Consider the following 72,089-nt stretch of genomic DNA (forward strand, 5'->3'; position numbering starts at 1 on the left):
AAATAATTTTAGGAATTTGGATAGTCAGCACATCAGGGAAGGTGACAACAACTTAATAATATTGTGTGGCAAATTGGACCAAATTAAGAGAGTCAGACACACATAGGCTAAGTAGAGAGCTATGTATGTGGAACATTTTTTTTGTGAGACAGGTGCGCATTTTATTTTTATTGTTCAATGTGTTTAGGAATAAAAGGGACTGGAATGTAGGGGAAATTATCAAGCAGGTGCATACATAAAGAGCATACAATACAGACAGTAACTGTGATAGACACAAAAAGTTGAGGACACAATTATTGGAGATAGGTAGGGACATTAGAGTTGCATCCAAATGCAGCACGATTACAGTGAGAATCTAGTCTTCACCATCAGCACTGTCATCATTGTCTCCTGTCCCAGACACCTGGGGCAGTGCTTGGTGTGGCATCACCATGGCTACACAATGCAGTTTTTTTTCTCAATTCTGCTGATGCAGGCACTGATGCCCCTATCCATAATGTCCTTCTCCAGCCTTGTCAGCTACTGATGGGTGATGAAATTTCCACTTCCACTAGCACTACACCTGGTGGGTACCACTGCACCAGCCTCCAGGGCAGAGCTACCTGATGCAGTTGGAGCAGGTACTGTAGGGGTTGTAAGGGCAGCACTGACAGGTTGGGACTCAGATGTGCTGGGTGTCTACACTATTTTTGGTGGTGCCACCACAGACATGTGTGGTCCTTCCCCAGGGATTGGTCTAGTTCCTTATGCTGAGGGTCATTTGCGTTCAAGCAGGAATTATGTTACAAATTAAATAAAATAGAAAGAGATAGGGTGTGGAAGAGAAAACATAAACTAGCATATTTCCATCTCATTTTAATATTTCAAAAATATCCGGATTGGCACAAACATATGCTAACCTTTGGCACATCCAGATATGAATGTAAAGCCATAAATGTATCATAAATGTATCACAAATGTATCATAAATACATAAATTTATGTATATATTAATATTATATATTAATATAACTATATATTATTTGGCCTCTTAGGAGATAAACCTATTGTATCTAGATTGCCTAAATGTTCACTTTCCCTACTGATACTGCTGCCTAATCTGACTGTATCTATATCCTAATGTGTTATATTGCTCTGCTTATAGTTTGAATACCTTGTTTTTCTGCATTTGACATTGTAAAGAAACTCTGTATGTTATCACCCTATCTAACATTATTCTTTTTTCTCCACTTTTTCTCCTGTACTAGCTATTCCCCTGAATTACCCTGTGTTTATTGCCTGGGTTGATTCTCTCTACTAGGGTGCTCTCTGACTACTACCTTTGGAAACGTTCAGGACACTGCTTTTTTCTGTTACGCATTACCTCAAGAAAATAAGAAAGTATGTCTACCTACATTATGCTGTGTTAAGTTTTGTAACCCACTATTCCTTGCTAAGCTCTCTGTTTGCCACTAGCTAAGCAGCCAGCAGCTACCCCCCCCCATACTCCCGTATTACCTCCTCCCACTTTCCTTCAACTGCGACTCAGCCTGCTCTCTCTCCCCACACTCTAGTTCTACTTCTGGAAGCTCCATTGTATGTTAACTGTATCTCCGCTGTTGACCACTATATGTCACCATATCCACTCTTTCACTCATTAGACTAGTATTTTTGCCCACCTTTCCTACCCCTATCCCTTTCCTCCTTTGATATTCTCTCTTTTTATCTCCTCCTATGCTACCCTCTCTTACCTTGCTTTCCTAAGCTTTCCCTGATACTTTTTCCTTCCTCCTTGGTCTGCTCTGTGTGCCCCGCTTCGCTCCCCTCCATACCCCCAAATTCCACCCACACCCAGGGGTCCTAGCCTTGTACATCTCTAGTCCCACCCACTACCATACCACCCTATCCTCCTCCTTCCCGCCAAAAATTCCCTCCCCTCTCCATACACCACAGTCACCTCCTACTTTCCTCTTTTGCTTGCTAACCCTCTTATCCTAAGACCTCCCTCTCTCCTCTTTCCTCTTAACTCTCCTTTTTCTATTTCATTCCACTCACTTAACCTGTCCCTCTAATTATATACATTTAATATCCCTTACATCTCCCTTACATCCATGCTATTTTTCCTTCTGCTTACACACATACTACCACCTTGTTAACCTTAAGTATATACCTCACTTTTTATTCACATCGACCTTACTTATTTACAGAAATGACCCTCAACTTATCAACACAACTTATACTCTCAGTACTACTCTTAACCACACTCTTCTCTACTTACCTCCTTTCCTTCATAGAATACCCACTCCCTATTCAGCCTATTCATATACAGAAACAGACCTCATCCTTTCACACTCCTCTCAATTCTTTCCTAAATATCAACTCCACATGAAGCTACTACTTACCTAAATTCCATAGGCACTCTCATCTTACCTACACCCTACCCTCAGATAAAAAACTGAAACCTCTAACCCTTCTAAACAGCAGCCTTACTCCCATAACCAGTGACCCTACCTTACAAGACAGTGATGATACTCCCATACCTGAAGACCCTACCTTAAAGGACGGCGATGTTCACCCCAACCCTGGCCCCATGAACTCTTCTATTCAAACATCCAGACCAATCTCCAACAATACCCTACACTTAGGGCATCTTAACATACGTAGTGTAAACAACAAAGTACCCTACCTACATGCCCTCCTAGACACTCATGGTTTCAACATTCTCTGTCTCAGTGAAACCTGGCTTAAACCAGCCACCAAAGACACAGAAATCATACCCCCAGGCTACAATATACTAAGGCTTGACCGTACTAAACGTAAGGGTGGTGGTGTAGCGATTTTGTTTAAAAATCATCTCAACATCTCTACCCTTTCACCCTGTCCAACCCAGGATAGTAAACTGGAAGCCATCATCACTAAACTCCAACTAAATACAAAGAAAGCCCTCTACATCATCTGTATGTACATACCACCCGGCAACAATATACCTATCTTAGAAGACTTTCTTAGTTAGGTATCCATTAACTATCCCCAAGAAACTATAATTCTTGGAAACTTTTTAATATAGACTGGAATACTATTAACTCTGACAATCCCACCTCACATGTTAACCTAAATGGCTTCACCCAAACCATTACCTCTACAACAAGGCTTAATAAACATAGTAAAAAACAGACTATTTTAGACTGGATACTCAAACAAAAATAACATTACATATAAAGTAGGAACTATGCCTGATGATCTCAGTGATCATTGCTTAACCTATATTACAAGAGAAAAGACTGACTATCTACGCCTCCCTAATATAAGAAATATTCGTTCAACTAAACACTTTAACACTGACCTATTTCAACACGAACTCAGAGCTTGTAACTGGAACCCCTTAAAAATACTACCACTGAATGAAGCAGTATCATTCAATTCCACTTTTCTTTCTATTTTGAATAAACATGCTCCTGAGCGAACCATTAGAATGAAGTCAAATTCAGCCCCTTGGCTCTCAAATGAAACTAAGAAACTAATTCTCTGTAAAAACAAAGTATGGGCCAAATGGAGATGTCATAGAATTAACTCTGATTTCCTTCATTTTCGCCAACTTAGAAACCTAACCAAAAAAGCTATAATAAATGACAAAAGAAAGTTTTACTGTGAACTACAAGAAACCCATTTTAACAAACCAAAACAATTCTGGTTCTCAATTAATAAACTCCTATCACCAGGAACTGCCAAAACTCCCTCCCCTCTAAACGCTGACCCAGACACCCCTCACCAAACTGCAAATGCTTTTAACTTTTTCGTTACTGAAACCATTCAAACTCTAGCCAGTCAACTGAACACTAATAACTTCTATCCTCCAAATAATCTAGTAGACTCTTCTTACAACTTCTCTCTACAACCTATATCTACCTCTTTCATATTTAGACTTCTCTCCAAACTGAAACCCTGCACCCCCTCTGCTGACAAGCTCCCTTCCCTTTATCTGCAAAAGGCAGCCAAAGAAATTGCTTACCCTATAACTATACTTATAAATAGGACCATCCAGGAGGGAACCATCCCTGATATTTGGAAAGTCTCTCATATCATCCCTCTACATAAAGGCGGTAACTCTATTGACTTCTCAAACTTTAGACCAATTGCTCTTCTCTCACCTTTAGCAAAGATTATGGAGAAATGTATTCATCAGCAACTTGTACAGTACCTCTCCCTACACAATATCATAGCTAACTGTCAACATGGCTTTAGACCCCACCATAGCACCACCACTGCCCTCCTTTCCTTTGTTGATACTATCAACAACAATCGCAATAATAACCTTTTCTCTTCTGCTCTATTCATAGACCTCTCAAAAGCTTTTGACATGGTTAACCACACTGCTCTAATTACTATTCTTGAATCCCTCTCATTTGATAAACTTACTATAAAATGGTTTAATTCATATCTCAGCAACAGACAACAAGCCGTTCTTTGGGACAACCACATCTCCTCCTTACTGCCCATTTCTATTGGAGTCCCTCAGGGCTCTATTTTTGGCCCACTTCTCTTCTCCCTCTTCATCAATGATCTCAACTCAGTAATTCCCCAAGCCACCTGCATTCAATACGCTGACGACTCCACTATTATTTGTTCAGCATCCTCCTCTTCTAACCTAATCTCACTAACCCAAAATATCTTCAACACTGTGGAAACATGGTTTACTAGACGTTACCTCCTCCTTAATGCTAAAAAAACTAAACTCCTCCTCTTCTCCCCCACCACTCATACCTCCCCATTACATTTCACTATCCTGTCAAACAACAACACAGTCATCTCTCCTGACGCTACAACTAAGCTGCTTGGCATAACCATTGATAATAATCTCTCTTTTGATCAACACATTAACAACACCATCAAATCAGTGAACAGAAAGATCGGATCCCTATACCGTATTAAACCATTTCTGACCCCATCTGCTAGAGCTACTATTGCCCACGCCCATCTCATATCCACTCTCTTTTACGCCTCCCCTATCTTCACCAACCTCAAGAAAACTAACCTAAACAAACTTGCAACCTGCTATAATAATATTGCCAGCTTTGCCACTGGTAACCCTTTCAAAACCCATCACTGCCTTAATTTGAAACTGCTAGGCTGGCTAGAACTAGAAAATCATCTTATAATCTCACAACTCACTATTGCCCATAAAATTCTGTACCAACCTGATAACACCCCTATTCTATCACAGCTCTTACTCCCATATAACAATCTTACTTCCCTTCGCTCCTCTTCTAAACTCTTGACCAAATCAATAAAGGCCCACAACTTAGCTGGTGACTCTTTATTCACTAATACTGTAGGCCGAGTATGGAATTTGCTACCTAGGGATATAACTCTAATCACATCCTTACCTCTCTTCAAACAACAAATCAAACTGTACTTCCAAAATCACTGGCTTTGCTCATGTAATACACCTGACTGATTTCTCCCCCCCCCCCTCTCCTGACCTTTTTAACCTATCTTGTACTCAAGACCTAATTACTACCTCTCTTTTCCCTTCTATTCCTTCTTTGCTCTAACCCTTTCTCTCTTACCTCTCCTATAGCATCTTGTCTATCTTTTTATTTTTCTTCTCTCATTTCTAGACCACTGCCTCTCCTCTCTATCACACACTTTTTTTTTCCTCTGTCTTCTCCTACCACTTGATACTTTTCTTTTTTTTCCTTTTTAGTAGGAGCCTTTGGCTAAGCTTGTTTGAATTATGTGAGAAACTTTAAAACTGACCTAACTCTAGACATGACATTTAGATGATAATCCTTAGTTTGTAACTTTATCAACTTCTTTTATCTTAATTTTTTTATCACTACTTGTTTTTTTTCTTGTATTTTTTAATCAATGTGTTTATTAATAATATGTATCATTGTTTATGTCTCATTGCATATGTTTATGTGGAGCTTTTCTCCCCGGGCCTCTACTGAAAATGGAAATATATCCAGCTAGACTAGCCCGGTTAACAAATGTAAAATAAAAATAAAATAAAATAAAACACATTAGCCTCATTGTTATTATAGACATTAGACAAACAGCTTGGTTGCACTGGTGACAGCCTTGGCCAAGTTATTCCAAGCCTTAGTCTTGTACTGAGACCTAGTATAGTCCTCCTGCAGAAGCCTACTGTTGCAGTGATTTACAAGGTGTATAACAAATATCCTGGACTCCTCTTGACACCACCTTTGGGCTTTAAATGGTGCACTACCTTCCCCAGTTGCCTTCAATTTCTTCCTAAGGTTGCCAGGAAAATGACACTGAACTGGTTCCCAATTCAGATCTCATTTATACCAATCTGTGTGCAAAGCTGGGCAACCTTACCAACTGCATTTGCACAAAAAAAGCAGACTGTTAAATAAAATTAATAATTCAATACACAGGAGGTTCAGATTCAAAAGTTTACTAGTGTACACCAGGAGGCAAAAAACCATACAAGTACAGAATTTTGTCTGACATGAAACAGAAAGCACACAATTTTATATAGGTTTAACATTTAAGCTATGCCCACCTTACTGACGTGATACGTCACGGGGCATCTACATCACTTTAGCTTACAAGCCTCTATTCTTTTAATCTGCTGATGTAGTATGTTTTAAAAAACTTTTCCTCTAGATACAATACGGCCTTGCTATCCAGCTGGTCAGTTATAATGTCTTTCTATAAAGTTACTTATTCAAGGTTTCATATCAGTTCGAATACAATAGCAGATTCAGTCTTTAACATACATATTTGTTCACTGTTTCACTTTCTTTACCAGCTGTGTTTTTATCTCACAAGGACAAGTTACTTCATGCAGGAAGAGAAGATTTCATTATTTACAAGGACTAGTTATCTCATCAGGAAGGAGCGGAAGATTTACACATTTAATTTCCTGACCCAGCAGATAATCACTTATGAAAAGCATAAACATTAAGCTTGCTGAGCTGGCAGCTGCCAGGGTCAGGGGGTCAAAGCACACTGCAGTTTCAGAAGCTACTTGCATTTAAACATGAATTTATCCCTTCTGTTATATGATTAATAGAATAAAATGCATTATAAACTACCTTGCTTCTAAACTAGCATTTCACATATATTTAAATACATATTTTTCTAACAGACAAATGGCCTTGCAGAGAATTTTTATATGATTGCTTCAAAGTATACTGAATGTGTCAAACATGGCCATGTGTGATACTCATGTTCCTAGGTGACTTCATCAAATTTTTTTGCTGATGATATTTGAGTTACATTAAAATGATATATTGGCACCTCTGGTCATGGTCTTTGGCATGCTGGATGATAATCATAAATATATTCTTCTGACAGATAGATATAACATGGCATTTTCAATGATGCTGTTAACAGTCACTGCTGCCCATAGGTGAATACTAGCCTGACTACCCTAAAAGGCCATTTTAAGCCTACCCAATAACCTGGGGTCAGGATCAAACCCTGTAGATTGTGGTTATGAGCCAAATGACTTATCCGTTATACCAAATGCAATTTGTTAATATATGCATTAATATAAATTGGGACATAATGGATTGGTGGGACATACATTTTGCAAACTGTGAGTGATAGCACCTGGGAATTGAAACAATGACAAATAAGAAACAAACTACTACATTTTGTTTACTAACTTTTAATGTGACAGGATAACTAACATTTCTTCAGACTGTAAGTTGAGGTTTACCAAACTGAACATAATAAATGTAATATTGACAAGCCTTTATGTGCTAGAATTTGAGTTATGTTATTTGACTTATATTTTGAGGAAATTATATATTCCTGTAAAATATTTTTCTTTGCATTGATTTTAGTGATCTCAGTAACATATGTTGAGGAAGGGGCCATACATACTTTATGTAACATACTGCTGTACACACCTAATGCTGCTAAATAGAATGAGTCATACTTTATCCTGGGTCTATATTATTCGATCGAAACACGAAAACCATGAACACCATTTGGGCAACACCTAATGGTCGAAAACAATGTCGCACGCGTAAACAGAAATCGCCGTAGGGAAATTCTTCCCTTCACTTCAATGTAGTGCGATCTTGGAGTTGGAATATTTAAGTGGGAGGGGTGTGGGGGGCAGGCGGGTTTGCCCCCCTGCATAAAACAATTAGTTGGACATCTGGTTTTGTAGTTTTGTTTTTTTCCGGATTCGATTTTTCCGGTTATCGCTCATTTGGTGTCGCTCAACATGCGTTCACTGTTTTTGTCTTTCGTTCTCATAATATAGACCCTTTATCCCAATAAGTACTGGTAACATTATGCATAAGCAAGTGTAACTTAAATTAATTATGATCATTGTTATTCTTAACACAACACACAAAATATAGTTAACTTATTTAGCATTCGCTCCACAGAAATGTGTTGCAAGTTTCATTTAGCAGATTGACAGCTGTACTTCACATTCAATTATTAATAAAAAGTCACTGACAATGCTTTATTCTAACCTCCTTAGTAAAACAATCTGTAATCTAGATTCAAACCCTGCATAATCTCCTCAAACAAACTGAGACACAATTCAAAAGCCAAACCAACTCTCATTGCCCCTAGAATCAAACTCCACAGCAGTACACATGCTTTCTCTTCTCAGGCACCTACTCTTTGGCAAGCTTTCACCATCAACACTAAAGAAATCGACACTTAGTTCAAATTCAGAATGCAACTTATAAAGCACTTCATCCATGCCAAATGTTCCTGCTTCAACACAAAACACATCACCTAACCTGTTTCCTTTCTGAGTCTCTTCTCTCAAGATTCACTGAATATTGATCCAGTGTAGAAACTAACGTATGTTTTGTACATTACAGTCTGCTTGACTGTACAATGCACTGTGCTCGTTCACTGGAATGTATATACACATTTTTCTTCAACTAAATTAGTTTGAACTGTTCTGTTGATTCTTACATTTCTGTATTTTTTGTTTGTGAAATTCTTTGTATTTCACCAAGGCTTAGTCAGAAATTGGTTAATACAGATCAATGCACTAACCTGGTAAACAAATATAAAAAATAAATCACTTCTGCAGTTGCTCAGACCTCATTGCCTTAAATCATTGAGCCACAGAGAAAGTTGCATAACAGTGGTATTTTCTGCGTTCAGTACAGTACAGAATATTAACTAAAGTACACTGTCACAAGTCTCATTTGCACTATTGATGCTAATTTTTGTGCATGCCAAATAAAGTTTTGAGTTTTTGCCTTGCGAAATTAACTGTAGTTCACAATTAGTCATCTCCAACAGTCAAAAATGCACAGTGTCAACCATTGCACAAAAGCATAAGCCAAAAACGCAACATGCACACAAAAATGAAGTGTGCTGATTTATCCAAGTACTGGCTTTCTTAAAGAGATATGTTGACAGTAAGGATCACAGATTTCATTAGCACTTCAAAATATCTAGATTTGAACCCATCACCTAACAGTGTTTGCCACATGGTAACTTGCATTTATATGTCTTATCGTGTCTTCATGCCATTTACACATTGATGAAGGGCCACAGAGGAATTTTATGAGGTCATGTTGGACACAGTATATAATTGTAAAATGTACACCTGTGTTTAGGAAATGCCTCACTGCCATGAACAGGGGAGCCTGCATGATTTTCTGCAGGGAGGAGGTGCAAACCCAGAGCCCCCCCCCACGCAGCTCCCCACACACAGCCTTTCTAGTGTGCCATTAGTTGGCTATTTCTCCCCAGTTGCCATAAACACTCTTCAAAACTCTCAGTGTGCATATTGTTTTATGCTTTACTTCTACAATGATTACAGATATTTGGATTTAATTTACAACTTTTATTTCAAATTTTATAGCACAAGCACTGAAAGACATTTTCGAAACAAAGCAATAATCATACAATGAAAATAGACTTTGCATTAAAGCTTCTCTCCCTTTGAAACTCACAATCACTGAAACAACATTGAAACCCACATTCAAAGAAAATGCATCTGGGCAGTGGCAGGTTAAGTTTACCTTTGGACCGTGCAAAAGTTCTTTGATTCACCTTCCTGATTGTATTAATTATAATATATAATTTAATTATATCCCTTGTATAATAAAGCATCACTTGTCAGAGTGTGTTTTAAATTTGTAGTTTTGAACATTTTCCAGTAAGCAATGAAAAAATATGAACCAATAATGACAAACTGCCAAATTCAGAACATTTCAGCCATGAAAGGCCACTTATACTTCTGTCATTACAATCCACAAATAGTCAATATACGTAATCTCTGTAGAAGTAAAAGTCATCAGAATAATTCCACGTTAAAGATCTGAAACTGATGAAGAGGTTGTTGCTTGAAAACAACTTTATATTTCAGTGTTTCATCTACAAATTCAGTGCCTGCTGCCCTCAAAGAATGAAATGCCCGTGCTACATTAAACAAAATGGTAAGCTGATATATTGCAATAGCGAATGGGTGCCAAGTTGAAAAACAGGTTCACAGTTACTAGGCATCTCATCCAAAGGAGGACATCCTCAGGACTGCAGCACCCCACCCCCTTAAAATACAAATCTACATGTTATGGGAGTAGAACCTACAACCCTCTACATCAAGATGCAAGTATGCTACCTGCTATGTTACTAAAACTGCTTTAAATTTATATGCCACAATAGTGATACACTTTGCTAAACAAAACTGTTGCACATTTTAAGCAGACCTAGCATGAGCAGCAGTAAACTGCTCTTCCCTTGAAGCTCACAATTCCTTGAAAATGCACTTGAAAATAAATTTTACCTGCTAACTCTAAGGCATTTAATTCTCTCTCCCTCACACACACACACACACACACACACACACACACACACACACACACACTACCTGTCAATCTCTTAGCACAAGAAATCTGGGTAAAGCCTGTTATAATGATGGGGACAAAGGCCCAAAACTAAGGACATTTTAGAAAATTGCTAGATTCACAGGATTTGGGTGAGAACACATTTTTCTAAAGGATATGAAGTCTGAAACTCAAATGCATGTCATTATTTAGTAACTTTAATCCTTAGTTCATTCTAGTGATTTGCCAAAAAAAAATATTTTTTTATTAAGGCACAGACGAAAAATATATGGCAAATATATAGACATTCTGTGAAATTCTGTACAGTTGAAAGGTATGACACACAAATACATCCCCCTACCTCCTTAGAAAGTGAATAGAACAACAAGGTTTGCATTAGTATGCATTTTCTGAGGATATGAAGTCTAAAATTCAAATTTCTGCCATTATTTTTCTGACTTCAGTCCTCAATGATTTGCCAGAAAAAACACAATTTTATGAGAAACAAACTGAAAATATGAGGCAAAAATCTGGATAATTGCGAGATATGACCCCCCCCCTTACACATACTCCTACCCCCTCTTACTTACACACAAACACACACACCTACCTCCTTCTTAAAAACACTCCCACACAGACCTACTTATTTCTTACACACACACACACACACACACACACACACACACACACACACACACACACACACACACACATGCACACACACACACATGCACAGACACCTACCTTTACCTGCCTACTTTTTACATACATGCATACACATTCCTACCTACCTATTTCTTACATCCACTCACCCCTACCATGTGGCATAGCTAGAGTTTGTGCTGCCTGAGGCTGTCTTTGAGTTTGCCGACCCTCCCCCCTCACAAAATCATGGTCAAATGGGGACTCCCACACACAGCTGTCCCTCACTGCAGCCATTACAGTGTCCCATTACTTGCCAATTTCTCCCAATTTACCATAAACACTGTAACGTGCATACTGCTGTATGCTTTACTTCTACAACGATTATTTGGATTTCATTTAAAACTTTTAAATTTTATAACACAAGCACTGATAGACATCTGCTAAACAAAGCTATACAGTCTCACAATGAAAACAGATTTAGCATTAAAACTTCTGTACCTTTGGAACTCACATTCATTGAAACAGCATTGAAACCCACATTCGAAGAAAATGCATCTGGCCAGTGGCAGGTTAAGTTTACCTTTGAGCTGTTTTCAAATCACAGGCCCTTGCAAACATATTTAGGACCATGCAAACGTACATGTGTTCTTTGATTCACCTTCCTGATTGTACTAAATTACATTCCTTGTATAATACAGCACACTTGTTAGGCGATGTTTTAAATTTATTGTTTTGAACACTTTTTCTAGTAAGCAATGAAATAAAATGCATGAACCAGCAATGACAAGACTACCCAAAATCAGAACATTTCCATCTTAAAAGTCTACTCAAACGTCTTACATTACAATCCCCCAATATCAGTAAATATAATCTCTGCGGAAGTAAAAGTCATCTAAATAATTCCACATTAAAGAGATCTGTAACTAATGAAGAGGTTGCTCCTAGCAAATAGTTTTATATTTCATTGTTTCATCTATAAATAAAGCACCTGTTGCCCTTGAAGAATAAATTCCTTATGTTACATTAAAACAAATGATAAGCTAGTAATTTTGCAATAGGGAATGGATGGCAAACTCATAACAGATTAATAGTTACTACGTATCTCCTCCAAAGCAGGACATTCTCAGGACTACAGCATCCATCCCCTTTAAAGTAGAACACAGTACAGTATCCCCAATCCATTTACATACTGTGGGAGTAGAACCCACAGCCTTCTGCATCAAAAGCAAGTATACAACCTGCTGTGCTACTAACAATGAAAACAGACTTGGCATAAGCAGCACTAAACTTCTGTTCCCCTGAAGCTCTCAGCTCCTTGTAAAACCGACTTGAGACTCAACTCTATCTCTCAACTTTGCAGCACAAGAAATCTGGAAAAAGCCAAAATTTACTGGGGGTATGGGGAAGGGGGCAAAGGCCTAAAACCAAGAACACATGTTAAACATTGCTTGTATAATCTCAGAAAGTTGCTAGAATAAAATGTTTTGTGTTACAATATGTTTCCCAAAAGAGACTGAAACATGAAACTTAACTCATTACATCCAAGTGACGCCTCCAGATGCATCTGCAGTTAAATCCTACCAACTCCTCTAGGCGCCACATATTGCTTGTTCATATTTGCATCAATAATTCCAAAACCATGCTGTGTAAAAGGTTTAAAAAAATTCATCTTAAAGCTTAAAGAATAGCAAACTCATCTACATTAATATTTGACCTTTGTGTAGTACAGATAAATAGATATCAGTTGTTGTTTTTATGACATTAATTTATATAGATATAGGGCCGGATTCACGAAACCTCCGTGTAAGACTTAATATGTCTTACTCGGAGGCTGCAGTTGAACGGTATGACGTCAGCATGCTATGAATATTCATTTGGGCATGCTGACTCATCCGTAACTCTTACATGGACTGAGTAGGCAAGCAGGGGGTGTGTCCGACTGCCGAGCAGTCGGAAAGTCCATGCGCCCCTGCAAGGTTTTAAAAAGCATAATGTCAACAGACAAGAGCGAGTCCGCTGAAACATACATGCACCCAACACCACACTCCCTGACACTGTAAATCCCCATCAGAGTTATAAAACTGAAAAAATTATTTGTTTTTTTTTAAATCCACGATATAGCTGCCCGTATTTGCGCTTGTTTGTGTGTGTGTGCCCATTGCTTAACCACAGTTAGCAATTGTGACATTGAAGAGCATAGAAGAACTACATATGCAAATTAATCCAAATAGCAATAGCGTAATGGTAGAGCGTATGCACAAAGAAAAGGCATTCATGGTTCGAGTCCAAGCACTCCCCTTCCTATTTATGTTTTAAATCAGTATTTGAAATAATACCAGACAAATATGATTAAAATGTTATTAAAAGCAGTGACATGGCCAATGTATCAGCGAACAAAATATATATTTTTAAAAGACCCAGCTATATAATGGCTTGCCATTAAGCAATATTCTACACAGCTAAACAGAGGTGCCCATAGTTTAATAGCGCTATACCCATCTAAACAGAGGTGCCCATAGTTTACTAGTGCTTTATCCAGTTAAACAGAGTTGGCCATAGTTTAATAGTGCTTCACCCAGCTAAACAGAGTTGCTTATAGTGTAATAGCACTTTACCCAGAGCAATAGAGTTGCCCAAAGGTTAAAATCACTTTGCCCAGTGCAATGTGTTTGCGCAGACGTGCGTGTCGCGCCAACCAGGGCACCATAGGGCACCGGGGAGCAACGTAGAGCTAGGTTGCTTAAACGCAGCCACACCCCCTAGCCTGTCTAGACAGTATTAAAATAAAAGAGTGACAAGGTTCGAACCCAGGACCCTGTGCATCATAATCAAACCACAAAGCCACTAATCCATGACAGCTTAGAAACAGCCACTATTAGCATACATATACATAGAAATGGTAGATTAACCATTACTAAGTAGGTCTGCAGTCAGCTTAGAATTCTCAAAAATGGCCAATCACAAAAACGTGCGGGAAATGCGGCATATTTAAGCCCCATAGGCGGGAATACTCACCATAACTGATTGTGGTAACCACTTGCAGTCAGGATGGCAGGCGTCGGAGAGGGTAATCGCTTTACAGCGCAAAGGTAGGGCATTGAGGAGTCTAAATATATGGTTTGGCTCCTAGTCCACCAACATGAAGGCTGACTCATGCAGGGCCAGGTTCAATGGAGAGCATACAAGGCAGAGGCATGGAACCAGTTGGCACATGATCTTACCAGTGCAACAGGCATTCCCAGGACTGGTGAGCAGGTCCGTCACCACCATTCGGACCTGAAGTGTCGAAAGAGGACCAACTGAACCGATGGATCCAGGAGGCCCATCGTATGCCCAATGCCCCACTACTAAGTAAGTATCCATGTAATTAAGTATGTAAGAAATGCTATCCTACCCTATAGTATGGATAGGTATGTTCCAATATCCCTCCATTTATATTACAGCTGCAGGTGTTCATTTCATGAATCGGCAAGCCTATGCTGATAGGCTGTTAAGGCTGCGCCACCAGGCAGGCTAGTAATTATTCAGCTAGTATTATTATAGAATATAAGTGAGACAGCCTGTAAAAGAGTTCAGTGTTGTAACCCAGTAATAATGGTCAAATAAGCCTAGAATAAAGCTTCTGTTAGTATTCTAAGATCAGATAAGTGATGCAGCCTGAAAAAGAGTATTGTAATCCATTAATAAAGAGTAAACAAGTCTCAAATAGAGTTTCCACCTGTATTGTAATATCAGATAACTGCTTCAGCCTGAAAATGAGTGTTCTAATCCATCAATAAAGGACAGACAAGTCTTGAATACATCCTTGTATATAGTCATATGAAATAAGTGAGTCAGCTGGAAAGGGTTGTTGTAACCCAGTAATACATGTTAATAATGCCTGGAATTAAGTACCATCCTGAAATGTAAATATAAAATAAGTGAGAGAGTATGAGAAAGAGTTTGAAGCTACCAATAAAGGTATAAGATGTCTGGAATAAAGGTATACTGCATGCACTACATAATGAAATGAATGAGACAGCCACAACCAGAGAGTGAAATGTTTTTAATAAAGTACAATACCTGGACTGTGTCTGTCCCACATTTTGGATATGTTGTTGTACCCTTGCATTATGGAGATAGTATTGTTGTATGAAATGCCGAACATCCACAGTTGTCTAGACCCATATAAACTGGCTGATGGGAATGCCAGTATCTCAGAAGAATATTTATAGTCCTCAACTGTTTCATGTATAGTATATACATGTTAATCTGGTACATGAGCAGCTTGTGCTTGTGATCCCACAAATGTCAGTGTGTTGCTAGAACTGTACGTAACTGCTCAAATGTAGCAGGATACTTTACCTGAACACAGCCATATATGAACATATATGAATACGAATGTGTTAAATAAAAACAAATGATAACAACACAGGAGGCTCAGATACAAAAACGTTTACTAGTGTACACCAGGAGGCAAAATACCATACAATACAAGTATAGAGTTTTGTCTGACATGATGTAGGAAATACACTATGTTATATAGTCATACATTCAAGCTGTGCCCACTTTACTGACGTGGTTAGTCACAGGGCACCTACATCACTATGGTCTACAATATTCTATTCATAAGAAAAAGCTGATGTTATACATTGTAAAAGTTTTCCCATGGGAATAATACAGCCTTGCAAAGCACCTGGTTAGTTATAATGTCTTTTTGTAAATGTTATTCTTTCAAGGTTTCAGTCCCGCTCGAATACAATAGTCGGTTCAGTCTTGTAATACACTTCTTTGTTCTTCTTTGCAACATTACTTTAGCAGCTGTGCTTTATCTCTGATAATATTCACAAGGCCAATTATCTCAGAGGAAGGAAGAAGGATTTTCAATGCTTTATACATTTAATTTTCCTGACCCAGCAGATGATCATTAGTGAAAAACATAAGCTTGCTGAGCTGGCTACTGCCAGGTTCAGAGTTCGAATACACTGCAGCTCCAAAGCTTCAAGCAATTACATGTAAAATCATTCTTATTGCCATATTGTAAATAGAATAAAATGCATTATATACTATTTGCTTTTAAACTAGCACTTTATACATGTTCAAATACATATTTTTCTAACATTTTCCTCCCTTTTAATACTTTTTATTCTATTTCAGAAACATAAACAATATCATATCGTCCCCTAGCCTTCTCCTTTAAGGACTTTCAACTAGGCAAGTCATTTGGTTTATATTTCGGAAAGAGCTTTGTCTGGAACCAATAGCTCCAGTTCAATGTCTTGGTACAAAGTTTCAGTCACAGATATATCAACAAAATCTTTGACTAATCTTTTCATACAGGGGATCCCACAACAGACACATGCTCCTAACAGGAGCAGACCAACACAAATAGCAATCAAAATATTCATTAGGATAGAACCCCACCCACCAAATAGACTCTGGAAAAAGTTCGTCAGTGGGTTTGGGCCTGGTTCAGTCATGGCCGATACCTGCTGTATTACCTCTAGGTGATCATTGATCTCATGTCGATTGTCTGATATGAATGCACAGCATTCTTCTTTGATAAGCGCGCACGTACCACCTCTCGCCGCTAGGGTGAAGTCAAGAGCCATTCGATTTTGTAGCACAACAGTTCTCATTGCATTCAGTTCATCAGTCACTAGTTCGAGAGCGGAAAAAGTTGCATTACTCATTACTTTGAGAAGTTTTGACAGTTTTCTCATCTCCCAGATCAATTTGACTGCACCATATGCTGGAAGTATTCCAGCCCAGGATATAGCACTGTCACTCAAGTCCATATGAGTCAATTTTTCTTTATCTTTCACGGAATGATGATCCTTCCAACCAGCTTCGATTTTTCCCACTGGATTTACAGGTTTTCCGATTGGACCCTCAGGTTTTCGGGCTACATCTCTTACATTTCGTATCTTACCTAGAGGTAATTCTGCAGTATGCCTTATAGCCGGAACCAGATAACCCAAAAAACAACTGCCGGACCAATTCTCAGGTAGCCATTTGTATGCTTTTTTCCCACAAACAAAATAACAGTTCTCTACTTTAGTACTGATGCGGGTTAATTCTGAATGAAACATTTTCTTGTCTATAACAGACAATTGTTTATGCAACTCAGGATTTTTCTGCACATCTCTTAATGTTGTTTTCATTAAGCTCAAATATGAATCATAATTTGTGCTGCAACTAGTGCTTTTATCTTTAGTTTTGATATAACATTTATAAGATACAGTTATGTTACAGTTACTCCAACCGACTTGGAGTGTATCATTCTTATAGAAACACACAATTCCTCTCTGTGTAATAGGCAAATACAATGCAATCTTGTCCTGTGATCTTACAGAATCTGTATCAAAAAGTAAATTTTCCCAAGTCTCATTTATCCCCAAGGGGACAGCGGACATCAACAGTCCTCCATATGCTGTTGGTATAGCAGTACAAACCCAGCAGTTTGAAATGTTCATAGTCTCTACATATACACGCTTCATAGCTAGGTATGTGTTAAAGTTTGGATGCCAGTCTATAGACAGTTCATCACGTTTCTCCACTTTCATTTGTGTGGTTATATGTAGGAAGAACCACAACAAAAGGAAAGTCACCACAATCATAGTCAATAAATGCATAGTTAGCAAGATGATTAAACAATATCTTCGGGGTTGATCTGTATTTTTACTCATTTTGCTCTTGGCCATCCTGCCTTTGTTGTGTATCAGTTACAAAATGTTTATCAAGCTGAAAATTCTTTACCGGTTTACAGTGCGTCAGGTGGACCCAGGACGACCTCTCAGCAACTTTGACTGCAGTAGGCGTCGCCAACAGTACCTGGTACGGTCCTTCCCACTTCGGACTCGTCCAATTTTTCCTCTTCGTGACCTTCAGCCACACCCAGGAACCTGGGGTCAGCACCACTTCCAATGGTCTGGTCTGTCCTCTATCTGAAAAAGAGTTCAACTGCAAAACAGTTTTATTTGTTAACAGTTTCCTCATATAACTAGCTAATGAGTTGTCAGCCTCTAGCTCTGCAGGCATGAGAGCTTTCCACTGTGGCACATAATATGCCCTTCCAAATATCACTTCAAAGGGGGTCAAACCCTTTACATTTGGAACTGTTCTCATGCTCAGCAGTGCCAAAGGCAAACAGCAAATCCAATTCTTCTGTGTTTCATTTATTAACTTCCTCAACTTGTTCTTTAAAATTCCATTGTACCTTTCCACCAGTCCTGCAGACTGTGGGTGGTAAGCACAATGATTCTTCAAGGAGATCCCAAATCTCCCAAGTTGGTGAATCGTCTGATTAACAAAGTGTGTCCCATTGTCACTATAGATTCTTTCCGGTATGCCAAATCTAGGAATTATTTCTTTTATTAGGGCTTTTGCCACTGTTGCTGCATCCGGATTTTTAGTTGGAAAGGCTTCTACCCATTTGGAAAACATGTCTATAATTACTAAACAGTATTTTTTTCCCTTCACATTTGCTCAGTTCTATGAAATCCATACAGATAGTATGGAACGGATATGGTGGTATAGGAAAACTCCCTTGCTTGGGTTTGAATGCTCCTTGTGCATGATGTTTGTTACAAATATGACATGCTGCACAAAATTTTTGTGTAAAGTTTGTGAATCCATATGTTTGGAATATTCGATTTACTAACTGTACCATACCCCCTGTTGAGACATGGCAATGCCCATGGCTCAACAAAGCTGCATATCTAAATAAATTAGACGGCAATATTGGCTTTTTCTCTTTGGAGATGCACAGTCCATTCTCGAGGATTGCACCTCGTTTCTCCCATTTCTGTTTCTCAGCTTTTGTAGTTAATGTCTGCATCGTTTTTAACATTTCTAAATCTAAAATCTCAGAGGGTTGTAATTCCTCGGTTAAAAGTAAAGTTTCTGAGTCTGAGGCTGCTTGCTTTGCAGCTGCATCAGCTTTTGCATTTCCTTTTGAAATTGCATCCTGTTGTTTTGTATGAGCTAAACATTTACAAATAGCTACTTTAGTAGGTAACTGAATAGAATCTAACAAGTTCAAAATAAGTTGCGCATGATTAATCGGTTTGCCAGTAGATGTTATCATTCCCCTATTTTTCCATTGCTGTGAAAAAACATGCACTGTAGAGAAAGCATACTGACTGTCAGTATATATGTTCACACATTTGTCTTTTGCTAGAATGCAAGCCCGTGTTAAGGCTATCAATTCTGTTGCTTGAGCAGACAGGTTATGCTGTAGGGGTTGGGCTTCTAAAATCTCTGTATCTGTGACTACTGCATACCCTACTAGATTTTTCCCTGTAGGACCCTTTCTGCATGAACCGTCCACATAAAATGTCACCTCTGCATCATCCAAGGGCATATCAGTGAGGTCTTGTCTGGGCAAAGTTATTTGCTCAATTTCCTGCAGGCAACTGTGTGGTGTGCCATCCACAGGAGTTGGAAGTAACGTTGATGGATTTAATGTTGTACAACGTTCAATTACCATATGAGGTTGGCTCAGCAGTATGGTCATACATGAAAGATGTCTAGCAGGAGATAAATATGCTATTTTTTCTTGCAGTAAAATTATCGCAACTGCATTAGGCACTCTCAATGTGAGAGGGTGGAATAACACCACTGAGGCCGAAGCCTGTACTGCCATTGCAGCTGCGACTACTGCTTGCACACAGTGAGGCAATGATCATGCCACTGGATCTAACTGTGATGAATAGTAAGCTATGGGGCGTTGCTTATTCCCATGCTGTTGCGTCAGAACTGACGTCATGTATCCCTGTTTGCAATCTACGGTTTGAAAAAATCTTTTGTGGTAATTTGGAAGTCCTAAAACTAGTGATGAAGCTATCAATTGTTTTAGTCTGCAGAAAGCTGTTTCTGCTTCAGGTGTCCATTGTAATACATCTTGTGCTGCCATTGGTGTTTTATATATTAAATCAGCCAATGGAGCAGATTCTAAAGCGTAGTTTGATATCCAGCTTCTACAAAAATTAGTCGTACCCTAGAAGGACATCATTTCCTTCTTGGTTACTGGTTTGGGTGCCTGTAAAATCGCTGTTTTTCTGTCTTCATCTAATATTCTACCTTCATTGGATATTACATATCCTAGGTATCTAACCTGTTTTCCCCAAAGTTGTAACTTACTTTTGTTTACTTTGTGTCCTTTTGCTGCTAAAAATTTCAATAATGCTATCATATCCTCCCTGCATTGATGCTGGGTAGGGGCTGCTAGCAAGATGTCATCTACATAATGTAGAATCTGACTACCTCCCGGTGGGGTAAATCCTGCCAGGTTGCTAGCCATTTCTTGTGCAAATATCATTGGACTTTCACAATATCTCTGTGGTAGCCGACTATAGGTATATCTTTTACCCTGAAATGTAAATGCAAACCAATACTGGCTATCAGGATGTATAGGTATTGAAAAGAAAGCATTGCTTATATCTACCACAGTAAAATATTTCTGTTGTGGCTTCAAATCATTCAACAAGGTGTGTGGGTCTGGCACCGTACGTGCTCTGGGTATTATTGCATTGTTTACGGCTTGTAAATCCTGTACCATACGCCATTCCCCGTTTGCTTTTTTAATAGGAAATAGAGGAGTGTTACATGGTGAATCCAGAGATTCTACCAGTACTCCTTCCTTGAGTAATGCTGCTATTATAGGCTTGATTCCTTGCTCTGCATCTTTCCTCAAGGGGTATTGTCTTTTTTGTGGTCTAAATGCTGATTTTGGTGTAATGGTTACGGGTCCTGCTGTTCGAATAAGTCCTACATCTGATTTACCTGTTGACCAAAGAATGTTTGGTATATCACATAGGGCTTTTTCTTCTTCTTCTAACAAGAATGCTAATCAGCTGTCTTCACTAGTTTGTAAGTGTACAGCTGGACGTGTTTGTGTTAGCCAATTCAATTTCTGCTTTTGTACTCCCTGTTCTGATAATTCTAAATCAGTTTGTTTTTCCCATTTTGTTACTTTTTCTCCTAAATCTGCCCATCTCACATCTTTACTCTTTGTCAAGCTGACATGTGGCAGTCTATTAGATTTGTACAGTGTCATGAATTCCTGAGGTAGTGAACAGCTTACTACACTGTTTCCCTCAGTATCCCAATACAAGGTTCGTAATACTAATCTGTTAGCAGGATTTTTGAACAATTCTTGCTCATATTCTTTATCAGGTCCTGGCATGCTACAGTAGTATAGAGTACAATGTAACAAATGCTGTTGGTCAGTGTCAAGGGAGGGGACCTTACTGATGGCTACATTCATCAGTTCCTCGGTTACTGCCCCTGGACCAGTCGTAACTAGGTCCTGGCTGTACCAGTAAAAAGTTTCACCCTCCGGTCGCACCACAAAAGTATCCATTTGTCTTTGTGCTTCCATACCCTGCATAGTAGGAACTACCACTATGCCAAATATCTGCATAAGATCTCTTCCCAGTAAGTTTACTGGACATTTTGCAGAAACTACAATTTTACTTTTCTGGGTCATACCTGAAACAGGGTCAGTTATCGCTATATCATGTGAGAGTGGCTCCCTATACAGCTGTCCATTTGCTGTTTTCACTAATATATAGTCATGTGATTCAGAATGTTCTGGTAACTTTGAAGGATTTATCAAAGTTTGTGACGCTCCTGAGTCACACAAGAATTTCACTTCCCTTCCTTCCACCAGAAGTGTAACTTCCGGTTTTGTATCTGCCAAATAGAGCTCCAAGCTCAGTAATGCCAAATCTAAAATTTCACTTTCTTCATCCTCTACATCTGCTTGCACTTCCTCTGTTCCTTCCACTACATTTACACTTGTCCTTTGTTTGTTAGTCTTTCCTGATGATTTTTGATTTTCATCACTATCATATAGTCAGTCCTCATCACCTTTATCGTCTGTAGTCACCTTTTTATTTAGCCTGCAATCCCTTGCTAAATGTCCTTTCTTACCACACTTAAAGCACTCACCTTTCTTTTTTCTTTCTTCAAAATCCTCTGACTTTTTGTCAGATTGTTTATTACCCTGGGTATTTTTCTTACCCTTTTTACTCGACTGTACTACAAAGACCTCTGCTCCGTCTTCAGCTGTGAAGACTTGTGTCTTCTTTTTCTTTTTACTATTAAAGTGTCTTTCAGCATGCCTAGCATATTCAAGTAAGGCTTGTAGCCTGCTTGTTCAATGATCTATCATATGCTTTGTAATAAAGCTACTGATAGGTGCAATGCAACCTTTCAAAAACGCATTTTTAAGTTGATGTTCATATGAGCTATCATTTGTCTGACTTTCAGGAATAGTCATACCACTACGGTTATTGAAACATTCCAATAATCTACCATAGTACCCATCTACAGTTTCATTTTCTTGTTGTATGCATTGGTTAATGCAAGTCCAATCTGCTCTAGGTTTCCATTTTTCAGGAATTCGGTCTGTAAGACCTTTCACTCTGTTGTCTAATTCTGCGTCACTATGTGGGAGTGGTTTAAGCTCTGCGTTACGAGAGTTCCAGGCGCCACAAATACTGTGCCAGTCTGGACCCACAATCTGTCTAACTACTCTTTCTACTTCTTCCCCATTCAAGTGGTAACTTAGTCTCATACCTTGTAAATCTTGTAAAAACTTTTTGTGATTAACTTTCGGATGAGAGATTCCCTCTGTAGCTTTCCGAATATCTTCTGGTGTCCATGGTCTATATACTAGGAGAGTCGGGTCCTGCCCTTCCTGTCCTGCCTGAGGATTCGGTACCTCGATTAGTGGACAGATTTCTTCCTCACTCTCTTCTAGTGTGTCTCTCCCCATTTGATATAAGTCTGTGTCCCTAAGTGTTTTACGTGTCCGGGACATAGTTTCAATAGGTTCTCTAACAAATGGTTTTAGTGCTCCTGTAACTTCAGGATAACGTGGAGGTGGACTAGCCTGTCCTTCTGCTTCATATCCTGAAAAAGGCATTGGAGGGGGAGGGGCCGTCGCTATTACTGTATTATTATCCTCTGTCTAAAAATAATGTTTTTGCATTTTTAATTTTCTGTTCCCTTCGGTTTACTTCCTCAGTCCACCTATGTGCCTGAGGAATGCCTAATCGCTGTTGTTTTTTTGCCTGACCTTCTGCGTCAGATTTAAGCTGTTTTAAAAGTTTAACTAATGAAATCTTGTTTAATTTAACATCAAATCCGTATTTATTAACCCATTTTGTATAATACCTTACATTATCTGTTCGTTGTGATTGCATATATTTTGCGTCATCAGTTAGGGGCGGATCTCGTGATTTTTTAGTACACTGATTTCCCATTCTAAAAGAAAAATGTTACGTAACCCTTTTTACCATGTGGTATTTCAGTTCCTTACACAGTTTATCTAGAATAACTGCCTACCTTATTCTGTTTCCCTGATCTCTGACAAAATATACAGTAATTTCCTTTTGTCCCTGATCTGTATAACAAATCTCTGACAATAACATTTACTGTAACCTAGTCCCTGATCTAAAACAGAAAAAAAGGCAAATATCTTCCTACCTGAGCCTCCTGGGTCAACCAGTTTGAGACCGCTCTTCGGCCGCAGATCAGAAAGTGGCCAGCCTCTCAAAACGACAATTCAGTCAGAGGTCTTTGTGTTTCAAGAAGAACCGTTTTGGTAGCTTCTCCTGCGCAGTATTCGACCACCGGTACACTCTGATCTGTAGCTGTCGAGGGCTTCCGGTCAAGGAGGACCAAACTGTTAAATAAAAACAAATGATAACACAGGAAGCTCAGATACAAAAAAGTTTACTAGTGTACACCAGGAGGCAAAATACCATACAATACAAGTATAGAGTTTTGTCTGACATGATGTAGGAAATACACTATGTTATATAGTCATACATTCAAGCTGTGCCCACTTTACTGACGTGGTTAGTCACAGGGCACCTACATCACTATGGTCTACAATATTCTATTCATAAGAAAAAGCTGATGTTATACATTTTAAAAGTTTTCCCATGGGAATAATACAGCCTTGCAAAGCACCTGGTTAGTTATAATGTCTTTCTGTAAATGTTATTCTTTCAAGGTTTCAGTCCTGCTCGAATACAATAGTTGGTTCAGTCTTGTAATACACTTCTTTGTTCTTCATTGCAACATTACTTTAGCAGCTGTGCTTTATCTCTGATAATATTCACAAGGCCAATTATCTCAGAGGAAGGAAGAAGGATTTTCAATGCTTCATATATTTAATTTTCCTGACCCAGCAGATGATCATTAGTGAAAAACATAAGCTTGCTGAGCTGGCTACTGCCAGGGTCAGAGTTCAAATACACTGCAGCTCCAAAGCTTCAAGCAATTACATGTAACATCATTCTTATTGCCATATTGTAAATAGAATAAAATGCATTATATACTATTTGCTTTTAAACTAGCACTTTATACATGTTCAAATACATATTTTTCTAACAAAATGGAATGTATATTAATGTAGCAGTAACATCTCCATCACCAACATTTCTAAGGTTACATACAGGGAACTGTACTAATACATGTAGGGGATATATATCTGCATCTTGTAGGAATGTACAGTATACGTATAGGTATTTTAAGTTGTTAATGTAATATTTTACCACCCTATGTTATGTTCACAAATGATGCCATTCCACACCAATCTGGGTATATGTATTCACAATTAATTCCTATGGACATTTGTCCTGTTGGTTTATACATATCTGCATGTACATTGATGCATGTGCCCTGTTCACATATCCAAACCTGATGGCCTGTTGCCACCAATCAACCCTGCATGCTGTTGGAATGTCCACTGTTATTCTAAATATGCATGTGTTATGCTTGCTGTTCAACGTTTGGAATTCATGTGTGTTTGGTTAATGGGAATACTAATGCATGCTGTTACAACTAATTTGGAATGGTGTTTGTTACTAACCCAAAATGCCATTAAATACTGCTAAACATAGGACAACTTGGAAGGCGGGTCCCAGTGGACCCACCTCAGCTGCCGATTGCACCTGGCAACAGTGCCCAGCCCGGGACCTCCTCCTCCGCTGGCCCTGTGCCACCTTCGGGTGGAAGCGCTGCTGGGGATGGGGCTCACCCCCCCTCTGCAAGCGTGGCTGGAGGACAGCCTCCAATCACCCTCCAAAGGGTCTGGTCTGTGGTGCGTAGTGAGATCAGGCGTTCCATGATGGATCTCCTATGCCAGCTTAAGGCGAGAGTAGCGCAACTCACGGGTGTGCCTGCCCCTCCTATCCAGCCCCCAGCACAGCCTCAGCCTGGGCTGTGAAGGCACAGTGGTAACTGCCCATAGGTGAGGATCTCAGTTCCACTGTTGCCATCTGTGGGCTCATGGGCTTGCGATATCCAAACTTCCATCCCCATCAATTGTGTGTACCCACCACATGTGTCATATTCCGCCCCTGTATGTGTCTTGTTTGTCTTGTCTGTTAACCTCCCCAACCCACCTCCCTCAATATTCCTACTTCCTTTACCTCACATTCCACTCTTACCTGAAAAAAAAATAAAAAAAGGGCAATCTGTACCCGCAAAAAAATTACGCCCCATACATAGCTGCCCATTTTGCACACGTCTGCTGGGCATGTAAACTGATAATTACAATTGGCTGTACAACATACTTTGTTGTCCTCACTCCTCTCCCAGGGGTGGAAGGTTTCAAATCTCACTCTATATTTCTAACATATGCACAGCTGTTGCTGGTAAAAAATTGGGCAGCTATGGGCCTTCCCTACATCCTTCCTGCACATCCTGAGCTTGTTTTCCTACTGTCCTACCCTCTTTGTACCCCCTTTTTCACCACTTTCCTATTTCCCCATTTTCTTTTCTTTAAAAGAAATTAGCGTGGGTGTTAGCGGGTGTAAGCACTTTTAAGCAGTAGTCAGCTAGTATGCGCTTGTGTGCGCTTAGCTAAGCATCACGCAAACCCACTTAGAACTGCTTAAAAGTGGCTTAGTCACTCTGTATGACAAGGCCTGTTGTCTGCTCCTCACCAAAATAAAATACCCCTGTCAGTCTCAAACCCCAGACCTTGGACACACTAGACTGCATGAATTACCACTGAGCCACAGCAGACGTACAATAATTTGGCACTGTAATAAATATATCATGCATTACTATGAGGGAATGTAAAGGGAAAATAGGAATGCCATAACACAAATCTTGTACTGTGGGCCTTAACCAGCAGGTGTTGTTGAATTGCATGACATGACTGTGAAAAGAGAATCAGCCATGCTAGTAGGGAATAAGGTTACAGTAGCAGCTTACAAACCCCACACAGTATCAGAGCAGGATACACACTGGCATATTAGCATAGGTCACAGGCTAGACCTCCCAACAGTGACTGCTCTACAGTGATGACCCTGATTAGTAAACAAATGTTAGCTGTGCCCCTCTGACTCCCTGTGAAATGTACTAACAGTAGGCAGAAAGGTGTTGAATCTCACTTCATAACAAATGTAAATAAGTGAGAGTAGACACCGCTTGCACATCATAAAAGGTGTAGTAATAGAAATGGTCTGAATCATCCAAAGTCTGAACTGAAAAATGTCAGAACTATATCACAGGTGTATCCCACTTACATGTACCTTTCCCTGAGGCTGTTCAAATATATACGTGAGAGTATCTGAGGCCTGGAAGAGTCAGAAACACACAGGCATATCAGCTTGTCTGCTGTTACACACTCTGCAAAATAGCCGTAGAATGAATTCCACAAGCATGCCCTAATGTAGAAGTCCAACACAGAAATAGCAAAAGATGTCGCCATGTACTGCTAGCAACCACCTGTGACAATGCCATTGTTCAGGTGCTGAAAAGACTGCCGTGGTGCACAGTCAAAGAATACTAGGCTGACCTCTGTCTACCATCTGGATATGTCCACAGGTGGGAGCTACTCAGACACACTACAAGCCTTCAAAGACTTACAGGTACACAGCAACTCTGCCTGTTCAGCAAGATAAACATCACACGATAATAAATAATGCACACTGCAGTTCTGCACCCCTACCCAAAGGTACTATATACCTGTGTAGTCAGGCACAATCAATGGTGTAGGTAGGCATACACAGTACAGAAATATGTCCAGTCATCCTGAGCAGACTGTGCTAATGCCAACACAAACCACAAACTGTTCAGATGTGAGTAACGTACTAATGACAGTATAGCTGTTCACAAACAGTGCATGTGCCTTATATTCATAATTGGTAGTACAACATACTTAGATGTCCTCACCACTCTCTCGGGGGTGGAAGGTTTCAAATATCCTACCAAATGTATTGCATATGCACAGCTGTTGCTGGTAAAGCAATGGGCAGCTATGGACCTTCTCCACACCCATTGTGTACATCCCAAGCTATTTTACCTACTGTCTTCCCCTCTTTGAGCACCCTTTATCACTACATTCCTATCTCCCCATTTACTTTTCTGTCAAAGACATGAGAGCAGGGGTTAGCGGGAGTGAGCACTTGTAAACAGTAGTAAGCGGGTTTGCACCAGTGTGTGCATGTGTGTGCCTAGCTTAGCATTGCTAAGATATGATGAGCACCGCCAAGCTTAGCTTACTATTGCTAACATAAAATGAGCTAAGCTTAGCTTAGTATTGCTAAAATACACTAGGTTTCGCTAAGCGTCGCACAAACCCGCGCCAACTCGCTTACAACTACTTCAAAGTGCCTTTGTCACTCTGTATGACAAGGCCCTTGTATTGCTCAGCAGGAAAATAAAATACCCTTGTCAGTCTCAAACCCCACACCTTGGACTCACCAGTCTGCATGATGTACCACTAAGCCACAGCATATATGCAATAACTTGGTGCTGAAAGAAATATAACATGCATTACAAGGAGTGCATGTAAAGGGAAAATAGGAAAGCCATAGGAATACATTGCAATAAAGAAATATGACATGCATTACAAGGACTGAATGTAAAGGGAAAATAGGAAAGCCATAGGAATACATTGCAATAACTACTGTTGTATGCCAGTTAATTCCCTAATTTCAAAAGAAAGTACATACTCCCATGTATCTAGTGTTAGCATTAGGAGGTGTGAGTAAACTTACACACTAAGAGTGTACTTGAAGAAGCAACAGTCAGGTTTTAGTACAACATGCATTTCACTGGCTACAACCCAGCTTCAGATATGAGACATATACCAACCTTCTGACTGACACAACAGTGTCCACAGCAAACAAGCATGGTCCCCACCTTACAAAACTGAAAGGCCTACGCCTACCTAACCTACCATTTTATAGCAGTGTCCTGAAATCACAGTGAGAACTGCAATTACCACACAGCAGGCTGCATGCAATTACTAAATGGTGGGCACCAATTGGTGCAGATGCCATCACATGCACATGTGCAGATACCTACAAAAGCAGCCTGTACTTGCTGTCCACACATGCAATAATATCATTGCAGCAACTGGAGAGAAAGAGTGAGTGAGAGAGACAGACACACAAACAGTTGGAGAGACCAAACCAAAAAAAAAACAGAGGCGGTTGGAGACAATGACCAACCAAAACAAAAATTAAAACAGAGGCAGTGGAGGACACTGACCTAAATAAATAAAAATAAAAAAACATCAACAGGTACAACAGACTGAGGTGAGACATACAAAGGTAAGGTATGTAACAGAGGTGTATTTGCTGGCATCCAAATTATATGTCTGAAGGGTACTCTACATTCTGTGAACACTCCTTATGTGGTAGCAGTCTGTATCTATATGTATATGCAGATGTGCATAGGGCAAGGGACATACTGCAACTGTTAATGAAGGCTGGACATATATATATATATATATATATATATATATATATATATATATATATATTTATTTGAAGGTTGCTATGTGCACATATCTATGTAGGTTGTAGTGTGTGGCATTGAAAACAGCAAGCAGTGCAGGTATATGTCATGTGGTGGTTAAATGCTGTGGGACTGAGATACAGCCAGTAAGGTCTGCTACGGCTATATGGCCTGAGGATAGTGAAATGCATTCTGCACAACACTGTGCAATGTTATTACATAATTGTATGTCTCACAACTGTTCCATAATTGATATTCCCACCATGAAAGGTGGCCAGTATATCTGCATATATCTGCATGTATATGTACAGCAGTGGCTGTTTACAGGTATGTATATATACATTGTGTACGACTGTGGTGTCCCATCATAGGCTGATGCAATACATGTGTGCTCAGTGATTGGTACTGCTGGTGACTCCATCCAACATTAGAACTGTTGTACCACCTGAATCTGTAGGCGTAAACAGCACAGTATGGTGTATGTTCACATTCCCTGGTAACACTGTCTTGTGTGTTTCCTGCAGTCTGCACAGATTACATTCATCAGGCATAGGTATCTGTAAGTAGGGGCACACAGTACTGTAAGGTACATAGCAAATGCTCATCTGTGTTAGCATACATTTGTGTATGGTATGAATGTCTGATGTGTGTGTGATGATGCCTGTACCATGTCTGCAATCACATGTGTGATGCAGGGTTTGCATGTGTACCTAGCAACATGTATACTCTGTTACAGCAGTATGCCAGCTATATTAACAACTGTGCACATATGTTAGGTAGGGGTATGGCATCAACGACTATGGTGGGTTACTGGTTATACTTTAACTGTACTTCACATTCATTGCAATGGATGACATATATCTGCATGCATCAGCTTGATATGTACCCCCCTGGCAAGGCTGTGCATTGGATCTCAAACAGTGAGCCGAGTACTGGTGTATACTGGTGTGTCATATGGTTTGTGGCAGGCACTGTCAGCCAGTTGTGGGCTGAGCACTGATATGTGGTATTGAATGTGTGTATCCTCTGACAGACGAACAGATGCTACATATGGCAGTTAACTGATATCTGTACTGTATAATGTTAAGTGTGCCACATGACTTGCTCACACATATCATTTACTTGTCTTCCAGGCTTATGGCTCCAGCAGGAGCGTACTGCACTGTGGCAAGAACTTGTTTGTCGGGTAAATGACATAGGCATGCATAACCAGACATATGAGCAGGTATGCCATCACTGCAGTGATTTAATCAGACATGTCCGGTGGCATGCATCTGATATCCACAAACAACAGCTTGCCACAGGTGGTGGGGTGGCCATACATCCCCCCTCACCAGAATGGAGGAACTGCTGCTAAGTGTGGTGGCCCCTGGCCTACAGCAACAACATCATCACACATGACATGGAGCATGCAGGTAACATGTCCTAGCTGTAGACTACTGTTACCTGTATTGTTAGATTATGCATGTGTGAGATGTGTACTGTGTTTAGCAGTTGTGCTGCCTATTGTGTGCAATACTGATAATTTGAATAGTATCTGTACACCTATGCCTGTTGTTCTACTGTAGTTTAGCACACTCACAGTAGCAATGCCATAGGTGTGGCCACTGACAAACTGTGTCATATTCTTGCAGGTTCCTCTGGTGTGACAGCAGGGCAGACATTACATGCTGGTGAGTGTGTTAACCTTTAAACTTGGTATTGAACTGTGCATGTCATAGGTGAGGTGTAGGTCATATACACATAACACACCTACGCATAATGCATGCTGTGCATGCTTGCTGTGAGACGTGAAACAACTCAGTAATGTCAGTAGCTGCCTCATTCACATGCAATGCACAGAGCATCAGACACAAATGTGGCAACACTGTACTGCACATTGGATAGGCATAGTTGACATACATGTACACAGCATACCACACTTGTCATGCGCAGTACACCTCAACATACTACACATAGTGTAACCGGACACACACTGGCAGGTCGCACTTCAGTATCTCACATGTCATCCACACACCACACATACCATACCTGAGGGGTAGGGGCCTAGCATGGGGCTGTGCAACACTCCTCAACACATAACACAGTCATGTTAGGCAATGCTCCATATTGGACACCTCACACACCCTTGTGCAACGTGGCTGTTTAATTGTGAACTTAGCCACTGCACTGTGGTTCAGGTACAGCTTGCTAGGCGGTGGTCTAGCACACTTTAGTGGCCTTGAGTGACCACAAGATGCATGATGATGATGGCTAATGGTACTACATCTCATACTGTTACAATGACCATGTCCATGATGGGTATCCCATCACGTATACATGCACCACCCATCCCGTGTGTGTACATAGCATGCATGTGCTACACCTGTGTCCACAATTATCTGCTACAGACACAGACACTGCAATCCGATATGGAAATCCATGTGACACAGATAACACACACAGCCATGGTATGTATACCTGTGTGTGATGGTGCACAGGACATTGCAGAGCTTATAATACTTGCACAGAAATGTCATGTCCTTGTACACATTGTGTTCCATTGTGTAGGCAGTCACTGAATATGTGCACACATGCACCACAGCCATGTACACTGTCATCAACTATGGCTGTCTACACTCACACTGCATGGACTTGAGCAACACTTATTCTGCATGCTGACACGTGTGCATGACTGTTTGCCTTGTGATACTGTCACCCACCTTCAACCAGTATTGAGTATGATTTGGAAGTCTGTTGTGTGTGTGTATCTGCTGTAGTGAGGAGTGTGCATGCGTGCCTGTGTGCCTGTCTGCATGTCTGCATGTGTGCCTGTATGCATGTGTGCATGTGCAGACAGTAACATGTGTTTCCTGTCTTCCTCTCACAGGTGCTGAGGTAGGGCTTAGCGAAAGCAGCAGGCGACCTGAAGCCACTGCCACAGATAGTGGTAATAATGAAACATGTATTTTGGCACAGGGAGATTTGACAGGGCCTGTCGTTGGTCCACCAGTCAACAGTACACAGCGTTCAACCCCATCCATGCGCACACTCATACTGCCATTACATCCTCACCACCAATGGCCATAGGGGAGGGACAGCATAAAGTTGGCATTGACCAGGAGAGTGTGGTACCCATGGCACATGCATCCCCTCACAGCAGCCATAGCTGTAGTCCCGCAATGATACCACATAGGTGGAGGTCCAGGGGTTCTCGGGGGAGCACCACTGGACGTATTGCCTCTGGCAGGCGTGCTCTCACAGGTCTTATGACAACCACTATGTTCCGGGCTGTAATGCAAGCTCAGGCACGTATGGAACAGTACACCAGGCAGGGACTTAGGGCGCAGAGGGCACATAACACTGCTATCAATGACAGCATCCATGACCTTGCCAGTGCAATCCGGACATACACCGAGGTCATTGATAGACATTGGGGGGAGACAATAGATGCCCTCCACAACATGTCTTCCTCAAGCCAGGACCGTGCGGGACAGTTACGATGTTGATGCGGATACATGCTAGCAACAGCTGGCAGTGGTCGCAGATGGCCCACAGCTCACAGCCGCTCCCGTAGTGGCAGTACCAGCCCCAACAATGCTGGAGCTGGCCTGTCCATTGTCCGTCCCTGGAGACCACGTGCACGTGGCTCTGACCAGTCCCAGCAGGGACATGGGTCCAGTCATCATACCTCTGCCTCTGATGACAGTACCCAGTCAGGGTTGGTACCCGATACCATCCGTAGCACCCCTGCCAGCCACAGGTACTGTGTTCATGGCCGGAGACAGTGATCTGTACAGCCAAGCAGGTACAGTCTGTGGCTGTCCCACAAACCACCGTATATGGCAGCCACATGGTGTTGTGTGCATGCAGACACACACACATTAAGCAAACAACTAGGGCTCACACATACACACACACATTACATCAACATTGGCCCATGCTGTACTGTTGTCCCACATACACACACACACACACACACACACACACACACACACACACACACACACACACACACACACACACACAGACATGTCGATTGGATGGGTCAATGTCAGGCTCTGGCAAACAAAACGCCCTGTGCATATGATGATACCTGTGCCGCCTCCTGTCATCTGCATTATCGATGGAGGGACAGGCTAACATGGTGCTGATGCACAGGGTGACACTATAGCATTGTAGCAATAATAGCAGGTTGTCAACAAGGAAGTCTAACTACATCCTTGTAGGTATATCTGAGCAGACATTATGCATCAAAGCTCTGTTTGTCAATGGAGCATTGTTTACACCACTGTTAGGTCTGAGTATGTATTATCCACCCATGTGCCACTTGGCTGAAGTGTGATGTGTGCAGTACAGATTAGCAAGTGTACATCTGTGAACATGGTGGGTGTGCACTGTCTGGATGTACGCGCATAGTGGACACATGGGACATGTGGCATACCCTGTCGTACACATTATTAACATCCCATTGCATCTTTCAATGGTCAGTATGCATTCTACTACAGTTATGTACTAACATGGGTAGACGTGTGTATGACATGGGTTGACACTATGCTGTGGGTGATACCATTAATATCAGTCAATGATTTGCAGTCTGGTAGTATACACAACCTCAACAGCTTGACTATAAGCAATCATTGGATGATGTCCTGACAAATGACACACAGTAGTAGGGATCCCAGTATCAATTGAATCCTTCCAGTGCTACACTATAACACTAACCAGTAGTGATGACCGCCACTCATTACTGTGACCACACCTGTGTGTCATATAGCCCCCTTAGGTACATGCAGACACACTAGGGATGTGTCCATCCAAATATGGAAATGCATGGAATGGCCTTCAATGCATTCCATGGATGGGACGCATATCCTACACAAGGGTATCATACAGACAGATACCTGTTGTGTGATACATGCTGTATAGCAGTAAGCTGACTATGGCATAGTCATCTTCATGTACTATACATACTATCCCATCAGTACCACACCGGTGGTAGCCCTCAACATGCATGTCAGGTACCATTGTGTACATACAGACCCATGTTATGTCATGTTTCCCTTCATATCCACATATCCATAGGTATTGTGGAGTTCCAAGGTGTATCACAGACATTAGAGGCCTGAATGCATATTCACAAGGCAGTCATACACCTATAATGACTGTGCACATTCTTGGCAGACTTTGTTGTGTATGACCATGTCTGACATATACCCCAGCCATATACCCTCACTCACACTACTCTTAAGTAACAGTCATGGGTGTTGTGTGCCACAGATGACCTTGGTCACAGACCACGACAGTGGATGGCCATGTCACATACATACATATGTGACCTACAATCTGAGTAGCAGCAGCACAACCTATCAACGGAAACAAATGTATTCATGTAGTATGCAGGCTTCACACCTATGTACTGATTGAGGGGACATGTATACATATATATTTGCCACGCAGATACCTGATGTCTGTAATGCACTTACTATTGTCATCATACTATGTCATACCATAGTAAAAGCAAAGCCCACACCGTGTTGACTAACAGTGATATACACACACAGTCAGCATTTGCAGGATTCAAACCCCTACCTCACAATGTTATGACACTAGAGAATGACACATTAACACAGTGCGTTATTTGCTTTACTGGCTGGTTTACCTTCTCCTGCTGTATTTGTAGGATGGTGACATCATCAGACTTTCCATAGAGGAATGTACCTCCTTTACTGGGTTTTCCCAGTCTCCAAAAAGGAACACCACTCAAAGGAAACTGCACACATACACACACCACCCACACACACACACTTTGCAGGATTCAAACCCCTACCTAACTATGTTTTGATACTGGAAAAAGACGCATTAACACAGCGCGCTATTTGCTTTACTGGCTGGTTTCCCTTCTCCTGCTGTATTTCTAGGATGGTGACATCATCAGTCTTTCCAAAGAGGAATGTACATCTTCTAGTATGTTTTCCCATTCTCCAAAAAGGACACTCCTTTCAAAGACAATTGCACACATACACACACCCCCCAAAGTTAGCGTTTGCAAGATTCAAACCCCTATCTACCTATGTTATGATACTTAAGAGAGAGACGCATTAGCACGGCTCGCTATTTGTTTTATTGGCTGTTTTTTCTTCTCCTGCTGTATTTCTAGGATGGTGACATCATCAGTCTTTCCAAAGAGGAATGTACATCTTTAGTGTGTTTTCCCAGTCTTCAAAAAGGCCACTCCTTTCAAAGACAATTGCACACATACACACACCCCCACACAGTCAGCGTTTGCAGGATTCAAACCCCTAGCTAACTAGGTTATGATACTAGAGAGAGATGCATTAGCGCAGCACGCTATTTGCTTTCCTGGGTGGTTTATCTTCTCTGTCTGTATTTCTAGGGTGGTGACATCATCAGTCATTCTAAAGAGGAATGTACATCTTTAGTGTGTTTTCCCAGTCTTCAAAAAGGCCACTCCTTTCAAGGAGAATTGCACACACACCGACACAGTTAGCGTTTGCAGGATTCAAACCCCTACCTAACTAGGTTATGACACTAGAAAGAAACGCATTAGTGCAGCGCGCTATTTGCTTTACTGGGTGGTCTCACCTCTCTGTCTGTATTTCTAGGGTGGTGACATCATCAGACTGGACATGGTAATGTGTGTACACTTTGTTTTATGCCATTCCAGGAATGGTCCATGTGGGTCGTCAGGTGTCAACAGCTGAACAGGAATACATATTCCTTACCTTGTGTGATCTATCTGTGGACACACTGACATTCCTTCATATGTCAACACATATTTATGCACAGCTTGTTGGTTTTGTGGGTACTACATGTGTCTGGGATGTTGATAAAGGGCTATTCAAAGTGTATGTGAGACATGTGTAGCTGTGTTCAGTGATGTATGTCCTGTGTGGCTGCCTTGCAAACAGTCTAGCATGTTTGGGAACCATGATCTACACATGAACATACCATGGTTAGTAGGGTTGTGTGTATGTCAGCTTCCAATAGCTCGGTTTATGACTTCAATCATAATGGACTCCATGGCCTTGCAGATCATACTTCATAGGCATACTGGACTGTACTTCCCATGGTGTGTTGTGCACCAACACTTGTGTGGAGTGCCATATGTTGCTGTAACACATTCAACGGTTCCACATCCTGTGTAGGGGGGAAGGTTCAGCTGACTGTTCAGGTGCAGGATCTGTTTGTTCTGTAGTTTATGCATGACACATATTGGGAATCAATGTAGTCCACTTCATGCCATGCTTTTAGCATTGGGGGTAGCTGTTCATCCATTTTACATGTGATATCTCCTGGTATGATGATATGCACTATCGTCGGTGGGAGGTGGGTATGTATATATGGGCCTGTCTGTCAGGATGTCGGCATTGTCAGTCAGGTACAGTTGGCCCTGACTCATGACATATATGTGTGTACATTGCTACATAGCTGTCAGAGGTGTCATGATTCAGTCTGGACTCCTTCTCAGCTACTCTTTACAGAACAACAAACCTGAGCACTAATCCCTGTTATACTCCTATACACACTTAACACCCTACTGATCCTTTGTCATCTGGCTACAGAGCATGTCATGATGATATCCCGGCATGTCCAGGGGTCGGTTTTGTGTGCAGTCTCCAGTCCAGCTGGTGAATATTGTGATGTAGACACAATGTCACATCTGCCTCATGTACACAGACAACACTCTCCTCCTCACAACAAACCTAGACATATGTTTGAGATGCACCTATAGAGACATACAGGGTGTTGAACTCTCTCGACCCATGACTGGCATAGTCTATCAGGTGGTGAGGATAACCACACACACCACATATCAGTCTCACATATCTTCTGGCGACAGCATTCAAACCACATTATCACACATACACATACTCGGATGCTGTAAATGAACTCTGCCTAAGCAGCAGAGACCTCCACAGCAGGCACACACAACTGCTACCCCACTACAATACCCACATCTCACATAGTTCACAATGTCAGTGTGCCACGCAGTCATTTGCCTTCGGGCTAAACAACACACATAATACACTTGTGATAGGTGACACTTATTGTCAGACACACTGACGTACCACTCACCAGCCCATACAAGGGCATAGTCCCTTTGTGCTGTCTGTCGTGTGCCAGGATCTGACATAACACATGCAGTCAGGTCACTACAAAGCAAGTACAGGACTGGCACCATCATTGTCCATGCTGGTGCATAAAACCTCAGACGTTACTCCCTGGACCACATGACATGGTACATGGAGGAACAGTGTCATCATGTAGCCCAGGCCAGTATGACCCTGACCTTGTCTAGCATCTTACATCCACCAAGTATGACATCACAGTATACAGACAAACATATCATGTTTAACACTTGGCTAACAGATTGGTGTCATTCATAGGGGATACAGTGTCTGTCAGCCTGTGGTGACATGCTCAACATGCCATGTAGCTTCACTATGGACAGCTTGCACCTGTCACCCTTGGACCTTTGAATGCTGGCTAAGGCTCTTGCTACCACCATAGTGCATTTGTTGAGCATGGCTCAAAAGACAAACCCACCTACATAGACATTACAGGTTAAATAATACTAAGGTTAATGCTGCTCAACACCAGATGTGTTACCCTCATATTGCAGCCACTCAGGACTCCCCTCAGTATGGGGGATAGCAATATATGTGCACTAATGGACGCCTAGTTCAGGGTCACATAGGCACACCAGCACTACCAGGTTATGTTTCATACCATGCTTTCTGACCACAGGACTTGGAACGGACAACACAACTAGGGGGTGTATCCATATACATCACAGATACACACACCTCCAGGTTAGTGGCACTGCACTAAGCATCACAGACCATACATATACAACTACCATTGTGCGAAACTGCCTTTCAGTTTGTTGCCTACTACAGACCACCCTCCCATACTTAGGAACCACACTCGGCTTTCCTGGGAACAGTGGAGGATATGATGGTCTCCACAAACACCATTATATTGGGTGACATCAGATACACGAATATTGACTGGGGATACTACTCAAGCCGTAACAACCTTGCCCTACAGTCACTACAATTTGTAAATTCATATGCTATGGCACAACCAGTCACCACAGCCACAAGGGGGAATACATATTGGACCTGATCATCACCAACATGGGGACTCTATGTTCCACACCAGTAATATACCCCTCATTGGTAAGGTCAGAACATACATCTCTCTCACTGGACATACATATACACTCCACACACCCATCCTGGGTAATCTTGCTGAACTTCTGATGAGCCAATGTCTCACTTCACCAAAGCAAGGTGGTATCCTTCAGAGACCCTGAGACAGTGTGAAATACAGCTCCGACTGCTGAATCCTTTACATACACATTCTATAGACTCCTAGTGGACTGCATGGATTGTGCTACCCCAAATAACAACAAGACTCACTCCTCCAATGGCAGAGGACCTGTCTGGTAGACACCAGCCATTAATAAGCTGTACAATGTCAGGAGGAACCTACTACATGATAGAGCACAATCCCAGATGGGGAAAGCATCTGTGATCTGTACTAGCAGACAGCTATGATCACTCATGTACTTATCTAAGGTCTTCTTCTCATGGACAATTGCACCAGACATGTAGGACTATCACAAGGCCTTCGTCAGTTATGTCAGGAACCTGGGTGGACACTCACTGATATGCTGTGAGTTACTGCATACTGACTACACTTACCCTGAACCCACTGGCATAGCCAACATCCTGGCAAACAGGTTCAGTGCAGATGTTTCCCCCATCTCCCCTAGGGAGCAACTATCCATCCCAACAGAGTGTAACCTCCCTAACACCACACAGTAACAGGTGAGTGCTGCCCTCCCCAAAGAAATACATTACAGCATCAATGGAACCAGTTAGTGTCCCGGCCTGCATCTTACATGAGCTTCATGACAGACGTAACCCTCACATTACATCACTGTGCAATATCAGAGTTACTGCAGGATATGTACCCATGGAATGGCGTACAGCAACAGTGGTCCCACTCCACATAGTTGGTACCAGAATGGACCACAGACAATATTGCCCTATAAGCCTAACTATCCTGTTATGCAAAGCCATGGAGCGTATTGTCATGGGACTCTAAAGACAACAGGAACATACAGACACTGTGTCCTATACATTTCAGTGTTGTTGTGGGCAGATCTTGCCTCTTGAACATGTTTGTATTCTTTAGACAGTTAACAGGTCCATCAACATAGGGACAGTTGTACATGCAGCCTACCTGAAGCTTGCTAAACCCTTCTACACAATAACCCACTGGGCCATTATGCATAGGCTCACCAGCATCGATATGGACACATATCTCACATGATGGATTGCTACCTGGATCAGGGATAGCACCCACATGGTCAGAATTGCAGGTGCCATGTCTGACTATACACCAGTTACACATGGCATCCCACACGGCTCGGTCCTGGGACCTCTCTTGTTCAGTATATATTTGTCTGACATACAGGCTACCACAGGGGGAATATGGCTGACCTTATTCACACTTGACTGCAAACTGGGTGCCATAATCACTTCTCCAGCTGACACATGCATACTCCAACAGGGTCTCAGAGATGGATGACTGGTGCCTGAGCCATGGTCTACAGCTAAATGCCATTAGTTGCATAGTCATCCCCTTTGGGAATAACAACATGCCCACACATTAACACATAGGTAGTACTCCATTACATATGGTAGGTGTTGTTAGGTGATTGGGGACATGACTTATTTGTACTGTCGCCTTTGACATTCACGTTGCCACAGTGGTTGGACAGACCTTCTATATAAGCAACTTTATCCCATATGGTTTCACATCTAGATCGAGTGATGTCATTGTGCCCCTATACTAATAACAACCGTGCTTGGTTACAATGCTACCTTTGGGGTGTAACTTACCCAACACCAGCAGCAACTGTACTGGCCACAGATACCCAAGCAACAGCCCCCCCTCAACAATACCCAAGAATCACATATCTCACAAGATCAGTGTGCCTCACAGTCACAGCCCTTAAGGCCAAACAACACACCAAATACACTTGTTATAGGGGACTCTATTGTCCAGCACACTGACGTCCCCTCTCAACTGACTGAACAAGGAGAAGGTCACTGTAAGCTGCATTTCAGGTGCCAGGATCCACCACATAATGCAAGCACTCAGGTCACTCCAAAGCAAGTACAAGTATGACTCTGTCATTGTCCATGCAGGTGTGAATGACATGAGACGTACCTCCCTGGACTACAAGAAAAGAGACATAGAAGAGCTCTCTGATCATGTAGCCCAGGCTGGTATGACCCTGACCTTGAGTAGCATCTTGCCCTCACCAAGAATGATGCCAGAGTATAAAGACAAAATGATCAGTTTCAACAATTGTCTAAAGTATTGGTGTCATTCAATGTGGATCCAGTGTCTGTCAGCCTGGGATGACATGCCCGACAAGCCACGTTGCTTTGCTAGGGACGGCTTGCACCTGTCACCCTTAGGCTTTCGTATACTGGCCATGCCTTTTGCCACCCCCATAGTGCATTTTTTAGGTGAGGCTCAAAGGACAAACCCACCTCCATAGACAAACCAAGGATACCAAATCTAAAGGTAATGCTACTCAATGCCAGAAGTCTAAACCTCAAGATGCATGCACTCAAGGCTCTCCTCACAATGCAGAATATCGATGTCTGTTCAGTAACAGAAACCTGGTTCAATGCTCCTGAGAGCACCCCAGCACTACCAGGTTATAACTCATACCATGCATTTCAGACACAAAACTCAGACCGAAGCACAAAAGGAGGGGTAGTATCTATATTCATCAAAGAAACCTACACCTCCAGGTTAGTGGCACTGCACGAAACATCAGAAACCATCCATGTGCAACTAACAGCGGGCCAAACTGCCTTTCAGTTTGTAGCCTGCTACAGAACACCCTCCCTATTACAGGAACCCCACTTGGCATTCCTGAGAACACTGGAGAATATTAAGGTCTCTCCTAAAACCATGTTATTGGGTGACTTCAACTACCCAAACATTGACTGCGACAACTACTCATGCCCAAACACACTCGCCCAATGGTATCTTGAAGTTATAAACTGTAATGCGATGGAATGACTGGTCACCACTCCCACAAGAGGGAACATATTGGACCTGGTCATCACCAACATGGGGACTCTATGTTCCACACCAGAGGTAAACCACTCATTGGTAAGATCAGACCATTAACAAATTTCCATGGACATCCATATCCCGTCCCCACCCCCAGCCAAGGAAATCACTGTAAAGAATTTCTCAAAAGCCAGCTTTGCACTTCTCAAGACTGAGGTGGAATCCTTCAAAGCCCACGGCCCAGAGGATAATACAGGCCAAGCCGCAGAATCCTTTACAAATGCATTCTATGAGCACCTGCAGGAATGCATGGATGGTGCTATCCCAAATAAAATGAAGACTCACTCCTCCAAAAACAGGAGACCTATTTGGTGGACCACAGCCATAAATAGGCTATACAAGAGAAGGAGGATGCTACTACATGACAGAGCAAAATCCCAAAAATGGAAAGCATCTCTGATCAGTATTAGCAAGAAACTTCGATACCTCATAAAATCATCAAAGGCCAGTTTCAAAAGGGAAATTGCCCTAGACACTAAAGATAATCACAAGCCCTTCTTTAGTTATGTCCATAATATGGGTGGAAACTCCCAGATATGCTCTGAATTGTTGCATAACGGTACAAAATATACCAAACCTACAGACACAGCCAACATCCTGGCAGACAGATTCAGCACAAACCTCCCCCCCCCTTCACCCCCAGAGGAACAAATGACTATCCCAACAGAATGTAACCTCCCTGACATCACAGTTGCACAGGTGAAAGCTGCCATCTCCAAAGCAAAAAACACAGCAGCTATGGGACCAGACAGTGTCCCAGGCTGTGTCTTACACAAGCTCCAAGAAGAACTGAACCCTCACATTAAGTCACTGTTCAAACTTAGCCTTACTACAGGATATGTACCCAAATAATGGCGTACAGCTACAGTGGTTCCACTCCACAAAGGTGGTGCCACAACGGACCCTGGGAACTATTGCCCCATAAGCCTGACTAGTCTGGTCTGTACAGCTATGGAGCGTATAATTATGGAACTCATAAACAAAGACATTGGGAGCCTCCAGACACTGGACCCCCTTTGTTAAGGGCAGATCTTGTCTCTTAAACATAGTTGATTTCTTTGAAACAGTTACCAAAGCTATAGATGAGGGCAAGGTAGTCCACACAGCCTACCTGGACCTCACAAAAGCCTTTGACACAATACCCCACTCGGGCATCATAAATAAGCTTACCAGCTTAAATATCAACCCCTATATCGCAAGATGGGTTGCAAACTGGCTCAGGGATAGAACCCACATGGTCAGAATCGCAGGTGCCATGTCCAAATCCAAACCAGTTACAAGTGGCATCCCACAGGGCTCAGTTCTGGTACCTCTCTTGTTCGGTATATACTTCTCTGAGGTTCAGGCTAACACGGGGGGATTATGGCTGACAAAGATTGCAGATGACTGCAAACTGGGGGCCATATTTGACTCTCCAGCTGACACAAGCATCATCCAGAAGGGTCTCACAGAGATGGATGTTTGGTGCTAAAGCCACGGGCTCGAGCTACATGCTAAAAAGTGCACAGTCATCCCCTTTGGGAAAAACAAGGTGCACACAAATTACCACATAGGTGGTAATCCATTAAGTACAGAAGTAGTAATTTGAGATTTGTGGACCAATGTAGATAGTAATCTCTCCTTTGATAATCACATTGCCAAAGTGGTTACAAAGACCTTCTATATATGCCACCTTATCACAAAAGGGTTCGCATCTAGATCAAGAGAGGTCATTGTGCCCCTCTACTCATCACTCATCAGCCCCATACTTGAATACAATGGCCCTTTTGGGACGTACCTTACCAGACACCTGCAGCAACTGGAGAGACCCAAAAGTACTTCTCCAAGAGGATCATGGGCTACAAACAGATGTCGTATGCAGCTCAACTAAAGAAACTCCAGCTCTACTCAGTTCCTTACCACCTACTCAGAGGCGATCTATGCCTGACATACAAAGCCATGTCAAACCCAGAATTAATGGACATGCTCCACCTCAAATATCCAAGTCCCTTAGAGATACACGCTCCAGGGACTTAAACCTCAGCACAAGAATAAAAAGGACATGCTGGATGGAAAGATTCATTTCCCAGAGGCTCCCCTCACTCTGGAATAGAATCTCAATTCATATTAGACATAGCCCCTCGCTGACCCTCTTTAAGCCAATTCTGGACACGTGGATGGGAAATCGCAAATTCACCCCGGGATCTCTTCTGTGTCCCTGCTAGACAGATGCACAGCAAACTAATCTTAAAGGGTACCTTATGTGACCTAATTTACAGAGGCACAGTAGACTAATCTAATAGGGAGACAGAAGCCAAATACACTCTGGCTAGGCTTATAAATGCCCTAGGGCAGATAGCCTAGTATCTACCTATGAACCTATAAGTTCAACACCAAGCAGATGTAGGGACTCACACAGATGACCTGCACAGTTCAGATGCAGTAACTCCAGCTCTACTCAGTCGCTTACCACCTACTCGGATATGATGTGTGCCTGTTGTTTGCAGTAATACCCAACCCAGAATTAATGGACATGCTCCACCTCAGGATATCCAACTCCCTTGTAGCTACACACTCCAGGGACATATACCTCAGCACAGATGTTAATAGGACATGCTGGAGGGACAGATTCTATCCCAGGGCCTCCACTCACTCCAGATTGTGATCACAGTTTCACATAGGCAGAGCCACCCACTAACCACATGCAGGGGACATCTTGATGGCTGTATGGGTGATCGTATGTTTACCCATGGGATATCTTCTGTGTTCCTGCTAGACAGAGGCACACTGGCCTAAACATACATGGGCTATCTTGTGTGACCTACTATTCACTGGCACAGTGTAGTAATCTGATAGGGCTGCAAAAGCCAAACACACTATGGCTAGGCTTGTACATACCCTAGGGCAGATAGCCTAGTATCGACCTCTGAACCTATGCTTCTGCTCGGGATGCACAATATTTATTGCTGATACTGTTTGCAGGTCTTTATTGTCTTTGCTTTCCTAGTTTCTATGAACAACGTAGGTATCTGCGGAACATGTTTGATCATGACAGGGTTCCACTATATTATATATGTTGTCATGTAACTGTGTGCACAGGGCAGATTGCTGGATAGTCAGGGGTTCCTAGGTTAACACATGCAACTGCCAGATATGTGTGGCCCACTGCTGTAGTCAGACATGGCCTAAGTGTGTGAGCATGCCCAGTTCAGGCTTTCCATGTTTTGTTGCTTGACATATGTCTCATTTATTCAAGTGTGTGAGCATGCCCAGTGTGACCTTTCAGTATGTTGCGATCTGAAGTCCACTACATTTGTGGATGTGTGTGAACATGACCAATATTAACATTTATACTGTGTGTGTTGGAAGTCAAGTTCTGTTCTTACTGCAGGACTCGCCTTTCTGTCATAACTCAACATGGATTATGCTGTGCCTGCAGGGTTTCCATGAGATACTTTGCATAGACTTATCAACATTCCTTTATACTGGCTGAACAGTGCAATGCTATCATGGTTTAGTGGTTCAGTACTTTAACTATGGGGCACAGTATCATGGGTTCGAGGCCCATCACTGCTTTATATTTCCATACTGAGCAGACCAGACTGCTTAAGGGCCAGTTAAGCAACTATAAGCATGTTGGCTTTTGTTCTGCTATGCCCTACTTAGACCAGGCGTGTCCGACATTGCTGTATATTCACCAACTTTGCTGGACATTGCCCAATATTACTCAACATTGACCACAGTTGTACTAGTTGGTGTGTGCGATTCTGTTTGCATATACTACATGGTGGTAAATGCTGTTTGGCACTACCTTAAATTGCTTGACACGTGGCAATCATGCCTCAGGTGGTGCTGCAGGGCTGCCTATGTTGGATGCACATACTACACTCCCTGTACATGTTTGAAGCAGGTAGTGTCAACTTAGGCATCCCTTTTATTATATGTGCAGGTCAGAGAGAGGTATCATTTCCAGGGTTCCTACTGAGCCAGTATATGTGCTATGCATTGCCTCTTTGCCAAGGCCAAAGCATACTGGGCATGCCTCCTTCTGCCTACTGGGGCAGGCTCAGGTTCTTCCTCCTCCGAGTCACGCTCTGCCTGTGATGACCTTGGCAATGGTGGGGGGGCTGTTTAGGCCAGGCCTATGCTGGTCCTGCTGCAGCTGTTTTCACAGGATCATATTATGTAGCATAGCACATACCATGACAATTTGGGTACATGTAGTTGGTGAGTACTGCAAGGCTCCACCAGATGTGTCCAGGCACCGGAACCGTGACTTGAGCAGCCCAAACACACACTTGATTACATTTCGTGTTTGTGCATGTGCCTCATTATGGTGTTCCTGTTCAGGTGTGTGTGCGTTTCTGATGGGTGTCATCAGCCACGGCTCCAGTGCATAGCCAACATCACCCACTAGGTGACCATGTGGGATGTCTCAATTAGCAAATGTCTGGTACAGCTGCGTCAGATGCCAGATATGGGAATCATGGTAGCTTCCAGGGCAGCCAGCACACACATTCAGTATTATGCCCTGGGCATCACACACGACCTGGCAGTTGATGGAGGGGAAACCCTTGTGATTAATGTAGGCCCTACCCTGCTCACCAGCTGGTGCTTTGATGTGTATGTGCATGCAGTCTATTGCACCCACTACCTCAGGGTATTCTGCTATTTGCTGGAAGAGATGCATATTGCTGGCCAATACCTCACGGGAATTGGGGAAATATACATGATCACCGACATGTGCTGACATGGCATCCAGGAACTGGTGCAGTACCCTGGATGCTGATGCCTGTGATATCCCCATCATATCACCAGTTGGTCTCTGGAAGGTACCTGTTGCTAGTATTCGTAGGCCAACACATACCTTGGTTTCCACTGGAATGTGTTCCCCTCTGTTGGTTCTGTGTGTGAGGTGTGGCCTGCACAGCTCAACAATTTGCTGCAGGAGGTCTCTGTCCACTCTATAGCGCACCACTATCTCCAGCTCATATACCCCCTGGTAGGTTATCCTGGGCCTGTACACTCTTCTCCATCTCAGCACTGGGTTTTGATCAGCAGCATTACCATTGTCACCACCCTCAGCATATTGCATATGTCGCCTTATGACAGCAATGGCAGCCCCTAACATTTTTTTGTCTCAGTACAGCTTTTTCAGTATTCACTTCTCTTAGCCGACTGCAGTGTCTCTGAGGAATACATGGTGAAAAGTTGTTTGCAGAGTTTTAAGTGCTGGGCTGGCCTGGGCTGGTTTACTGCCTGGGTAATTGCCTGATTCTGATTATTTCCACCTGCTAGCTCTGCTGACTCTCCCTGGTTAACTTCCTTCTGTTTGTTGTGCTTCCTTTTCCCTTTCCATTTCCTCAGGGGGGCAGCACCACACACACTAGCGCAGATGCATGCAAATGCACTAAGCACTAACACGCGCGCACACAGGCTTAGACAGAGCTACACTAGCTAATTCCTGCCTAAACGCGCACACATGAGTGCAAAGCCGCTTACAAGACTTTAAACTGCCATACACATGCTTAAACGTGCGCACACAGGCGCAAATATGCTAACACAGATTTAGACAACATTACACATGCTAACTTCTGCTTACATGCATGCACACTGTCTTACTTGGGTTTATAGGTGCGCACAAGTGTGCATACATGTTGCAAGCATTTTTACAAGAAACTTTGGTGATACCCACAGTGTGCACCTTCTATTTCTTGACTTTAGCCAGGATATCTACTGACACACCTCTTCCAGTGATGAGCAACTGACAGCTAACACATGCCAGTCTGCTCCAATGAGATTATGTACTGTCATACATACCCCCCTCATGATGTCACCTATATCCTACTCTGTTACTCCCCATATCCTAGTCTTGCACTCCACTGACTGCTCATTTGCTATGTAGACTTGCGATTCACTATCCTTACCCTCATTTGCATAGGATTGCCTAGTAATGTTTGGTTACATCTTTTGGACTGAGTTCCCCCCTTAGCAACCCCTACTCGGTAGCCATGTTGTCTTCAGCCTGCCATTCACTTGCATTGTATATTATGATAGCTTATAAAATGCCTATTTGTGGCTTTTATTTTCTTATTTTATGATTTTTATAGCGCACCCAGTTTGCGCGGCGCTGTGCTAAGCTTAAACCTCGCCGATCGAGGGAAAAAAAACATTAATTTTTATTTTTTGCATCGGGGAAATTTGCCAGTGGCCGTATATTTGGCCATTGGCATGCTTCCTCAACCATATGCAACCTTTATTTGGAGCTGTCACAGCTCCATTGTGCTATTTGCAGAACGGTACTCAGTTGTCAACTGAGTACATTTCTGCAAATAACACGGCTCCTACTCGGACAGGTTTGTGCTTCCTGGATCACAAATTTACCTCATTTGCATGCCTTTCGGCTGCAAGTGAGGGAATTTGCATATCCAAGCCCTGTCCGTGTAGGAGCAGTTTATGGGGCTGTTTGCAATGCTGTTCCTGGATCGCTCGTCGGACATGTTGGCTGCATGGAGTCTTACTCTACTCTGAGACTCAGTGCAAGCCCTCATGAATCTGGCCCATAATTTTCACATTTTTCTAAATATCTCAACAAAGAAGTAACACAGGCAGGACTCCTTATCCTCATATGAAAGCTCTCAGTTAGATGAATAAAATGCTGCTGACAGTATGTGTGTAACTTGAGTATTTGTTGAGATATTATAATTTGTTTACAAAATATTACAAATGTCATAGTTAACTGTGCTTACTGTGACTTGGAAAATACTGTTTAAGATCTACAACTTAAATAATACTACCACTATAAAAATAATCTATGCTGAAGAGTTTGCCATTTATACTTCTTTAATAGTCCTTATGGTTCCAGAGATATTTACATTTGTTTGAAATGCGAGACACATAATTTGATTCTGTGAAAAAGCAAATGTACTGCCCATTGGAAGTTACAGTGCAAACTTCCTGAGCTAGATTGGAGTGAATGAGTTAAATGGCTATCATTATTTAATGAGTTCATTTCTCACTGATTTGCCAGAAAACCACAAATTTTAAGAGGAACAGACCAAAAGTATGAGCCAAACATTCCAGACGTTCTGTGAAAAATCTGAACAGTTGAGAGTTACGGACTCAACTCCTTAAATCACGAACAAGTGGTGGTATGGGTAGAGAATTCAGGCTATTACTCCTTGTACCTAAGGTACAGGGTGTGAGCCTGAGTAATACTAACCACAAGGTATACCTAACTGGGGCATTTTACACACACGCACACACACAAATTATAAGCATACTAAATCTCTTTACTTGATGTCTGTACATTCAACACTTATACACACACACACACAGATAGAGCAATTCCAAGCACAAGCAGCATAAGTATACTAAATCACTTACTTGATGATGTCTTTGCATTGAACACTTAACTGAAATTCCTTAAAAGCAAATGTAATTGTCCATGAAGTGACGTGAAGAAGCAAAAGCAATTTCATATAGCACAGGTGGACAGGAAGAACAGGATGTCTGCATGCACAGATGTGATGCGACCAGACCAGCAAGGTATGCAGTCTCCCGGCCAGCCCATTCCAAGGGGCTGCAAGTGCACCCCCTTGCACGTGCCTGCGGGCACCCTTTGCTATGAATAATTTTTCAGTTATATTTACAAATGTTTTAAGGAGCATATTTCACAATTCACTCTATTGTTGATTTTATTTCCTCAAATAGTCCATGGCATATCACATCAAAGAAGTGCTATTATTATAATCGATACTAAGAAGACTGCAGGTGAACCAATTCAAAATTATTTTTTTTATCATCTATTATACACACTTCCATTGTTATAACCCACACATTGGAAAGAACAATTGTAGTTCAGGTACATGTACACTGAAGTTTCTTTCACTGTGAATCATAAATTCAGAATATCCAAAGCTGGATTCAAAACCTACATTGTCTGTGCCATTACTCAGATCTTACTGCATTAACATATTGGGCTGCATAGAAAATTACATAACCGGTCAGTTTTTGGAACTCAGTACTGTCCAAAGCCTGTAAAACAGCAGTGCCAGTCTCATCTGTGCTACTAATAACATGCCAAATTAAAATTTTGAGCTTTTGCCTTGACAAGTGAACTGTCATTCCCTTATAGACACCACCAGCAGTTACTGTCGTCCAAAATTAAGTGCCTCGCAAAGAACAAAGCCCAAAAAATTCATCATTGTGAGGTCTTATGTCATTAAAATGTTAACACTAAAGACCCCTAATTTTAAATAGACAGGACAATCTCTGGAACTGAACTGTGAAACCATGACATTGTAATGAAACATTGAGAAGGTTAACAGTGTTTGCTACATCAGTATTGACATTATGATGTAGGGAAAGTAGAGCACATGTACTCAGCATTGTAATTCTACCATTTTACATTTAGGGAGCAATATACCCATGTTCTCACCCTTGCCCTCTGTCCCTTCACAGTAGAAAGCTGACAATGGATATTTGCATTTGCACAAGTTATACTCCTGAAGCATGTTACAGTACAAACAAATGTCTGCAACACAAGACTGTGTTCTTCCCTTTCTATTGTGAGCATTACTCTCTTTTGATACATTTGTAACATGATTGCAGTATAATTTGCAATCATTTTGTACTTTTCTTATGTATCTTTTTACTCAGAGGCACAGTCATCTTTTAACCATATTTTCATAAAGGTAGTATAAAGGTTATGTCCTGCGGGCAGCCACAGTGGTGCAGCGGTTAGCATTGCTGCCTCACAGCAAGAGGTTCTCTGGTTTGATTCTCGGCTGGGTTGCCTTCTATGTGGAGTCCGTATGTCCTCCCTGTGGTAGCGTGGGTTTCCTTCCACATCCCGAAGACATGCAGTAGGTGGATTGGACACTCTAAATTGGCCCTAGGTGTGAGTGTGCACGTGTGTGTGCCTTCTGTGGAAGGTTTGGCGCTGGGTTGGCAACTCGACACCGTAAAACTCCACTGCCAGTCATGAGCGGACAGATGATCCACTGTGGTGACCCCTAACCGGGAAAAGCCGGAAGAGGTATAAAGGTCATGTCCTAAGTCAGCATATGTAAAAACAAAAAATTACTGTATGCCTATTTTCACTGACACAAGTGTACATCCAAGTAGTAGAAGTGTTAAAGAATTAATTAGTCCAGCACAAATGCTAATGATTCACACTTCTAAGGCATTAGCTAGCCACAGTTTGGAATGCTCACTGGGTACTACTATAGTGTGTGCATGGCATCATGAAGGCCCTCACACCACATTTACCTGCCCAGCAGCCAAGCAGATTGAGTGATTCATTAATGATAAGGCGCGGATACCTGATTTACATACTCCACATGTCCGGGAGGGGGGTTAATCTGCACTATATAAGCACAATCTGGGGTAAGGAACTCCTATTGTAGTAGTAAAGGAAACTACTTGGATTCAGCAAATGCTTCAAAACTAAAAAAAAAAAAGAAAAACAGTTCGACTGAATTAGCTTGCTGCAATTGCATTCTTTTGGAAGGACTTTATTAAAATTCTTGTTAAGGTATGTTATGTTCTTTACACTTAACTGCTATTACTAATGAAGCAGATCATCATGGCAGAGTAATGCTATCAAACTGAGTGATTTCTGCACCTTTCACAAGTGTACTTCTAGTGAAGGTATAGTACTTGCTGTTTTATTAATCCCCAAATTATATTACATAGGTTTAAGGAAACATTCCTCTGAGGATGAGAACACATTTCTAACTTAAGAGATGTTGTAATGTTAGAATGACATTTCTGAACATGTTCTATGGCAAGGTTGTTGCATACTCCTGACATAACTTTTACTTGTGCTCTTGCCATTCTAGTCACTGGGAGGAGGGATTATTTGTAGTTGGTCTTGGCTTTTTTATCATACCTGAGTGCCATCTACACTTTGCAATGCTCTTTTTTAAGGGCATTTTAACAGTTGCTATTACAATGATCATTGACTTGTATTGCATACAAATTTGTGATTTGCCCACATGTATGTACTTCGGATTGTTGACACACATATCTCTAATAGCTTATTTTAGTTTAAAAGTGTGATGTCATACATGTGTTTCATTGTTAATGCTGCTGTACATTCCTAACATAATCAAAATGTTTTATGAAGAAAAAGCACCCTGAGAACAGCAACCAATCCACATTCTATTTTGAAAATAGAATGTCCACAAATTTGTGACAGCAAACCAGTCCACGCTTTATTATAAAAGTAGATAATCCACAAAGTTGTTGACCAAATGTTTCCCCTTATTCATTTCAGCTGTTGCATTGGTGGAAGGGTATTTTACAGTTATATGTGAGATTTCTGTATTCATATATATATTCAGCATTTACAATTTTTTAATGATGGTGCCTGCACAATGAGTATTTGTTTTCTCCCCAGTTTAGAACATCTTGTAAGCGCACAGCCCCTGTTGATTTGTCTGATGATATTTTTTTTTTTTACTTCAGTGCAGGGAGGATATGGCACCTAAAAAATAAAGGCCACATAAGCCTGCATTTGCCAGATGCTGATAAGATTATACTCCAGGCCCTCCAACACGCCTCATGCATCTAAGAGAAAACATTAGTTGACAAGCTTTTCCATGACGATGTACGGCAGCTGGTGGTCAGTGATGTGAATGCTGTGACTGGTCATGACTGTCAGACATTGGGCCAGTGATAAAATTGCAAATGCCAGAAAGAGATCAAGGGATATTGCAAGGGAATGGGGAGGTACTTAGGTTCATAGGTTCATACTAGGCTATCTGCCCTAGGGCATTTATAAGCCTAGCCAGAGTGTGTTTGGCTTTCGCCACCCATTTTAAATTAATTTTGCTATGCCCTTTTTCGAGGTTAGTATACTGTGCATCTGTCTAACAGTGACACAGAAGTGATACCCAGGGTAAACCTACGATCTCCCATCCACTCATCAAGATTCCTCTTGAAGAGAGTCAATGAGGGACTGCCTAACCTGGACAGGGATTTTATTCTAGAGTGAAGGGAGCCTCTTGGTTATGAATCTGTCCCTCCAGCATGTCCTATTTATTTCAGTGCTGAGGTTCAAGTCTCTTGAGCGCGTAGCTCAATGGGATTTGGATTTTCTGAGGTGCAGCATGTCCATTAATTCTGGGTTGGACATGGATTTATATGTCAGGCACAGATCGCATCTGAGCAGGCGGTATGCAACTGAGTAGAGCTGGAGTTTCTTTAACCGGGCAGCATATGGCATCTGTTTGAGCCCTTTGATACTCTTGGTGAGGTACTTTTGGGGTCTTTCCAGTTGCTGCAGGTCTCTTGTAAGGTACATCACAAAAGGGGCATTGTACTCAAATATGGGCCTGATGAGGGATGAGTAAAGAGGCACGATGACCTCCCCTGATCTAGATGTAAATCCCTTCATGATTAGGTGGGCTATATAAAATGTGTTTCTAACCACTTTGGCCACGTGGTTGTCAAATGAGAGATTGCTATAAACTTGGGTCCCCAGGTCCCTAATTACTTCTTCTGTACTTAATGGATTACCACCAATGTGGTAATTTGTGGGCACTTTGTTTTTGCCAAAGGGGATGACTATACACTTTTTGGCGTTTAGCTTGAGGCCATGGCTCTGGCACCAGTTGTCTATTTCTATGAGGCCCTTTTGGAGGATGCTTGTGTCAGCTGGAGAGTCGATTATGGCGCCCAGTTTGCAGTCATCTGTGAACTTGGTCAGCCACAGTCCTTCCGTGTTGACCTGTACCTCCGAGAAATATATACTGAACAAGAGAGGTCCCAGGACTGAGCCTTGTGGGATGCCACTTGTAACTGGTTTGGAGTCTGACATAGCTCCAGCAATTCTAACCATGTGGGTTCTGTCCTTCAGCCAGTTTGCAACCCATCTAGTGACATAGGGGTTTATATTTAAGCTGGTGAGCTTATCTATAATGCCCGAGTGGGGTATTGTATCGAAGGCTTTTGCAAGGTCCAGGTAGGCTGTGTGGACCACCTTCCCCTCATCAATGGCCTTGGTGACTGTTTCAAAGAAATTGACCAGGTTTAAGAGGCAGGATCTGCCCTTAACAAAGCCGAACTGGGTAGGATCCAGTGTCTGTAGGTCCCCAATATCTTTATTTATGAGGTCCATGATGATCCTTTCCATAGCTTTGCAGACCTAGCTAGTCAGGCTTATGGGGCGATAGTTTCCAGGATCCGTTGAGGCACCACCTTTATGGAGAGGGACCACTGTTGCTGTATGCCACTCTTTGGGTACATATCCTGTAGTAAGGCTGAGATTGAACAGTAGTTTTATGTTTGGGTTTAGCTCTTCTTGGAGTTCATGTAGGACACAGCCCGGGACACCGTCTGGTCCCACTGATGCTGTGTTTTTTGCTTTGGAGAGGGTGGCTCTTACATGAGCATCTGAGATGTCAGGGGGGCAGCACTCTGCTGGGATAGATATTTGCCCTTTTGGTGGGGAGGGGGGGAGAAGTTTGTGCTGAACCTGTCAGCTAGTATGTTGGCAATGTCTGTGGGTTTGGTGTATTTTTTGTCATTTTGGACTAATTCTGAGCATATCTGGGAATTCCCACCCAGGTTCCTAACATAACTAAAGAAAGCCTTGTGATTTATCCTTAGTATCCTGTGCAATTTTTCTGTCAAAGCTGGCCTTAGATGATTTTATGAGTGCCCGTAGTTTTTTGCTAATACTGATCAGAGATGCCTTCCCTTTTTGGGATTTTGCTCTATCATGTAGTAGCTTCCTCCTTCTATTGTATAGTTTGTTTATGGCTGGGGTCCACCAGACAGGACATCTGCCTTTGGAGGATTGGGTCTTGGTTTTATTTGGGATTGCATGATCCATGCATTCCTAAAGGTGTTCATAGAATGTGTTTATAAAGGATTCTGCGGTCTGGGCCATATTTTCCACAGGCTCTGGGGCTTTGAAGGATTCCACCTCAGTTTTGAGAAGTGTGAAATTTGCTTTAGAGAAGTTTTTCACTGTGGTTTTCTGGGCAGGGGGTGGGGTCAGGATGTGAATATCCAGTGAGATTAGTTTATGGTCTGATCTTACCAGTGAGGGTTACACTTCTAGTCTGGAGCATAGAGTCCCCATGTTGGTGATAATCAGGTCCAGTATGTTTCCCTTCTTGTGGAAGTGGTAACAAGTTGTTCCATAGCATTTTAGTTTATTAATTCTAGGAACCATTGGGCTAGGGTGTTGGAGCTAGAGTAATGCTCCCAGTCTATGTTTGGGTAGTTGAAGTCACCCAATATAATGGTGTTTGGAGAGACCTTCATATTTTCCAGTGTTCTCAGGAAGGCCGAGTGGGGTTCCTGGGTTTTGGAGCATGGTCTGTAGTGGGCTATAAACTGGAAGGCAGTTTTACCCACTGTTAGTTGCACATGGATAGTCTCTGATGCTTTGTGCTGTGCCACCAACCTGGAGGTGTGGGTATCTTTGACAAATATTGATACTCCCTCTCCTTTTGTGGTTCGGTCCAAGTTTTGGGGCCAAAAAGCATGGTATGAGGTATAACCTGGTAGTGCTGGGGTGCTCTCGGGAGCCTTGAACCAGGTTTCTGTTACTGCACAGATATCGATGTTCTCCATGCTAAGGAGAGTTTTGAGTGCATGCATCTTGATGTTTAGACTTCTGGCATTGAGTAGCATTACTCTTAGTTTCTTATGCCTTGTGATACCTATGGAGGTGGGTTTGTCTTTTGAGCCGTGCCTAAAACAGGCACTATGTGGGGAAGCAAGATCCTTTGCCAATATCCAAAAGCCCAGGGGTGACAGGTGCAAGCCATCTCTAGTGAAGCATCGTGGCTTGTCGAGAATGTCATCCCAGGCTGACAGGCATTGGATCCCCTTTGAATGACACCAATACTTAAGCAAATTGTTGAAATTGATCATCTTGTCTTCATATTGTGGCATCATTCTTGGTGAGGGTAGGATGCTACTCAAGGTCAGGGTCATACCGGCCTGGGCTACATGCTCAGAGAGCTCCTCTATGTCTCTCTTCATGTAGTCCAGGGAGGTAGGTCTCAGGTCATTCACACCAGCATGGACAATGACAGAGTCATATCTTTACTTGCCTTGGAGTGACCTGAGTGCTTGTGTTATGTGGCAGATCCTAGCGCCCGACAGGCAGCTCACCATGACCTTCTCCTTGTTCAGCCTGGTGAGCTGGACGTCAGTGTGCGTGACGATAGAGTCACCTATTACAAAGTGTGTCAGGTGTGTTGTTTAGCCTTAAGGGCTGTGACTGTTCGGCAGACTAGCTTTGTGAGCTGTGTTGCACGTGTTTTGTTTTGGGGTAGCGGTTGCTGGGGTGTCTGCTTTGGAGGTCTCTGTTGCTTAGGCAGATTTTTATTTAGAGCCTCTGAATATGTTTTTGTGTGTTTATGTGTTTGGTTTGCTGTTGTGGTAGGTCTATGTGAGACTGGAATTGTAGTGAGTGTGGTTTCCTTCTCCTCCTAACTGGTTACGCCAGTACCAAGTTGAGAGAGCTTAGCCTCCAGTTTGGCTATATGGTTGCATCTCTCACATTTGTTGGAATTTGTTGGTAAGAGGAGAGGGTTGTCTGTGTACATGAGGCAGTTGTAACATTGCCTCAAGATTCCCAGATTCACCAGCTGGACCAGAGAGGAGATTCACAACTGACCTTTGGGCATGCTAGAATAGTACTGGGAATTCCTTTATAATTGAAAAGAAGGGCCAATGGGGAACAAGGTTTTCAAGGGGAGTTTGTGAGGGTGTAGGTGCTTTTAATTTTCTAGTGCTGACTTATATAATTGCTTTAGTGAGCAAGTGCCAGGTAACTTAAATGCAAAAATGGTGGTCCTGCCACCCAACCACCACTCACCTAGATGGAAGAGTTCCTGTCAATTGGAAGAGATCCAGACAGCTCAGAGATGTTATCCAGTGATGTGATGGATGTGGGAGCAGAGGTAGAAGACAGCCACAGTGTGTCTACTGTTGATGCGCCAGGTATGATGACTCTCTCTCTTTCTCTCATATATATATCTATCTATATATCTATATATATATATATATATATATATATATATATATATATATATATATATATATATATATATATATATAAATATTTTATTTTTACTAAATTTAATTTTCAGAGTTATAATTACTCATTTTTCATGTGTTATCATCTGTTTAATGCTCATCACACATCTTTTAATCTCCATTTTGTTTGCTTTTGCACATCTAGTATTGAGGTTCCATGACCACCTGCACATAGAGTGGGCATACCTTTTTATTTGCTTTAATTTATATATTGATCTTTAACTCACCTTTATTGAAAGTGTTACTTGCACTTAAATCTTTTATTGCTTTACTCAGGTTTATGTATCATATGCCTGATCATTTTTTTCTTGTATGTTTTCTTTCTGTGTGTTTTTATTGCTATAATCTCAGGTGAGCCTGCCACTGGCACTGTGGGGATCCTACCACCTGATGTCTGAGTATCGGTAGACTCTGACAATGATAGTGACAATGAACAGGGACATTCTGGGGCTGCAGAGGGTATATCTGACACAGATTCTGGTTCCCACATCCACTCCCCAAGATTTGGACACAGTCAGTATGCCCATGCATAACCATGACATGGAGCCATCTGAGGTAGGACAGGTTGAGGGTGATATGACTAGTAAGTGTAATTGCAGAGCTGGCAGAGTCTCATCCTAGCCATAATGAGGGTGAAGTACCACACAGGAGTGTTGGAAAAAATACCACACAGGGGTGTTGGCAGAGGTACTCAGAGAAGACATGCCTTCTGTCCTCCCACTGATTTTGGTGTGTCAGTAGGTGCCACCTAACATATGTATAGGGCTATCATGGAGGCACAAACAAGTTACATGATGGCCTCGGAAGAAACACTCAATAATGCACGTCATGCACTCTGGCATGTGAGACCACCTGAACCATGTGTGCGAGTCCTTGAACAGGATGAATGACACACTGGTCATGCAGTTTCTGCTATGTAACATTTGCTAGGGAATGGTCAACATTCACATGGCCAAAGAGCTGTTATGTTGACAGATGTTAACTGACATGGCCATGCCAGATTTCTAATGGTATTACTTCCACTGCCCTGTCAGTGATTATGGTGTCCACACCCAGATGTGGTATGCCATATGGTTGTGTATATAGTCATGATGAGAACTTATCCAGCAGACACCATACATGTTCAAGTAGCCACAGTCATTGAGCTAGCAATGCAGATCCTGGCATAGGGAGGTCATGTGGTCAGGGGAGGTAACAGTTTACTGAATCGTCTTCCATACATGACTCACACTTGTCCAGGATGCCAGTGTATAGTGCTAGCTCAAATGCTTTGGCTGTGATCCTACAGACTCACACATAGTACACATCATCCTCCCAAACCTGCTCACATCCTCACAATTATATAAATCTCTAATATTTGACTTCTTTACATCTGATGCTGTTGGCCCTGACAATGTATACTTGTTGTTAACCCAGTTTCTCTCTCAAACACCCACACTTTTTTTGTGTCAGGCTTCTTTTTTTGGCACCTCTGTGCAAGTAGTGATGACTGTGCATTGCCTTTTACACACTTTTTTGTGACTTAGCATTGCTAATGTCTGATGCACAGAGTGGATAGCTAATGCCTGCCTATCAGATGCCTGATTTCACCAAGATTATGTGCCCAATTGCATTTGCATGTTATTCTACTCAAGGTCAACTGTGATAGTATGTTGTACTCATATTAGAATAGTAGTAGTGGCAGTGGTAGTAGTAGCAGCAGTAGTAGCAGTAGTAACAGTAGCAGTAGTGGTAGCAGTAGTAATAGCAGTCATTGCAGTAGCAATAGTAGTAGTAGCAGCAGTAGCAGCAGTTGTAGTAGCAAAAGAAGTAGTAGTAGTGGTAGTAAAAGAAGTAGTAGCAATAGTAATAGTAGTAGTAGACGTAGTAGTAACAGTATTAGTAGTAGTAGTAGCAGTAGTTGTAGCAGTAGCAATAGTAGTAGCAGTAGTAGTAATAACAGTAGTAGTAGAAGCAATAGAAGTAGCAGCAGTAGTAGTAGTAGTATCAGTTGTAGTAGCAATAGTAGTATCTGTAGCAGTAGTAAAGTAGTAGTAATAGTAATAGTAGTAGCAGTAGCAGTTGTAGTAGTAGCAGCAGAAGCAGCAGTAATAACAGTAGCAGTAGTTGCAATAGTTGTAGCAGTAGTAACAACAGTAGTAGCAGCAGCAGCAGTAATAACAGTAGCTGTAGTTGCAATAGTTGTAATAGTAGCAGTAGTAGTAATAGCAGTATTAGTAGTATTAGAGTCTCACTACACCTTTCTAAACATACTGGAAAATATTAATATACAACCAAACACCCTAATACTGGGTGATTTCAACTATCCTACCATTAACTGGGAAAACTACTCGTGTACCAACACCTTTGCCCAACAGTTCTTGGAATTCACAAATTCCAATGCCCTGGATGAGCTAATCCATAGTCCCACCAGGGGCTCCAGTATCCTAGACCTGGTCATTACCAACATGGGAAATCGATACTCCACACCTATGGTTACCCCCTCATTGGTCAGGTCAGATCATAAGCTAATCACCCTTAACATCCACATCCTACCCCCACCCCCCAGTAAGGAAACCTCCATAAAAAACTTCTCCAAAGCCAACTTCATGCTACTTAAGTCAGAAGTTACAAACTTCATGACACCCATGCAGACAGGAACTGAAAGTTCGACTGCTGAGTCCTACACTAAGGCACTGTACGAGCACATCAACTCATGCATGAATCGTGCCATCCCAAATAGAACTAAGATGCTCTTCTCCAAAAAAAGGAAGCCAATCTGGTGGTCCGCTGCCATAAACAAGCTTTACAACAAAAGGAAGAAACTGTTGCAAAAATGAGGAAAATCCCTGGAAGCAAAAAAACTCCCTTACCAGCCTCAGTAAGAAGCTGAGATCACTCATAAAATTCTCCAAAGCTAGTTATGAAAATAAAATTGCCAAAGATTCCAAAGACAACCACAAGGCATTCTATAACTATGTCAAGAATCTAAATGGCAATGCTCAGATCTGCTCTGAGCTACAACAGAATGGCATTAAATATACTGATCCCAAGGATATTGCCAATATCCTGGCAGATTGATTCAGTGCCAACCTCACCCCACACTCACACTCTAAATGGTCCATCTCAATACCAGAAGATTGCCAAATTCCAGTAATAAAGACTACACAGGCAAAAAACGCACTCTCCAAAGCTACGAGTACAGCATCCATGGGAACAGATGACATCCCAGGCTGTGTACTAAATGAACTACAAAATTAACTGTCACCTCATCTAAGTGTCATGTTTAATCATACCCTCACCTCAGGCTTCATGCCCACTGAGTGGCACACAGCTACAGTTATCCCACTCCACAAGTGGGGATCCACCTTGGATCCTGGGAACTACCGCCCCATCAGTCTGATGAGCCTGATCTGCAAGGCCATGGAACGTATTATCATGGAACTTATAAACAAAGACATTGACAACCTTTAAACACTGGACCCACCCAGTTTTGGTTCGTGAAGGGCCGATCTTGTCTCCTGAACCTGACTGACTTCTTCAAATCAGTCTCCAGAGCCGTGGACGAGGGTAAGGCAGTCTACACAGCCTATCTGGACCTCGCCAAGGCCTTTGACACCATTCCCCACTCTGGAATCATAGATAAACTTACTAAGCTGGGCATTAATCCCTACGTCACTAGATAGGTTGCCAACTGGCTTACTGACAGAACCCACACTGTAAAAGTAGCTGACTCCAAATCCAGCTCCAGACAAGTGAGAAGTGGAGAACCTCAGGGTTCAGTCCTGGGACCTCTCTTGTTTGGCATCTACTTCTCTGAAGAACAGGCCAACACTAAGGGACTCTGGCTAACAAAGATTGCAGATGACTGCAAACTGGGAGCCATTATTGAATCCCCAAATGATGTGGATACTCTACAAAAGGGCCTTACATTAACAGATGCTTGGTGTCAGAGCCATGAGCTCAAGCTCAATGCCAAGAAATGTATAGTTATCCCCTTTGGGAAAAAACATGTACCTGTGAATTACCACATAGGTGGCAGTACACTAAACACCAAGTGTGATAAGAGACTTAGGGACACAGGTGGACAGTGGTCTCACCTTCAATAACCACATTGCCACAACAGTCAGGATGTGATACACCTCTTTACTAAGGACTTTCATCCAGAAAAAAGGAGGTTATTGTCCCACTGTACTCATCCCTCATTAGACCCATTATAGAATATAACGCCCCATTTGGTATGTACCTCTCAAGACTTCTGCAACAACTGGAAAGGCCGCAGAAATACCTCACTAAAAGAATCACAGGCCTAAAGCAGATGCTCTATGCTGACCACCTTAAAAAACTCCAGCTATACTCGGTCGCATATAGTCTACTCTGAGGCAATCTCTGCTTAACATACAAGGCCATGTCAAACCCCAGAGCTGTTGGACATGCTACACTTAAAGAAATCCAAATCCCTCAGAGCCACATACTCCAGGGATCTAAACCTTGTCATCACAATAAACAAAACATGTTGGCGGGATAGGTTTCTGACCCAGACACTCTCCCGACTCTGGAATAGACTGCCCATACATGTCAAGCAGAGCGCCTCTTTGACCCTCTTCAAAAGGAACCTTGATGATTGGATGGGAGAAAGGAAATTCACCCCAGGGATCACGTCAGTCACCATGCCAGACAGGGGTTCAGGGAAGCAAATAGTGTGGGAAGAAATAGCCAGGGAATTGTTATGGCTAGGCTTGTATAGGCCCTAGGGCCGATAGGATCATAGGTTCATAGGTGGATACTAGGCTAAGTAGTAGTAGTAGCAATATTAACAGCAGTAGTAGTGGTAGTGGTACAGTCCTATTAATTATGATTTACTACTTGCTCAGCATCTTGTGCAAATGATGGTGAGATTGCCCTGATCACCATACCTCTCAACTGTCCCTAATTTTCTGGGACATCCCTGATATTGACTCAAATTTTAGCTCTGTCCCTCTTAATCCCTCCTAATACTAGTGACTTTTGGAGGAAAGGTGGTGAATTACACTTGATGAATAATGACAATAATTAAGAGTTATAGACTTCTTTTACTTCAGAAAATGTGTATTAATTCATATGCTCTGATTCTGTCAATGTTTCAAGTTAATAGCACTAATAGTTTAAAAATGTCCCAGATTTTTTATTGACTTGTCCCTGATTCTGTTGAAATTTGTCCCTGATTGGTTGAGAGGTCTGCTGGTCACTGTTGGGGTGTCTAACTTGGGTGACTTTTATGTGTGATGCACAGTAATGAAGAGGTTGTACATATGAGTTTGGGCACAATATATTTGTTTTACTCTGTTGGATGGCATATTCTCATTTGTGTCTTGTATAGTTATGCTGTATTTCTGTTTATTAGGAGTACCTAAGTTTACTTGATCATGTACATGTGTGGATGATTGTAAAATTTAACTAAACATTGAGTTTGCTTGACATGGGCCTGCTTTGGCTTGACGCACAGACTGTACACATGGACAAGGAAAAAGCCCTTATATACGTTTCAGTAGATTCGTTGTTTTTATATTGTGTGTTCCATATATCACACATGACATTCCTGTACAGTTGAGCAATGCTTTAACATAGTGAAGTACAGTACTTACATATGAGGGTAATCATTACTATCTCTTCTTTGCAGGTTCATCACTTACCTTGGTTAATACTGCTGATACAAGTTGTATCTTCTGGGTTGAGTCTGCCTGATGCTCACAAAACACAGCAGTTACATGGATAAGTATAGACTGATCATTTTTTTTTCATTTTGTATGCACTACTCTTACTGTTTGTTTGAACTTAGCTTATTAAGTTTTCACATTGTTAGTAAGTGAATGTGTTAATCTCTGCCTCTGAGCAAGGGACATAGCATATTGTGCTCATCTCTGTTTGCCAGGATCTTTCACAGCTGCTGGATCTTTCTCAGAACCCTTATCTGTGTGTGCTAGCCCTGCTGGCCCTATGTGTGGTGCTGGGATCTGCGGCCCTTGGTACTGTTCTCCCTGATGCAAGTGCTGCTTAACAATAGTATTATGCAACATGGCACAAACTGCCAGTATTTTGCCAGAGGTGGCTAGGTCATACTGCAGGCACCTGCAGTTGTATCTAAATATTGCAATCAAATTTGACTTCACCAAGCCAAAACGATTATCTACAATATTTATAGTTTGAGCATATGCATAGATTTAACCTTGCTCAGTGGAGTTGTATGAATTTCTCATGGGAAGTCACCCCTAGAAAACCTTGGATACCGATCACAGGTATGCCATATGATGGAGTCATAGAAACTGCCAGCGTACCTGCACCCACATTATAGATGATCCCTTAGGCTTTACAAGCCACCTGACAGGTGATAGCCCTTTCTATTAACATACCTTCTTCCCTTTTCACCAGGAGGGAATTTTATTTCTATGTGCATGCTGTCTGTGGCCCAAGAACCTCAGGGAAATTTGCTATGGCATAGACATTTTGCATGGTGGCAGCTCTCTCCTCTGGGATACATGGAAACCAGATATGCTCCATTTCACATTGCACCATTTCATTGAGAAATTAGTGTAATATTCCTTAGGCTGAGGCCTTCCACATCCCCAATCTGTCCCCTGTGGATCTCTGAAAAGTTCCTGCAGCTACTATGCATAATATTACACATGCCATGGTTTCCACTAGAATAGGTTCTCCATGATTTCCATGGGACCTCAAGTGATAGTGGCAGATGTTGATTATCTGCTCTAGGGTATGCCTGTCCTCCTGTAGCTCTCTACTATTTATATCTTATGCAGTCCATGATAGCTCAGATGTGATCTAAAAACTCCATTCTTTCTTTCCTGAGGTCTTGCAGCAACAGCAGCAGTGCCACCTTCTATTAAAGCCTGTTGTAACTACAGAGTAATGATAGCAGAAGCAATCTCTAAAATTTCTTCTAAGTGTCTTTGTGGCTGTATTCCAAAGAGTATGTTTGAAGTCTAAAGGGAGCACAGCATATAGGCACAGATTTTATGCATTCTTGAATCACTCCAGCATGATAATTTACTTCACTGTAAAGTAATTTTCCTACTTATTTCTTCCTTAGCATTTTCTGCTGCTAATCTTTTTTTCAGCTGAGTGTGACATGTGGAGCTGTTTAATGAACAGTGTGTGTCCATCACTGCTTACCATTCTAATGACTTTAGCACAAAGTGTACATGTTCATGAATCTTGGCATGAATTTTTAAACATGTCAGTTTAAAAGTATGATTTCTAAATTAATTATTGCTTTTGCATGGTGAGTTTAAAACCAAACAAGCAGTGATCTCTATGATATTGTACTATACTTAAAAATAATTAATCCTAAAGACCCTACGCATGAAACTACTTATGCTCAGGCACTTACAGGTAACCTTCCTTAAACACTAAGACCTCCTGCATGGTACAATCAAAGAAAGGGTCCTCAGCCATCACAAACACTCCATTTAAACACCACCCACAGCTACACATAGTAAAACTGTATCCAGTTCCTCGACTGCTGAGCCCTTAAGGAAAACCATCCAAATTTCCTTGTCATTTGTGATTCTGTAGTGAGGCACACTGATGTCCCCCTCACCAGATTGATAAAGAAGAGAGTCATCGTTAGTTGCTTTTTCAGGGCTATGATCTTTCCAGTCACACAGGCACTCAGGTCACTGAACCACAGGTACAGTATGGCTCTGTCATAGTCCATGTGGGTGTTAATCACCTGAGATGTACCTCCCTTGGCTATGAAGCAAGACATGATTGAGCTCACTGATTATGTGTCTCAGGCAGGTACGAGCTTAGCACTGAGCAGCATACTACCATCTCCAATGATGATGATGCCATGTTGCCAACAGAAACTTATTGATTTTAACAAATGGCTTAGCTTCAGGTGTCAGTCCAGGGGATCATAGGATTATAGGATCATAAGAGGTTACTAGGCTAATGGACCTGGGGCTCTTACAAGCCTAGCCAAGAGTTTATCCCCAAAGAAGAAACCTCAATCAGCACCTATTACCCCTGTCAAAGAGGGACAAAGATGGAACCCCTGGGCCAAATTTGTGGTTCCCATCCACTCATCAAGGTTGTGTTTGAAGAGGGTCAGTGACCTACTTTGCTTTACATGTATGGGGAGTCTATTTCAAACATGGGTCAGCCTCTGGGAGACAAATCTGTCTCTCCAACAGGTTTTGTTAATGTTGCATATTAGATTTAGGCCTTTCAATTGGGTAATTCATGAGGAATTAGACTTATGTATATGGAGCATTTCTAGTAGGGCAGGGTCTAAGATTGCTTTTTAGGTGGGACACAGATCACCTCTGAACAAACTGTATGATACCGAGTAGAGTGATAGTAATTTGAGCCTGTCCACATAGGACAGGTTTTGGAGGCCATGGATTCTCTTTGTGAGGTATTTCAGTGGCCTTCCCAGTTGGTGCAGGTGCTTGGAGAGGTACATACCAAATGGGGAATTGTATTCGATTATTGGCTTATTGAGGGAGGATTACAGTGAGGCAATAACCATCTTTTTTCTGGATGCAATCCCTTTACTTATGAGATGAACCAAGTAAAAGGCTTTTCTGACCACTGCCGCTACATGATGGTTGAATGTGAGATTGTTGTCAACCTGGGGACCCAGATCTCTCACCACAGGTTGTGTGCTTAGGGGATTGCCGTTGATGCGGTAAACAGTAGGGGCCATATTTTTGCTGAATGGAATGATAATACATATTTTTGCATTTAACTTAAGGCCTTAATGACTTTGATACCAGTCATTCGTTGCTGTGAGATCCTCTTGTAGTATGTTATCATCTGGGGAGTCAATGACAGTACCCAACTTATAGTTGTCTGCAAACATGGACAGCCACAGACCTTTTGTCTTTGCCTGGACCTCTGAGAAGTAGATGCCAAACAGTAGGGGTCCCAGGACAGATCTCTGGGAATACCCCTAGTAAAAGGTCTACTGTCAGAGGTAAAGGCACCTGTTTTTACCTTGTGGGTCCTATCGGTGAGCCAGTTGGCCACCCACCTGATGAGATAGGGATTTACACCAAGTTGTGTTAGCTTTTTGATGATGCCTGAGTGGGGGATTGTGTCAAAGGCTTTGGCCAAGTCAAGGTAAGCTGTATGTACTGACTTTCCCTCATCCAGGGCCTTTGTGGCAGTCTCAAAAAGGTCAACCAGATTCAACAGGCAAGATCTTCCCTTGAAGAATCCAAATTGGGGGGGGGTCAAGTGCTTGGAGATTGGCTATGTCCATGTTTATGAGGTCCATAATATGTTCCATGGCCCTACAGATTGGACTTGTCAAACTAATGAGGCGATAGTTTCTAGGGTCAGTAGTGTCACCACCTTTATGCAAGGGGATGACAATGGCAGTTCTCCACTCTGATGGAATGAAGCCTGTACTTAGGCTACAGGCTATGGTTGAATAAGGTGCTCAATGGTGAGGCTAGTTCTTGCTGGAGATAGTGCAGAATACAGCCTAGGATACTACAAGGTCTCATGGAATCTGTGCCCTTTGCCTTAGATAGGACCTTTAACACTTGGTCTATGGAGATGTGAGGTGTGGGACAATTATCGGGGATGTCGAATGGGCCTTTGGGGGGAAGTGAAGTTTTCGCTGAACCTATCTGCTAAAAGGTTGGCTAAGTCAACAGGATCTGTGTAAGTGGTAGTATTAATAACTAATTTGGAACAGGCCTGAAGTAAGTGAAAAAGGCTTTGTGGTTACCCTTGGTTTTGGGGGCTAGTTTTGGTTCATAATTGGCTTTAAAGGTTTTCACTGGTGATCTAATTTGCTTGTTGGGGCTACAGAGGGAGTTTCTCCAATTGGGAATTTGTGCCTTTTTAACCTGGGACAACAGTTTCTTCCTTTTGCTGTAAAGCCTATTGAAAGCCAATGTCCACCAGATAGGTTTGTGCTTCCTTGAGGAGTAGGTTTTATTTCTGTTGTGTATGGCTGAATCCATGCAGTTGTACAGGTGCTTGTTAGTAAGTAACCAGGGAATAGTAATTCTTTAGATCAGTCAGGAAAATATAGTGAGGTTAGTTATGTACTGTTTTTCTGTATCTGTGTGAATCTATTCATCTTTTTTTATTTTTAATGTTTCCTGTGATTGAAACTCTGGTGTTTATTGTAAACAGATATTTAGCATGTCATGTTGTTTTATTATTTATTATTAAATATATTTAAACTTCTTATTGTGGCTGGTCCTTTAGAGAATATTTTAACCTTTGAGAGTACTTATATTTATTTGTTGATACTGTGGCTACTCCTGACAACCTTGCCACATTTGTCAAACACTACTATTTGTATTAATATTAATTTCACTCTGTATAATTGGGTACTCTTGCAAGATCCTTATAGTAGCTGGCTTTGGAGTGTTTGGTGGCAGTAACTACCTTATAATCTGGGAAGAAGGGGGCATAGCTAGTAAATCTGTGCTAGCCTTTCACAGTGTGTGTGTGTGTGTGTGTGTGTGTGTGTGTGTGTGTGTGTGTGTGTGTGTGTGTGTGTGTGTGTGTGTGTGTGTGAAAATCAAATCTCAAACAGTGTGTGTGCGTCAGCTGCTTGGAGCAGGGACACAGAGTACTAGTTTCACAGAGAGAGTGGTGGAGACCTTAACTTGGGCACATGGATCAGGACTCAACTCTACAGCTGTGCCAGTGGGGAGTCTTACTGGGGGCCTGGAGAGATAGAGTGAAAGAGAGAGAGAGAGACAGAGGGAAATATAGCCTGTAGACTGAGTATGCTCCCTGTGTGCTCTTAAGAGAAACTGTGCTTGATGCAGAGAGCTATATATGGAAATACTGTGTGTATCTACTTTTTTTCCAAGTGAATGTTCCCCTCCAATGTCCGCGGTGAGGATTCAGGATCATTGATTACTGGCCTATGGGGGGGGACATCGCATGGACACTGACATCTTCTACATCTCATTCTGACCTTGGTATGCCATGGCTGTGGAATCTTGTAATGCTGATGGTCATGCCTCAGACTAGTCAAATAAAGATCCCAAAATACTCCTGTACCTGTTGTAAGAGTTGTACCTGCACAGGATGCTCAGATGGCAGTTGGAAGAGGATAAACATGCAGCAGTAACTTGGGAATCACCTGTCTTCACTGATTGGAATCCTCCAGTCCAGCAACGACCTGAAGATACAGAGAAGGGATAAGCTACAAAGGTGGGTTTTCAGAAGTAGAGGACCAAGCACCAAATTATAAAATGGGTACTGCATTTCTTATATAGTTTAGTAATATATTCTGATATCAAAGTAAATATTTAGCTTACTATTTTTCATAGGTTGGTTCTTGGCTATCAGCCCATGGGCCTATACAAGCCTAGCCATAACAATACCCTGGCTATTTCTTCACACAATATTTACTTCCCTGGACCCCTGTCTAGTAGGGCAACTGATGTGACGAATTTCCTATCTCCCATCCAGTCATCAAGTTTCCTTTTGAAGAGGGCCAAGGAGGTGCTCTGCTTGACATGCATGGGCAGTCTATTCCAGAGTATGGGAAGTCTCTGGGTCAGGAACCTATCCCTCCAGCATGTTTTGTTCATTGTGATGACAAGGTTTAGGTCCCTGGAGCATGTCGCTCTGATGGATTGGGATTTCTTAAAGTGCAGCATGTCCAACAGTTCTGGTTTTGACATGGCCTTGTATGTTAAGCAGGGATCACCTCTGAGTAGACGACATGCGACAGAGTATAGCTGGATGTTTTTAGTCAGTCAGCATAGGTCATCTGCTTTAGGCCTGTGATTCTTTTAGTGAGGTGTTTCTGCAGCCTTTCCAGTAGTTGCAGATGTCTTGTGAGGTACATACCAAATGGGGCGTTATACCCTATGATGGGTCTAATGAGGGATGAGTATAGTGGGACAATGACCTCTTTTTTTCCTGGATGAAAAGCCCTTAGTCATGAGTTATGCCACATAGAAGGATGTCTTGACTGTTGTGGTGATGTGGTTATCGAAAGTGAGACCACTGTCCACCTGTGTTCCTAAGTCTCTTATCACATTTTTGGTGTTTAGTGTACTGCCACCTATGTGGTAATTCATGGGTACATGTTTTTTCCCAAAGGGGATAACTATACAGTTCTTGGCATTGAGCTTGCACCCATGGCTCTGACACCAAGCATCTGTTTCTGTAAGGCCCTTTTGTAGAATATCCACATAATTTGGGAATTCAATAATGGCTCCCAAGTTGCAGTCATCTGCGAACTTTGTTAGCCAGAGTCCCTCTGTGTTGGCCTGTACTTCAGAGAAGTAGATGCCAAACAAGAGCGGTCCCAGGACTGAACCCTGAGGTACGCTACGTGTCACTTGTCTGGAGCTGGAATTGGATCGGCTACTTTTACAGTGTGGGTTCTGTGAGCAAGCCAGTTGGCAACCCATCGAGTGATGTAGGGATTTTATGCCCAACTTAGTAAGTTTATCTATGATCCCAGAGTGTGGGGATGGTGTCAAAGACCTTGGTGAGGTCCAGATAGGCTGTGTGGACTGCCTTACCCTTGTTCATGGCCCTAGAGACTGATTCAAAGAAGTCAATCAGGTTCAGGTGACACGATCGACCCTTCACAAACCCAAATTGGGTGGGGTCCAATGTTTGAAGTTTGCTACCAATGTCTTTATTTATAAGTTCCATGATAATACGTTCCATGGCCTTGCAGATCAGGCTTATCAGACTGATGGGGCGGTAGTTCCCAGGATCAAAGGTGGATTCACATGCGCATGTGTGCATATATGGGTGTACTGCATGTGTTTGATTGTGCACTTGTTCAAATGATGAAAAAACAGCAAAAGTGATTTTATATATATATATATATATATATATATATATATATATATATATATATATAGTAATACCTAGTTATATGAACATATAAAGGTATATACATAAACAGTGTATCTGTCTATCTATATACCATCCTTCTGTACTGCAGTAGTGTTTTCATACATTAGGCAAGACAGTAAAAATGCAGTGGATCATGGTTGCTGCAAAAAATGAGATATCACTGCTATTTCAAAATGGTATCTGAAGCACTTGCTTAACAAATGTTCATTTGCTGTATTTGTTACGCAAAGCAGTATAGTCAACAGCTTCATTCTAATGATGCTATAATTGTGCTGTAATAGGCTCATAATGTTTAATTCATTATTCAGTAGTAAACTTCAAATTGTATTTAAAATGTAAAAATGAACAATGCACAGGACACTGACCTAGAAATTAAAATGGTAAACAGAACAAACAAAAAATATGTTATACTCAGGAATTATAATAAAACCCCTTACTATAAAATGATAAAATCAGAGTAAGTGGGTCATAACTCAATCCCCTGGATTCTGCAAGCCTTGCACGGCATGCAGGATTAGTGCAGGAGCTCCAGCAGGCAATATGTCTGCCGTGCAATCCAGGAATAACCTGTAGGGGCGTGCACAAGCTCTCCTGCACTAGTCCTGCATGGACTCAGCCCCTGTATGCAAATTACCCCATTTTCAGGAGAAATCCATGCAAATGAGGTGAATTTGTGATCCAGGAAGCTGGAAACCGGCCATGCAGGACTAGTGTAATCTGCAAGAATGTACTCCACCAGTAACGGAGTACATTTCTGAAAATTACAAAACGGAGCCATGACAGCTTCAAATAAAGGGTGGATATCATGTCCAAAGCATGGCAATGGCCAAGCATGAGGCCATTGACATGGAAAACACTTGAAAAAAAAATCAACTTTTATTTTTTTTTAAGCCGATCTTGGCTGTAAGCGTAGGGCAGCAGCGCACAAATGGGATCGGTGGGAAAATAAGAAAATAAACCTACAATAAGCATTCTAACTAAAATCACTATTCTGCCATTATACCCAATGGCAGGCAGAAGACAACATGGCCAGATGAATAGTGGAGGAGGCTCAGTGTGGGACATGTAACTATGCATTAGCAGGCAATCCTATGCAAATGAGGGGAATTATAGTGAATCCCAGATTTCTCCTGCATGCTAGTCAGCTCCCAACAGTGTAAGAGCAGGAATGGCTTGGTGCAAGCCTAGGAGTTAGCTGACATCATAGGGGGGTATCAGGCGTACTGTAAGTGGATTGGAGCCCTGTGGCTCAGGTTTGCTCCTAGCTTAGTACAGCTAGGCAAGGGTATGTGTATGAGGCTACCTAGCACTCTTTACATTGCCAAAGTGGGTGTGCGTGCCACGCACCGGGTTTTAAAGAAAAAAAAAGTAAACCATGAAATAGCAGCTCTGTGCACATTTGAGCACTGTGTTTGTGTGACGCGCCCCCTGGCTTAAACAGGAAGGCAATGGGAAGGGAAAACAGCAGTAGGAAGGTAATCTAGGAGAACTAGCATTGCTGTCAGGTGAAATGTATCAGAATCATCCAATTACGCAGGCAGCAGACCATCCCATCCCAGAACACTACTATAAACTATGCAAACACCTTCCCTTCTGGTTTTCCCATACTCTACACCACCAGTGTATACAAGGGGGGAACTTTTAACAAACAAAACAACAAAATGATAGGGGCTGCAGCAGGCATCATACAACAACATGTGGAAGAGGCTGAGGGTGGTGAGGATGTGAATGCTGTTAAACAACCCACAGTGAGGAGACAGAGAAGAATGTACAGACCCAGGGTAATCTATCAAGGGCTACATGAGCTGGAGATAGTGGAGCGCTACAGGATGGACAGGGACCTCCTACAGCAAATTATTGAGCTGTGCTGGCTATGCCTGACACACCGAATTAACAGAGGGGAACCCATACCAGTGGATACCAAGGTATGTGTAGGCCTAGGAATACTAGCCACAGGTACCTCCCAAAGTTCAACTGGGGATATTATGGGGATCTCACAGGCATCAGCATCCAGAGTATTCTACCAGTTCCTGGTTGCCATGTCAGTACATGCCGGTGAGCACGTATATTTCCTCAACACCTGTGAGGTGTTGGCCAGCAATATGTACATCTTCCACCACATAGCAGAATATCCTGTGGTAGTGGGTGCTATAGACTGCATGCACATGTGCATCAAAGCACCACCCGGTGATCAGGGTAGGGTCTATATCAACCACAAGAACTTCCCCTCCATCAACTGCCAGGTCATTTGAGATGCCCAGGGCATTATAATGAATGTGTGTTCTGGCTGCCCTGGAAGCTATCACGATTCCCACATCTGGCAACTGACGCAGCTGTACCAGAGATTTGCCAATGGGGATATCCCTTATGGCCACCTAGTGGGGTATGCTGGTTACGCACTGGAGCAGTGGCTGATGACACCCATCAGAAATGCACACACCTCTTGAACAAGAATGCCATAGTGAGGCACACACACTGACCAGACTTATAATAGAGCATGTGTTTGGGATGCTCAAGTCATGGTTCCGGTGCCTGGATACATCCGGTGGAGCCTTGCAGTACTCCCCAGCTACATGTACTCAAATTGTTATGACATGTGCCATGCTACACAATATGATCCTGTGGAAACAGCTGCAGCAGGAATAGCACGGGGTAAGGCTAGACAGCCCCCCACCATATCCAAGGCCTGCACAGGCACAGAGTGACTCAGAGGAGGAACAACCTGAGCCTGCCCCAGTAGGCAGATGGAGGCATGCCTAGTATGCCCTGGCCTTGGCAAAGAGGCAACGCATAGCACATACACTGACACAGTAGGGAAGCAGGGAATGACACCTCTCTCTGACTCGCCCATGCAGTA

This window comes from Protopterus annectens, chromosome 17.part0 (assembly GCF_019279795.1).
Source record: "Protopterus annectens isolate FY-2018-M chromosome 17.part0, PAN1.0, whole genome shotgun sequence".
Taxonomy (NCBI): Eukaryota; Metazoa; Chordata; order Ceratodontiformes; family Protopteridae; genus Protopterus; species Protopterus annectens.